This window comes from Budorcas taxicolor, chromosome 12, assembly GCF_023091745.1.
Source record: "Budorcas taxicolor isolate Tak-1 chromosome 12, Takin1.1, whole genome shotgun sequence".
In the NCBI taxonomy this organism is placed as follows: Eukaryota; Metazoa; Chordata; class Mammalia; order Artiodactyla; family Bovidae; genus Budorcas; species Budorcas taxicolor.
This window is the reverse complement of record NC_068921.1, coordinates 18059614-18131702: the sequence shown is the minus strand read 5'-3', so window position 1 is coordinate 18131702 and position 72089 is coordinate 18059614. Positions and strand designations below refer to the sequence as shown.

The window sequence follows — 72089 nt, the reverse complement described above, 5'->3', positions numbered from 1 at the left end:
ATTCCAGACTGCAGAAAAGAGAAAACAGAGATGACAAACTGACCCAGCTGAGTCCATTTTCTTGAAGGAATGTTTCCAGTTTCTTCAGAAAACTTCTACTTATATCCCACTGTCCAGAAATTAGTCATATGGCCAAACTTAACTGCAAGAAAGGCTGGGAAATGCAGTCTTTCCTGATAATTCACCACTTGCATCTCCATCCCGACCTGTTTCCTGAGGTACCAGCTCTAACTTCTGGGGCCCTCTTTGCACCTCAAAAGAACTACCTTCCAAACAAATGACTTCTCCCCTTTGCCCCTTGCCACAAATATATCCCTCGTCTTGTGTTTCCTATCTCACTAATGTCACCATTGAGCCCTCATCACTCTTAAGAGTGACCTTTGCCCTGTCTCCCTTTATCAGCTTCCTCAGCCTGTCGGCCTGTGCTGGTGAATTTGTCCCCTTTATTCTCCTGACAACAGCCTTCAGGACTCTATGTGACCTGACCCTCCCTCATCACCTCTCCTCCCTCCCTGCTCTCCCTTCGATCACTCTGCTCTTAGCCTCCCTGACCTCCTTGCTTGCTATTCCTTGACCAGGCCAGATACAGCCCTGCCCAGGGTTTTGCCCAGAACGCTTTTTTTGAGGTGTATTTCCCATCTTCTTCACATCTTTGCTTCAATGTCCCTGCCCTATCTTTCCTTTTTAAAAAATATTTATTATTTTCAATTATTTATTTGGCTGTGTTGGGTCTTAGTTGTGGCGTGCAGGATCTTCCATCTTCATTGAGATTTCAGCACATGGGATCTAGTTCCCTGACCAGGGATCCAACCCAGGGCCCCTGCCTTGGGAGCACAAAGTATTAGCCACTGGACCACCAGGGAAATCCCTGTGCTGTCTTTCCTGATTCACCTTATTTAAATGCTAAAACCTGACAACTGACTCTCCTTAACTCCTTCCATTGTCTTATTTTCTCCATAGCTGTCCAACATACTGTATTACTTACCTATTCTTTTTATTTATTGTATCCCCCTCTCTGCACCTTGCAGTCCCCCACCAGAGAATGTGTGTACCATGGCGACAAGAAATTCTTTCCCTAAGGCTCACAGTAGTGCCTGGCCCATAGTAAACACTCAACGAGTATGTGCTTAATGAATTAATTGACCACCAGATCTCTCCCTGACATCATTTAAAAAACATTATTTCAAGACATTTTATTTGAAAACAGGTCACAGCCCCCAGCTTTTGGCCCGTTCTGCTGTTGCACAAGCTACAAACGCTTCTTCAGCAACTGAGGGGCACTCTTTACTAGCATGTCTGAAGAGTCAATAAAAAATTCACATGAAACAAATGTTCAAATAGTTTCCATAGCCTGCCATTCTTGTAGTCTCACTACCCTGCTGTACCATGGGCATATGTTTCTGACCCGCAAGGAAAAGTCACAAGTCTGGCCATTTGGAACTGCCTCTCTGGCACAAGTTTTCTCTAATAAGCTCTGTGTCTTGGCCCTTCTTGGCCATGGAGGGCTTAAACTTGTCAGAAAGTCTTGTAGTGTCTTAGCTACCCCAACCTTTCTTTGTGCTTGCCACAAAAGACAGTATCCTGTCCCTTCTGGAAAAGCCAGGTCCCATCAGGTTCCTTGAGGAGTACAGTGGAGATGAAATCCTTTAAATCTCCATCATCTTTTTCTCTTAGTTTGTACTCACTCCGAAGGCTTTGTCACTCCTTCTTTCCTAAGAAATAAATGTCACTTTAGGATGATTAAGCTTTGTTTAAAACCATGTTGTGGAAAAAAAGTGGAATACCACTTTTTTTTTGGTGGGGAGTAGGGGTGTGTGCCACGCTGCATGTCATGCTTGATGTGGGATCTTAGGTCCCTAAACAGGGGTCAAACTGGTGCCCTCTGCAGTGGAAGCATGGAGTCTTAACCACTGGACCATCAGGGAAGTCCCTCTGCTTTTATTTTTTTTAAGCATTTTTCCATTATAACAACACATGCACATTTCACTAGAATTTTTTTTAATTTACTTATTTTTAATTGAAGGATAATTGCTTTACAATATTGTGTTGGTTTCTGCCATACATCATCATTAGAAATATTTTAATGTAGGGGAAAAATATCCCCCAAAGATAATCACTGTTCCTATTTTCCCATTTCTTTCTATGAATATTTTTCACATGAATAGATATTCTTTTTTTTCAGTTAACATTCTAATATAACAATATATCAATGTTAATATAGTTATATAATTCTGCATAGGGTATTAGATTAAAGTACTTCATCTAATTTAAAATAAAACAAATAAGTTATTAAATAAAATTAGGACACTTGTTTTTTTCTTTTTCAAATTCTCCTAAATTTGACACAGATTTCCAGTTTCTTGCATTAAACTAAAATTGAGATTAACTTCTTTGTGCCATGTGAATTTTCCTGACGTAGGGATTATTGCCTTAGATTGCAGTTCCGGAGAGAAGGTGAGGAACCAGAGAGTGGAAATGATTGTACAGCTCTAGATATCTGCAACCTAATTTCTTTTCAGACGTATTTTCCTGAAGCACATTCCTGGATGCAAGGAATTACTCTAGTTCCCTCAGTCATTGGGAAGTTTGTAGGAATGAAAGCTGTAGGAACATTCAGGGCAGGAATCCAAGCCATAAAGCCAGAGCTCCTGTAACATCACAGAGTGAACAAGAACTAGCTGAACCACACAGGCTGCAGGTGAAGGTCATTCGGGATGTAGGAGAGCTCTGGGGACCAGCCTGTCCCCTTGTCACCGGTCAGCAGTTGCCGCCCAGGAAGCTCTGCCCTCAAGATGCCATTAACAACTCGTCCATTTCATCATCTGCTCACATTACCCATTTATCTACTTCCTTTCATATTTTCAATTCATTTTCCCCACGACTGACTCAACTGATAGTCATCATGCCTATTAGGTTGAATTTTTACTTCAGGCTACATCCGTGGACACTCGAACAGATTATCCTTGGCTGCTCTGGGTTAAAGGCCCATCTCTGTCTCAATCTTCTGTGGGTTTAAGAGAAGCAAGAAAAAAAAAAAAGAGGCAAGAAAATATGAAAGGAAGTAGATAAATTGGTAATGTGAGCAGATGATGAAATAGATGAGTTGTTAATATGTTCAAGTTATGGTAATCTGCATGTAATTATTCAAAGTACTTAACCACTAATGGCAGAGGCCCTAGCTGATGTGCCATGGTGGAGTGTCCCTGCCAGACTCCATCCTGGATAGGAGTCCAGCAGGCCTGTTGGTCGGTCTGCTCAGTACCAGTTCATATGCCCATCAAAAAGGTGGCTGATCATAGCAGCACTATTCACAATAGCCAAAAGAGGAAAACAACCCAAGTGCCCATCAACAGATGACCCGTCTAGTCAAGGTGTGGCATACACAGGTAGCCAAACAGTATTTATTCATTAAAACAAATGATGTTTTGATACAAGCTACATTGCAGATTGACCTTGAAATGATTATGCTAAAGTGAAAGAAGTCAGACACCAACTACACGTTGTGTGATTCCATTGACATGAAATACCTAGAATAGGTAAATCCATAGAGACAGAAGGCAGATTGTTAGCTGTGAGGGGCTGAGGGGGGAAGAGAATGGGGAGCAATTGCTTAACGAGTATGGCCTTTCTTTTTGAAGGGATGAAAATGTTTTGGAACTAGATGGAGGTCGTGGCACAGTGTTGTGAACATACTAAATGCCCCTGACTTGCTTACTTTGAAATGGTTAAAGGAAATGGTTCTCTTTGATGGTATGTGAATTTCATTTATAAAAAAAGTACTCAGCAATGCTACTTCTGGGACTATATCCAATGCACTGAGTCTCAGTTGCAGCATTCAGGAGCTTTAGTTGCAGCACGAAAACTCTGAGTTGTGGCGTGTGGAATCTAGTTTCCCAGCCAGGGAGGGACCCCAGGCCTCTGCACTGGGAGTGAGCATGGAGTCTTAGCTACTAGATCACCTGGAAAGTCCTGGGCTGATCTTAATGAGAGAAAGTGGTGGCTTGGGCTAGAATCATGACAGTGACAGTGGTGACTATATTAACAATGGAGATAAAATGACACTGCTTCGCAGTATATTGGACTTGGGGATATAGCAGAGGGGAAGCTAACAATGCTTTCCAAGTTTAATATTTTTATCTGCTTTTTAAATTTTTTGCTAGACTATTCATATTCATTGCTCACTATGTATTGAGTAGTTTTAAGAGTTTCCTTTTGTATCAATTGGATGTTAAAGACAATAAATCCTGTTTGTTTGCCTTTACTTCTTTCCAAGTGCAGAAATTAAAAATTTTTCATATATTTAAATATTTTCAATGGTGTTATGTTTTCTTGTATCCTTATTTAAAGTTCACTCAGGTTTTCAAAATTCTTTTGATTGAAGACTATTATAAATGGTGCTGAAATGAATACATATGAATTTAAGACTCATAGCTAATAAGTAACTACACTGGCATTTTAAAGAGGTGTCAGGGAATTTCCTGACAGTCCAGGTGTTAGGACTCAACCCTTTCACTGCAGAGGGCCCAGGTTCAATTCCCCATCAGGGAATTAAGATCCTATAAACTGCATGGTGCAGCCAAAAACCAACAATCTCATTCCCACCTCTGAGTCCACTCAGGGCCGCCTCCCTACAATCACTTTCATTCATTTTCAGAACCTATTTATGCAAAAATAAACAAAACAAACGGTAATGTATGTTCCTTTTCTTCCTGCTTATTTTTAAAATAAAAAGTATTCTGTACACAGTGTTCTGCACCAAGGTATATTCACTGAAAAATAGATCTTGTGGCCATTTCCATACCAGAATGTTGTGTGTCCCCAGTTTTAGAGCTGTATAATATTCCATTATATGGATATGCCCATAATCTGTTCAGCCTACTGAGTTCAATCCTTTTTCAAAACAATTTGGGACTGAATAAACTTGCACAGACCTGTACAAGAACAACTCTGAGATAAATTCCCACACCTGAGGTTTTCTAGTGCATTGGATGATTACAAAGAATGCTTCATGTTGTATGTACCCTGAGGATTATAATTCTGTGGATCTTCGTTAAGAAAGAGAATACAAAATTATCCAATTCAAAATTGGTATGAAAATGAATATTTATATAGAAAGAAAATCACAATAGACTACTAATTTTGAAAAGCTAAAAAAAAAATACCATGAGTATTCTGAAAAGTAACATAATAGTTTTACTAATTACATGAGACATCTCCATAATGCTTTCTTTATCTTTCTTTTTTTTTAATTGGCTGCATACACTTGGGTTACCTCTTCATGTAGCTACAATGTTGTGATATTTTAAAGAGAGAAAGCAGAAAGGTAATTTAGGCTCTGCTTTAGTATGGTTAATTTACATTTTAAAAATTATTTTTTGAGAGTTGGCATGCATGAAGCATTCAAATCTTGCAAACATTTGCCATTTGTAGTGCTGCTATAGATTTGTGCCCAACAGTCCAGACATTCTGATAAAGTCTGTTTCATAGGATTCTCATTTCAAAAATGATTATAAATACACGGGCCATTTATAATCGCTACATTGTGAAGGACATCCATTTTGACCAGATACTGGTTAAAAGCTGAAGAGTCCACTTATAATTTTACACGTCTAACAATTAAAATAATTTTCCATAGATTGGCTTTAGGCTTCATATATTTTAAACCTTGTTTCTTTTCCACTCTCTACATAATTCTGGTATCAGGCACCATAAGACAGGTTTGTATTTCAGTAGAACTTTTTGCCCTGTAACTTCTAGTCAGGATAACAGGTAGTTGGCAAAGTAGGTGATAGGAATATTTCTGGAAACCGTTCTTACAGCAGGACATCAGGCAATAACTTGGCTATAATGGAAGTAACCGCATACCACAGAAGGGTATGCTACTAAATCCAGACTAAATGTATCTACACATCAGCTTTCCTTTAGCCTGACCCCAAAAGCTCCTGATGCCATTTCGGTGCCACGCTTCTCAAGGGAAAGTGGACTAGAGGGGGAGTCTCGGTGGAAAGGGAACAGTGGTCTTAAACAATCGTGATGAAAATATCTAATTTTTGGAAAGTTTTCAAAAACAACATAATATGTTGAAGAACTATTGAGACTCTTTCCAGGGCCTGGAAAGGGATCTGTGCAAGCAAGGGGTCCTAAAACTTGGCTTGGGTTGTGTGGCTTTGTAGTTTTGATAGATATTTTTATATTGCTGTCCAATTTATTCTTCTACCCTTAGTGCTTTCCTTCTCAAGGTCTTAGCTAAGGAACAAGTTATCAAATGTGTAGATTTTTGCCCACCTGATGGGTAGGGCAAAACTACTTAGAATAGTTATATCTTGCACTTCTTGAAGATGCTCAAGTTAAAGTGAGTATCTCCCATATGTGTTTATCTGTGAACTCTCAGTTCATTTTCTTTGCCTTTTTTCCTACTGGGTTGTTGATCCATTTCTTATTGATTGCTGAGAACTCATACACTGGTACATTCACTTTTTATCTTGATATGAATTTCAAACTTTTTTATCTGTTGGTAGTTAATCTTTCATTAAAAAAAAAGTGTGTATGTTTTTGTTGTTTTTAATTGCTATATTGTTAACCTTATCTAACATTATTATTTCTCCTTGATGATTTCTGGGTTTTAGTTGTGATAGAAAGATCTTCCCCACCTTAAGATTATAAAGAAATTCTACCATGTTTTCTTCAAGTATAAGAATGATTTTATTTTGTCCCGAATCTTTGATCCCCGGAAGGATTTTTTTTTAATTGATGATTTAAAAAAAGATTCTAGGTTCTATAGAAGATTGAATTCTAAGTATTAATTGTGGAAAGGGTACTGTTCCTACTGCTGCTGCTGCTACTAAGTCGCTTCCATCGTGTCCAACTCTGTGCGACCCCATAGACAACAGCCCACCAGGCTCCCCCATCCCTGGGATTCTCCGGGCAAGAATACTGGAGTGGGTTGCCATTTCCTTCTCCAAAGCATGAAAGTGAAAAGTGAAAGTGAAGTCGCTCAGTCGTGCCAGACTCTTAGCGATCCCATGGACTGTAGCCTACCAGGCTCCTCCATCCGTGGGATTTTCCAGGCAAGAGTATTGGAGTGGGGTGCCATTGCTACTGTTCCTAAGGCTTACCTAAAAAACACTGTACTAATTAAAGCTTAAATATTAATATGCTTCCTTCATTGAGCTAATATTATGTGCTGAATCATTGGATTTCTCTGTGTTGAAAAATACAATACTGGGCATGAAAGAGTTCTAAATAAAGACTACTCTCAGAAATAGAAAATAAATAAATAAATGTAATGCTCCATGGGCAGAAATAAAAATTCTTCATACTTCCCAGACATCTTAATATTTATAGCATTACAGATGGTTCTTCATGGTTGGTGCCACATGCTTCCTGCTTGAGGAGCTCATCCTTCCGTGGGGACAAGCAACTTTCCTTTGTGTTGTAGGTAGTTATTTTCCAAAAAAAGATCAAATGCTCCTCTCAGCTGGAGACACCCACTCTTCATGTTCTTTCCAAGGGTTCTTACTCCTGCATTCTAGACATGTCCAAACTAAACCCTGGTCAGAAGGAGACCTGGCTCTGATTTCCAGGGTAACTTGTCTTTTACTCTAGAATCAGATCAGAAAAGTATGTTATTCTTGATTCACAATGATAATTTTATAATTGTGTAATAATTTTACATTAATTAGTACTTTTCAACATTTATCATTAACATAAATAGTCTTTATTCTTTCCTGGTGTTCAAAGATGACTCACAGACTGAATTCAGCTTAACACTCAGCTTCATGGTTCTTTCTTTGGTACTTAACAGAGCTCTTTGGGCAGACTTAAGGAACTGGAATCTACTTATTGTTCAAGAAAAGTGCCATCTCTGAAGCATAAACAGAAATGAAGGGACTAAAGCAATGTTAGAACTGAAAAGTGCTTTAAGGTACCTTGGTTCAACCCATTACTTTAAAGATAAGAAAGCAGAGATCTGGAGAACTCTGAGCTTAATGACACATTACCTGTATTTATCCTAAGTCATCACACCCATCAATCAAAGAGTGACTTAGTCCCCTCTTCATTTTTATTTGATTAACTCATGTCATTAATATGTTAGTTTTGTTTCTTTTTAAAACTGTGTAACTATAAAATGTTGGGGGGGAAAACCCACGTTTCCCTATCTTAGGACAATCATTGTTAAAAGGCAGCATGACTTTCATTAAAGGGACAAATTTTGGAGCCAGACAATGCCAGAGAGAACCCCATCACTTAACCTATCTAAGTCTCAGCGTCTTTATCTTTAAAAGAGGGATGATAGTACTCAGCTCATACTGAAAATGAAAGTCTATCACTAGGCAAACATTCAGTTCAGCGACTGGCATGGTTTTATTCAATTCATGTGACCAATTACTCATATTACAGTTGAGATAACACTCTCTACTTTGTTTTTTAACGGATTATTTATTTATTTTTTTACAGTAGGTCTGTTTTAAATGTAGCAGCATGCTAACAATAAATCTCAAGATGCATAGAAAAAAATAGCAGTGTGTACATGTCATTCACTCTCTACATTTTTGTATCATGTTTTTTTCACTTACTGTATCATATGCAGTTTTCTAGGTCATCAAAGAATCTTTACTAATACACATCTTCTATGTCATGGCCCTCTTTGTAGAAAAAAAAAAAAGGAGTTATTTTCCATTCCATACCCAGGGTTGCATATAATTTCTCTTTAGCCGAAGAAAGGCTGAGTCAGCAGCTGCCAACTAAAGAGAAAGGAAACAGGGTTAATTAAGAGGAGCTATTGTGGAATAAACAGCTGGATTTACAAGGGTGTGCATGAGAATGCTTTGATGCATGCATTTAGAGAGAAAAGGATATAGAATAATTGGTGGTTATATTGTCAGATCAAAGGGTCTCAAGGGCATTGCAGGCCATGCAGGTAAATGGTTTGCACTTTTCCTGCATTTAGTGTGTACGCATTTTGTGAGCATAATAATAATTTGTAGTCACACAGGACCTTTCGTCTGGGGAGGAGCTCAAAGCACTTTGAAGATGTTAATAAGCAAAAGACCTGCTCATTAAGATTGCTTGAAAAGAAAACTTCTCCTTTCAGCATATGCACATGATGGCTGGGAAGATTCTGACTTACAGAGATTTGTTATCACAGGCAAGTTATTTCATGTTTTCTTTTTATAACATACCATTGGATTTGGAGTACCAGTAAAACCTCTTTCTCTGGACAGTCACACCAGATGGAATAAGTAATTCAATTGTGATGCGCTTATGTAGAGATCACACTCTTGCCCAGAAAATCTGGAGATAGAGCAAAAGCAATAAGTATGTTGGGTATTTGTAAATGGATATTTCAGGTTGTGAGACAAAGTTGTAGACTAAACTCAGTCAAGCACACTTTCAAGAAGGACAGAGCATTCCTAGTCCTGTCTGAGACTGTGTTTGTTAAAGGAAATTCAAAAGCAAAAATACTAGAGTCCTCTGTCCCAGTCAACAGGATGATTTTAAGGCTTCTATGGGGATTTGCCCAGTGGCCCAGTGGCTGAGACTCCACACTCCCAATGCAGGGTGCCCAGATTCAACCCCTGCTCAGGGAATTAGATCCCATAAGACACAACTAAGACCCAGTGCAGCCAAATAAATTTAAAAAAAAAATTTTTTTTAAAGGAGTTTTACAAGCTCCCTTATCAGTTTCCCTACATCAAACACACTACAGCAAATCTTTCCATAGATGAAGCCTGCTTATCAAACCTTCTCTCACCCCAGCTGTCAGTATTGGATAACTCTTTTCTGTATGCTCTCTAGGCAGGGAATGTGTTGTATGTTTGAATATCCCACTTGTCCAAGTTCTTAGTATTTAAGTCATTTTTCTTGCATCAGTTGGATGCTTATAGATCTTCCCTACTAGAGAGCAAACTCCAGGAAGGCAAAAAAAAAAATCTATTTTATTCACCTTAACATCCTCTAGAGGGCTTAGCATAGGCAGGGGCTGAACCATAATACAACCTATTAATAGTTATTAATGGGTTAATTAATATCTATTAATTCCCATTAACAGTTATTTCTTTTAGTTAAGAATTGCATTATAGCATTTTTGTAATAGGAGGAGAAATTGGAAACAACATAAACGTCCATCCATAGGGCACTGGCTTTTGGCACGTCTGCGCAATGGAATGACCCAGTGTCACAACTAAATGGAATGAGGACTTGGAAAAATGCAATAATTTGTGCAACGACCATCTCAAGTCAAATAATATCTATCTGTTTCAGGATCTCCATTTTTTACAAAACAAAACAACGACAACAAAAATCCCCAAGCGGATGATTGAGAGAGATATGAGGTGAAGAGATGGAGAACTCGATGAGTAGAGAGATCAGTTTTTTGTAATTCATAGAAATGGGAAGCCCTGGAAAGCATGAGCCATTATCCACAGTATTTCTGGTGAGTGGGGCTGTAGGGAGTAGGCTGGCTGTGAGACGAAAGTGCTTCACTTCTTACTTTTATTTCTGTACTGTTTGAATTTTTAGCAGCAAATAAGTATTATTTGAAGTAATTTGAAAAACAAGAGGAAAATATCAACTCGTAGTTTGGGTTTGCTGAAGCTGCCTTCTGTTGGGCAGATGACCCGATATCCCATATTTCTCAATTTCACGGCCTTTCTCCCTGAAAGAGCTTCTGGCACTGAACAAGCTAGAAGGGACAAAGTCTTCCTTTTTTCAGAGTAAGCATTTGGCCGGATTCAAACTGACTCCCTTGGGCATCTCCCTGGGGCATCTTTCCAGGACCTTGCTTTCTGAACTTGGTATATTAATGCGCTGGGACAGACTCCCGGGCTGACTCTGGACGTTGTCAAATATCTCTCTGGTAACTTTCCTAGGCTTTCTGGTCTCCAATGAGACCTGGGCCTTTTTCAGTTGTAAATTAGCCTAGATCAAAATTCAGGCAGGAGGCCCCACAGCCCCTGAAATCCCTCCGCTTTCTTTCTGACCAGGGCATCCTCACTTTCTTGAAAATCCTGCTCTACCCATGCGGAGTGGGGGCTGGGGTGGGCAATTGTTGCGGGGGTGGGGCGGGGGTGGGGGGTGCTTGTGGGCTGGATCATCTGAAATAACCGCTGGACTTATTTCTGAAGTGACTCCTCTCTTGCCTTGACCAGCAGGAGAGATGTCATTTGTTTTCTGCTCTGTGTGTAGGTTGGCCTGCTGCCGGCATGATTCTCTCAGCTGAAGAAGACTGAACCGTCTCTCAGATGGAAAGACAACGGGGAATGTGTGTGAATATTATGAATCAGTGCACTTTCCTGTGATCTGGCCTGGCCCATTTTTAGTAGGGGGTTGGTTTAGGGTTAGTTTGTGGTTCCAGAAACTTGCCTACAGTCCAAAGGAGGAAAGAATACCCTCTGGTGGTTAGAGCACATCCCTGCACTAGACACCCTGGACACCCTAAATTTCAGCCTCCCATCCCCACCCCCGGCCAAGTTGGTTCTGGGACACATGAGCATTGTCAGTCAAAGGAAACCACGCTTAGAGAAATCAGCTCCACCTAAATCTTCAGTGATATAAAGAGATACAGGCAGTAATATTTCCATTTCCCAATTACACTTTTTGTTGTTGTTGTGAGTTACTGGGTTATATGTTATACAGATTAAAATGCTTCATTTTGTTATTTTATTATGGAAAAATTTCTCATCATGATACAAACTATCGACCTGGACTGGTTTTTTATGTGTACCATTATTGATGATGTATCTATCTATCATTATGCTCATTTCAGGACCATCTGGGTTTTCCAAATGTATCTATTCTCATAAGAGATTTTGGAAAGTATTACTAGTTCTGCTGATTGCTGTGACATTCAGAAGTATTTGTGGTCATAGGTTCTAGTCTTCTTGTTTATCTGTTCTGTGTGTGCTAAGTCACTTCAGTCGTGTCCGACTCTTTGCAACCCTACGGACTGTAGCCCACCAGGCTTCTCTGTCCATGGGATTCTCCAGGCAAGAATACTGGAGTGGGTTGCCATTCCCTTATCCAGGGGATCTTCCCGACCCAGGGATTGAACCCATGTCTCTTGCATCTCCTGCAGTGGCAGGCAGATTCTTTACTGCTAGCACCAAGCCGCTTGAATTGTCACAGTTGGCCGGATTGCCCAGGAGCGTTATCAAAGCAGATGCTCTGCAGAGGCACGGAGCAAGTGGTGTGGAATGCTCAGCGTGAGACGGACTTCCCGTGGACCCTGGACTTTTGCCTTCCTGAATCTCTGCCTTTTGCCTCTCCCTTTGGGAATCGTGCCATCAAGGTCACTGTTTCCTGTTCCAAATATTCCTTTTAGTTTCTGTTTTGTGAGAACTCTGTACAAAGCTTTTTCCCTTGACCGTCTGTCCTCCCAGGCCTGAGATGGCTTCTGTAGTGAGCAGAGCTGAATAAACTCAAGGTTCCTTCTCGAGAAGCGGGCATCATTGCCTGCTTCTCCACTTGTCACCGGAGAGTGGAGTGTCCTTGGAGAGGCTGTGGCACCAGGATTTGAGATGAGAGAAGATAAAGCAGGTGCGGTCCATTAGTTAAGACTTGCAGTTGCTTCTTGTCAAAATGTGCCCTGGCCACCTGGTAAGTGACCAGCTGTCCAGGTCTGCCTGGGACTGAGACACAGGACTTTCGGTGTTGAAACCGGCAAAGTTCCGGGTGAGCAGGACGAGTGGGTCACACCAGTGTGCTTTTAGGACTCTGTGAACCTGCTTTTGTTCCTCTCTTTCCCCAGATCTGATGAGGCCTGTTCCTTATGCCTCCTTGAAAAATCCACAATGTTTGAAAACAGTCACACACTAAGGATTTACTGCCTTTCGAAAGTGCTAGCCATGAAAAACGTTTCATTTGAGTTAAAAGTTACACAAGCATGAACTTGTGTCAGGCATGCCTAAACCACTCTACTGCAATGATTTATCATCATTTATAAGCACGTTGTCAAGGCTGACTGTTTCGGACAAAGTCCAGTGGTGGGGCGGGGGGAGTTGAAGGGATAAACAGATCAACCACGGAAATTACCAAGTGCTGGGCGAGTGGTGTGGGAGGCCAAAGAGCAAAGTGATGACTGTGGGCTGAGACAGCTGGGAGAAGCTTAATACAGGAAGTGGGATGTGGAGAGGGCTGGAGAGGACTCTGCGAAGAAAAGGTAGCTTTAAGTGAGAAGAGCCTCTTCCAGGCAGAGGAAACAGCTGCCTGTAGACCCACGAGAGCAGTGTGTGGGAGCTGCCTAGGCTCCTTGCCCTGAAGCTGAGCTGTCAGATGGGTGATCAGTTGCAAGAGGGTGTGGAGGACCATCCCTGTGTTTCTGTATCGAGGCTTTTGCAATTATTACAGGCACATGGAGCACGCCTTTTCCAGACAGAGGGAGCACTTCTTTCTTCTCCTGTCCCTCTGCCAGCTTTTTTATAGGTTAGGCCCAGCCTCTCTAAAGAATTACCTGACTGTCTCAGTAAATATTTGGGGTGCAAAGTCCTGGAGCATTGTCAAAACTCTGTGTGCCTGCTCCACCCTTCCTTCCTGAGGCCAGCGCAGGGTGGGGCAGCCCGCAGAGTGTGGGCAAGGAAGCTATCCTTCACCTCCCTGTAAACAGGCTTAGACACAGAGACGCAGAGCATCAGCCCCGGCAACCCCATCCTCAGCAAACGCAATGAACGTTTTCTATGTGAAATGGGCTGGTTAATGACTGTCTGTCTCCCTGACACATAAAACAGGAACCGCTCGGTAGTGGACCTTCAAAGACCTTATCACAGATTGAACGTAACATCGTGCCTGTGGGTTTGTCATTGAGATGTTACTGTATCACAGTGAGTGTGTAAGAGGTTCAGGGTGTACCAGAAGTGGAATCTTCCACCCTTTGGGGCCTAGTAGGTGGTAACCAGTTTTTGTTGTATCCTCAATTGCTACGCCATCCTTTTAAGGTGTGGCCTGCCCCCTTACCTCCCATCTCAATGGCGTGGATTTATCTAAATGACCTTTTTCTTCCACAAATCCCATTGTTCTTTAGTGAAGGGAACCTCTTTCAATCCAGCAAAGACCCTGTGAAGATGTGTCTGTGAACCAGGTAACTGCCATCATAAATGGAGTCGTGGGAGACAGAGCAAAAGCAGAAACTGCCTTCCATGAGATTTGGGAGAAGGGATACCAGGAAGGTTCTTGTACCTCGTCCATCAGCTTTTGACCTGAAAAATTCCTTCTCATGATGCTTTAGTCTCCCAAATCCTCCTGGGAAGATTACACCTTGCCTTACTTTCACACTAAAAATCTGTATCACTATTCTCCTTTTGTGAGGAATAGACAGGGCCTTGAGTATTTAAAGAGAAGAATCCATAGATACGAAAAAACACTGCCAAGTTTAACACTAATGAGCTGCCACTAACACTAAGAAAACACTGACGAGCCTAGGCAGCTCCCACAAGGAAGTCTTAGCCTCTTTAAACCAAATCTGTATCTCAAGTTTTCTGCAATTTGTCATAGTTTTTATTTGAAATGGTTTGAATTACAGCAGCACTCAGAAAAACTCTCTTAGTTTTCTTGTTTTGGGTTTGTTGCTTCTTAATACTATATGGTCTTCCCTTCTGTCATTCAATTTCCTTCCCTTGCTCTCACACTCTTTCCGTAAACTATTTTAATCTATCCTATTTCCGATCCTGAATTCCCACCTTGGTTCCCACTGGTTGTGTTTATTTTTTAGCTCACATGATCCTTTCTTAGGTCGAGAGAGACCTGACTGCCCCAAGATATAACTCTGTCCTTAGAAGACCAAAAATCCGAGGTTAAATCATTGAGTTAATAACTGCATCTATTAAAAATATTGTGATCACCCTCCTGCTTTCATCGGTTTTATTTGAAGACATAGGTTGGTAATTAATATTTCTATGCTTAAAAAAATGGAAGAGAAATTCCACTAGATAGTGTGGATTAATCAGACACATTTTTCTTTTTTTTTAAAAGTAGCTTTATACTTTTTTTGGGTTTGCTGTTTCTTAATTGTAGCTACAACTGAGACATCTCTCCCCATCCTCTTTGTCTTGGGCATCTTCTTACCCATGTCTCTTTATAAATCATTATTATTATTATTATTTTTTAAACAACTTTCCAATGGTTCTGCCCTTGTGATGTCAATTAGATCAGTATCATTTGAATTGAATCCTAAGGTATGGTGTTTGCTATTAGGTTAAACGTTTCCTTGGAGTCGATCCAGTTCTTTTTAACCTTTTTTGATAAGTAATGGCTTTCAAAGTCCTGGCTTGAAGATTCTTGTTTTGAATTAGGAATTCTTATCTCTACATAATTTGAACAATCCCAGACTATATGGACATGGCCCAAGTCTACTAGACAGTTGCCCTTCATTATAGCGGGGCCGCTCGAAAGCCTAGAGGAGAATTCAGGCAGCCCTAGCAGAACAGGCGGCCGAACCAAGAACATCCAGAGGCTACTGTGAGACTATCCTACCACTCCTCTTAATCCAAATACAGCTGCCAAGTCACACTGTTCTCTCAAAGTTCAGTTAGTCCTGGTTTATGGCTCAACGCACTTTGCATGGATCAGTCCACTAGCCCTTGGCATTCCTCTGAGTCAGGAAGCTGACAAGTGGAACTAACCCAGTTTCCAAATGTGCACTCAGAGGCAGAGAAAGCTTAAAGAACTGCAACAGGATCATTAATTCAGGCAGCAAAGCCATACACACTTGGGAACCAAGGCGGTATCAAAATGTTCCATAGGACCCAATGTAACGTCCTCCCCAGCACTGGAGTTCCTGTAAGTAGCAAATACACAACTCTGTGACAAGATAAAACACCTCTGGATGGATTCCTCCTCATTCCAACACTCAGAAGTAAACAGGCTGACTTTAGGCAACATCATCCATGTAGGAGAGTTTTGTCTCCTGGGCCATCTTCTCTCCAAATCAGTTTCCTTTCAACTATGGCCAAGAGTTTGAGCAAGCCCCGGGAGATGGTGAAGGACGGGGAAAGCTTGGAGTGCTGCAGTCCATGGGGTCACAGAGAGTCGGACCCAACTTAGTGACTGAACAACAACAATAGCCAGGAGTATGGACTCTAGGACTCGAAACGCCAGAATTCAAATCTTGGTCTCACCCCCATGACCCTGCTGCTGCTGCTAAGTCGCTTCAGTCGTGTCCGACTCTGTGCGACAGAGTCCCATAGAAGGCAGCCCACCAGGCTCCCTCATCCCTGGGATTCTCCAGGCAAGAACACTGGAGTGGGTTGCCATTTCCTTCTCCAATGCAGGAAAGTGAAAAGTGAAAGTGAAGTTGCTGAGTCGCGTCCGACTTTTAGCGACCCCATGGACTGCAGCCTACCAGGCTCCTCCGTCCATGGGATTTTCCAGGCAAGAGTACTGGAGTGGGGTGCCATGGCCCTGAGCAAGTACCTAATCTCTCTGTGACTCAGCTTTCTCATCTGAAAAACAGGGATTCGTAAGAGTACCTTCCCCAGACAAAGCACTTTGGGAGGGAATGAGTTAATCCATGAGCACATTTAGAACAGAACCTGGCCACACGTACTCAGTAAATGTTAGTTATCTCTCTTGTCACCATGTAATATGCTTTCCTTCCTTGGGAAGACCTCTGGTGCCAGAGCCCTCTCATACTCTTACTTTTTCTTCCTATGGAAATAGCAGAGGATCCAGTATCAGCCATTAACATTTTAGTGAGAAAGAGTTTCATGTTACCTCTGCCAGCTGGCTTGCTTATCAAGCTTTGTCTCTAATCGTGGAGATAATTACTGTTTATGGCTTTCTGGATACCATAAATGTTTTGAGGGAGTGCTGAAAGGTGGGTGATGAGAACAGGAAAAATCTCAATTACCCTTGGCCAAAACCCTCTCTTTAAAAAAAAAAAAAAAAACACCTAAATCCCTTCTCCATCCTTAGCATGTTCCTTCCTGCCTTATCATGAATCGCTTTCCCGTCACTCACCCTGGTATTTTATCCAAGACCTCCAATTGCCAGGAATGCAGGGTCTGTCTCCATGGGTCCTCTGCTTTGCCAGTTACTTCTGGTCTACTTCTCTTCACCCCAGCCCCGCTCTGCTGAGATAATGCTGTTGTGTGGACCTAAAATGAGAAGACTTAACCTGTAGAAGTATACTTTGCATACATAAAAGTAACACAGGCTGCATATATGATTACTTACCAATTAAGCCTAATTGTCTACCAGCATAATAATATAGCTCTGTATTATTAAGTCCTAATACTATTAACTTCATTAGTCTTTATTTGGAAATGGCAAAACTCTCTTCACGTGTATTGGGCTTTCCTAATTAGTTGCTGTCATAACCTTATCATTTGATTATAGCCTTGTCCATTGTGGTTTTGCTTCCAGGCAAAACAAAAAATTTAGGTAATTATTTCATGTAATTCAGTTCAGTTCAGTTGCTCAGTGATGTCTGACTCTTTGCGACCCCATGAATCGCAGCACGCCAGGCCTCCCTGTCCATCACCAACTCCCGGAGTTCACTCAGACTCATGTCCATCGAGTCCAGTGATGCCATCCAGCCATCTCATCCTGGGTTGTCCCCTTCTCCTTCTGCCCCCAATCCCTCCCAGCATCAGAGTCTTTTCCAATGAGTCAAGTCTTCGCATGAGGTGGCCAAAGTACTGGAGCTTCAGCTTTAGCATCATTCCTTCCAAAGAAATCCCAGGGCTGATCTCCTCCAGAATGGACTGGTTGGATCTCCTTGCAGTCCAAGGGACTCTCAAGAGTCTTCTCCAGGACCACAGTTCAAAAGCATCAGTTCTTCGGTGCTCAGCCTTCTTCACAGTACAACTCTCACATCCATACATGACCACAGGAAAAACCATAGCCTTGACTAGATGGACCTTAGTCGGCAAAGTAATGTCTCTGCTTTTGAATATACTATCTAGGTTGGTCATAACTTTTCTTCCAAGGGGTAAGCGTCTTTTAATTGCATGGCTGCAATCAACATCTGCAGTGATTTTGGAGCCCCCCAAAATAAAGCCTGACACTGTTTCCACTGTTTCCCCATCTATTTCCCATGAAGTGATGGGACCAGGTGCCATGATCTTCGTTTTCTGAATGTTGAGCTTTAAGCCAACTTTTTCACTCTCCTCTTTCACTTTCATCAAGAGGCTTTTTCGTTCCTCTTCACCATCTGCCATAAGGGTGGTGTCATCTGCATATCTGAGGTTACTGTTATTTCTCCTGGCAATCTTGATTCCAGCTTGTGTTTCTTCCAGTCCAGCATTTCTCATGATGTACTCTGCATATAAGTTAAATAAGCAGGGTGACAATATACAGCCTTGACGTACTCCTTTTCCTATTTGGAACCAGTCTGAAATTCAACTCCCAGCTATTTGCTACATGGAAGAGACATAGGGTAAGGAATGGAAAGGAGGAAAGAACAGAGGGGAGGGTATGAAACAAAAATTTCCCCAGGCCTTCCCCTTAACTTCACCACCCAGAGTTAATATTTTTAAAACATAAGGTTTAAAAGAAGCCAGTGATTCACAGACTTAAGTTCCAGTGATCTTTAAGTGACAATCTAATTCCAAAGCCTTTTTCTTTTTTAACACAAATAGAGATTACACTTCATGTCACCGTTCTAAATGACATAAATAACTTAACAGAAACAGTGACTAATTTTTCTTTAGACCTCTGAGCAAATTTGACAAGGTTGTTAATCTCTTAGTCTGTTTTCATATCTGCTCATCACTCTTTCTATGTCCTTTGTTAAAGCCCCATTATTTGTAGTTTTTTAAATTTTATTGGAGTATAATTGCTTTACAGTGCTGTGCCAGTGTACTTTTTATGTGAAGTTCACAGGCACCCAGATTTTTTACTGAGCATTCTAGCAACATTCCATTGTTGTTGTTCAGTTGCTAAATTGTGTCTGACTCTTTGCGACCACATGGACTGCAGCACACCAGGCTCCCCTGTCCTTCACTGTCTCCCTGAGTTTGCCTAAATTCACATCCATTGAGTCGGTGATGCTACCTAACCATCTCATCCTCTGCCACCTTCTTCTCCTTTTGCCTTAAATCTTTCCCAGCATCAGGGTCTTCTTCAAAGAGTCAGCTCTTCACATCGGGTGGCCAAAGGATTGGAGCTTCAGCTTCAGCATCAGTCCTTCCAATGAATATTCAGGGTTGATCTCCTTTAGGAGGGACTGGTTGGAGCTCCGTGCTGTCCAAGGGACTCTCAAGAGTCTTCTCTAGCACCACAGTTTGGAAGCATCAATTCTTTGTCACTCAGCCTTCTTCATGGTCCAGCTCTCACATCCTATTATATATGTTTTAAAAGCTTTTGTGTCTATTCACAGTGACTCCAAATAACAGATTTTATTTCCTCTAACCTAAGGTCTCCTCCTAAACTGTTTTCCTTGGCAGTGTCAATTACGTACCCTTCCCATAGGTTCAGGATCATACTGGCTCAGATAGACACCAGATATTAGAAGGAGCTTCAATGGAGCCAACTTCAGATGTTGTCTGTGGTTATTACAGCATGAATGGGCCAGAAGTAAAGTATTGAACTCACTATAATCAGGTTAGGATGTATGGCTTTTAGTTTTGGCCGAATAAAGCAATTGTTTCCAAACTACATTCTGTAAAAACTTTGGAGGCTCAACAAGAGATTCTTAAGTATCTTAGAAGGAAAAGAGTGTATCTGAATATATGTTTTTGATTCGTCTCATGAGTTCACGCTACTGGTGATTACGTAGGAAAAATAGCTAGTGGTGATGGTGGCGGTGGTGAGTCACTAAGTTGTGTGTGACTCTTTGTGACCCTGTGGACTGTAGCCCGTCAGGCTCCTCTGTCCATGGGGATTCTCCAGGCAAGAATAACTGGACTGGATTTCCATGCCCTTTCCATGACCCAGGGATTGAACTTTGGTCTCCTGCATTGGCAGGTGGATTCTTTACCACTGAGTCACCAGGGAAGCCCAGGAAACTTGGGAATGTTTGGCCAAATGTGGTGTAATTCAAAATTTATCATTCAAGTCGTATTTTATATGAATGCTAATTTCCTGAGTTCTTATTGTGAAAGTGAAAGTCACTCAGTTGTGTCCAACTCTTTGTGACCCCATGGAATTCTCCAGGCCAGAATACTGGAGTGGGTAGCCATTCCCTTCTCCAGGGAATCTTCCCAGCCCAGGGATCGAACCCAGGTCTCCCTCACTGCAGGGGGATTCTTTACCAGCTGAGCCACCAGGGAAGCCTGAGTTCTTATTATGTGCCAGCAGTTACTTGGATTACTTTCATTAATCTTAACAATTCTGTGATCGGTGTTCCTCTATAGAAGAAGCAGAGACTTAGGAAGTAAAGAGGCTTGCTCACGGTCTCAGAGTAAAAGGCATCTAAGCCTGGATTGAAACCCTAGCATTTGGCTCACATGCTCTTAAAAATGGTGATTTGCTGCAACCTTAATGGTTAGAGCTGACAGCAGTAGAATAATCTATAAATTCAAGCTTTCCCTTTGTACAGTACATTTGACCCCGCCCCTCCGATATCCCCCACCCTGTTGAATGTGTAGATTATAAACTTGAAATTTCAGATCTTCATGTGAACCATGTAAAGCACTGGGGAGTGGAGAGTTTTCCCTTGTACAGCTGTGTTTGTATCTGCTGCTTTCCATGCGGTTAGTTGAGAGCCAATCTATTTTTTCATGTTCCACCGGCCAGTAGAAAGGCAGAGACTACATTCTCTAATGACCATTCTTGTGGCACAACCTTCTCTCAAAGGGCCTTGGGTCAGTGCTGCCCAGGGAGGGGACCCTGCAGTCCCTCCCTCCCCACAGCTTTTTAGCTCCTGGCAGTTCAGATGGAAAAGAATCTGCCTACGATGCAGGAGACCTGTGTTCCATCCCTGGGTTGGGAAGATCCCCTGGAGAAGGGAATGACAACTCACTCCAGTATTCTTGCCTGGAGAATTCCATGGACAGAGGAGCCTGGTGGGCTACAGTCCATGGGGTCCCAATTAACATTTTCACCTTTCGCTGCTCTGCAGACTAGTGAGTTGTCCCTGGAGGCGCCCTCTCCTGGCTGTTTCCAGGTCTGGCAGATTGCGGTTCTTTTATTACTCTATGTGGACAGGCTCAGTCTGAGATGCCCTGGAAGTGAAAGGTTTATGCTTCCGGTGCCCTGCAGCTGCTGACCTGACCAAATCCCTTAGTATGAAATACGGTCCCCTGGCACTCAACTGCCACCCTGAAGTCTTCAAGCCAACCCCCACGGCCTCCACTCCCAAAGCTCCTCACCCCTCACTCCACCATTGTCCATCCATTATAAGTGACCATTTGGAGGCTGTCATCTCCATGACTGTTCAGTGGGCGCTAGAACCCTGTAACCCTCTCACCACAGGCTGATGGAGACTTGCCTCTCAGGATTACAAATCCATAGTCAAGGAGAAGCGCCTTCTGTCCCTCTGGAAAGCCCTGAAGCCCTTCCTAGTTCTTGATCGCCACGGCAGCTTTCTTTCTGGAGTCCCAGCAGGACGGATTAGGAGAAACTGTGGTGAAACCAATCCATATTTGCTTTTGCTTAAATGACTCTAAAATCGGATCCCTCCTCAGCGACTCTTTTGGGCCCCAGTCAGTCTCTTTTTCCCTTTAACCTGAACACCATTTCTGCATTGTTATGTCATTTATTTCTTTAATGTCAGGAACCCAAGATTCATCTGTCTACCCCTCTATCTGTCCATCCACCCTTCTAATTCACTGAACCCCTCGCTCACTATAAGGCATTTATTGAGCCTCTCCTATGAGGGGTATTCAAGCAACTGGAGTTACAATGATTAATAATACACAGTCCTTGGACTTCCCTGGTGGTCCAGTGGTTAAGAATCCACCTGCCAGTGCAGGGGACGTGGGCTTGATCCCCGGTCCAGGAAGACCCCACATGCCACGGGGCAACTAAGCCCCTGCACACAACTACTGAAGCCCACGTGGCTAGAGCCTGTGCTCCACAATAAGAGAAGCCACCACAGTGAGAAGCTGGTGCATGGCAACTGGAGAGCAGCCCCGCTCCCCACAACTAGAGAAAGCCTGCTTGCAGCAAAGAAGACCCAGCACAGCGAAAAAGAAATAAACTTAAAAATTAAAAAAAAATAATACACAGACCTTGTCCTTGAGGAGCTAAAAGTCTATTGGAAAGGTTGAAAAATAGTCTGGCAGTTACAGTTATCATAATGTAGTAAGTGATGTTGCTGTCTTTCAGAGTACCGGGGGTGGGGGGGGGGGGCATGGGCAAGCAGCCTTGGTCTTCCCCTTCTCTCTTTGAGTATCAGGTATATTCCATCTCATTGTGACTTCTGACCAACCTCATTAGGCTTATCACAGCCTGGGCTAAAGTCCAGTTTATAAAAGGAAAATGGAAAACCCCACACCCTTTGATAATGAATCAACTCATTTTGGAAGCGAAAGTAATACTGAGAGAAAACATGTTTTCCAGCCTGAGTCAGGTTTTCTTCCTTTACTCTTTAGAATGAATTACCCAGAGCACTGGGGAATGCTAATATATGAATTATCAGGGTCCTTACCAGTTAATTCCAAATATTTATTCTGAATTGCAAACTCACTTCCCAGGCTTCAGTGAGTGCATTGCAGTGTTTACAGTTAAGATGTCTCAGAAGAACAGTTATTTTGTCATGCACCTTAACTCTAAACATGCTGATGAAGCAAGCTACCTGATAGTTCTTTCTCTATGTTCTAGACCCAGCAGGACAGTCATATTTCCAACGGGTCTTAACTCAGAACATCTGCGCTGCTTCATTACACCCTATGTAGACTTCTCAGAATGACCTGGACATAGGGTTCGCTTTCCCAAGAGCAACATTTTGCCCTTCATCCTACTGCTTCTAAAATGTACCTTTAAATTAAAAGTCATCTCCTTCCTGGATCCCCAACGCAGTCAATCCTTTCCCCCTGCAAGACATCCTGATATTTACAACAAGCACTCTGATTATGCTTGGCCCATTGTTGGCCTGACCCAGTATTGGCTCAAATGCCCATTCATGTTGTAGTGAAAAAAAAAAAATTCTTTTGGATAAAAAAGTGAATACAGTTCACACCTGGTAGATTCTAGACCCTATACTAAGCACTTTCACTTACGTTGCTTCATTTAATTCTCAAAATAACTCTATAATGTGGGTAGAATCTTGCTTGGCACACAGAAGATGCCCATAAAGCATTCACTGAGTGAAGGAAGAAATTACAGTTCCCATTTTACAGACTAGAAAACTGCAGATAAAAAAGGTCATGCCCTTTGCTTGAGATCACTGCCTCCTCGTTCTCCAGGCCCCCTGGACCGCGTGCTTCAAAGTGGAATGTGTTCTGGAAGACTCAGGCTGCATCACCATCTGATGCCCTAAGGATTTTCTAAGTCATTGTAGTCAACACTTACTAAGCCCCCTCAAGTAGTCAAAAGTCCTTTAATCCTCAACTGTGAACACATAAAGCAAGGCTTTCTCTTTGTTAGATAAAGGTCTCTGCTGAATCTCCTTGGTCTTGGATATCAACCATCCAAAGATGTAGAGAAACTCTTCAGAAAATTCACAGGGCAAAATTAATTTTAATGACTTCAATTTACATAGAAGTGAAGTGAAGTCGCTCAGTCGTGCCCTACTCTTCGTGACCCCATGGACAGTAGCCTGCACGAAGCTTCTCCGTCCATGGGATTTTCTAGGCAAGAGTACTGGAGTGGGTTGCCGTTTCCTTCTCCAGGGAATCTTCCCTACCCAGGGATCAAACCCAGGTCTCCAGCATTGTAGACAGACGTTTTACCATCTGAGCCACCAGGGAAGTCCATTTACATAAGAGCCCATGAAATAACTGTAGTCTACAGACCCCAAATCTCTGCCGCATTGCTGTTGGTCTGCCTTGCTGAGTCCTAACCTTTGTCTGGGCTTCAGGACCCATCTCCCTTCCTCCTCCCTCCCAGTGTACCCTCTGGGTCCTGATCTTTCCACCCAAAGCTTATTCCTATCTGTGGGTCACTGCCTGTGATCCATCCCAGCACCGAAAAGACTTGTGTGCCTCCTCCAGACTTATGAAAAAAAGCAAGGCCATTCTCTTGATTTCAGCCACAGTCCTGTCTCCTTTTCTGGATTCACTATAGCATTAGTTGGCCCTCGTGGCGCTTGCTGTAGGGTCCCTCATCTTGTCTTCCAGCTGGCTTGGACAATTATCACCCCCTCATTCTCCTAAACATGTCAGGTAAGTGGTGGGCATAGAGGCAGGTGGTATAAAGTCCTATTAAGTACTTCTGATAAGCACACCCATCCCCAACCAAGCACCAAATAAAAGAGGAACCCTGACACGCTCTCCCCTTTCATGGCCTGAGTTCTGAATTTCCCCTGCACAAAAGAAGAATCTTGCTGCCGGTGGCAATGTTTACAGCTTTCTTTTCACAAACTGCACTACAGCCTGTGTTCCACAAACCGAACCAGCCCAAAGACGAGCGCTGCCTGTTTCCCCAAGACCTCTCCCGTCCCCTGTGTTGCTCGCCTGAGTTAATGACACTGCCTCCACTGGATCACCACCCAACCTCCTCATTCACCTTTTCTCCATCCCCTCACCTCTCTCTTTTCTCTCTCTTTCCCTCCTCCTCCTCTTCTTTCCCTCTCTGTCTCTCTCTCCCCTAAATTCAGTCAGCCAGTCCTTTTTTATTTTATCTACTAAATACTTCTTAAATTGTCTATTCCTTTTTATTCCCTACATCTCCTATCTTGGTTCAGACTCACATTACACTAAGTCCCTTACATATGTATAAGTTCTGTTGCAAGAGCATGTTCATAAATCTAATTTTTTTTCATTCAGTCCAATAAGGTTAGTCTAGGAACCCAGCTAACCAATGGGCTGTATAGTACTGTAATGTAATAGGTTTATAATACTTTTCACACAAATAATATGTACAAAACAAACACAAAAACAATAAAGAAAATATTCTAAACCTTATAGTACAGAACCTGGAAAAGTACAGCAGTACAGTACAACTGTAAAGAACTTCTTAGCAGTACCCACTACATCACTGCTGCTTTTCCACTTGCTTCTGGACTTCCTGGGCTTGAAATAAAGCTCCTGCACCACTGTACCCTACACAGTCCTGCAGAGTAAAGCACACAGAAGCACAACCCCCTGTAGAGCGTGCATGCACGTGAGACAGTGTGAACTGACTTACATTATTGGACATGTGAACACACGTTCGCATTTTTGAAAGTTTGTAGCTTGAAGGTTCATAGGCAGGGGACTTACTGTCTTGCTTTCTTAGACTGTTGCAATATCTCTTTAACTGGTTTCCCTCCTCCTGTGTGTCCCAACTCTTGTTCCAAACCCATTCCTCACATGGTTGTGTCACCCTCTTGCTAAACATCTTTCAGTGACTGATAAAACCACGTCCAATTTTATTGCTGATTTCTAGCTTAGAATCTAATCAGAAAATAATGATCTATAAAATCTCTTTTAGGATATTCTGTTATTAAGATTCTCTTTGTGCGTAAATGCATGATCTATATTAGAAGATTCTCCAACAACATAGGAAAGGATGTGTATTTTCTGTTTCTGATTTACAGAAAGAAGAGTATATATTCACTATTTACAGTGTTCATATCCTAACCCTGTTTATGCTAAATTGATTTCATGATTATATTCTTCAATGTCTGGTTGGTCACTTTTTGTTTGATATTTGGAATTTTAAAAGCTAAGTATTTACAGCTACAATTTAACAGTGTTTTGTAAAAATTTCCATTTCTAGTTTTTTTTTAAAGTTGGAAGATACACTGTTGCATAATTTTTGCATCTTCTTGTGACTAAAACTTTTACCAATATTTATATATAAAAAAGAATAAGTCTAAGATTTTTATCTTGGAAATAAAAATGCCCTTCATGGAATGGCTTCTCTTTAAATCCCCAGCCTTCTCTTCAGCTGTGACCACTTTATATTCTGACATTAATTGTACAGCCTGCTACAAGTGCTTCAGAACTTTTCAGATACACCTAAAATTTTGCTGGTCCTAAAATTCCCTGCATAACTATGTTTCAGGTTTATATCTGATGTAACTGTTATAACCGAACATAACTGTGTCCAGCTGTGATGCCCTGAACCCCTAGCTTAATCTAAATGCACTTGGTAAACTCATAGCACCCGTGCTAACCTGCTTCTCACCACATTATGTAATCTGTGTATACGTCTGGGTTCCTCACCAGACTTTAAGTCCTTAAGAACATGGAGCAGGCCATCCTCTCTTTTTGTCCCCTTACAAGTTCTGAAACTTGGTAGGTTGTTCAGTTTTCTCACGCTGTACCTCACAAACAATTTCCATCCGCCAGTTCAATCTGAGCCTTATCTCATCCTATCCCATCCTCATCATGTCCAATATGATCATCTTGGGTTTCCGTCAAGCCTTCACTCCCTTTTGCTGTTTGACCTGACTTCTCCAGAATATTCATGAGTGCTTCTTGGCAAGAGTCAGCTTCTCTCCCCTGTTCTTTTTCCTCGTCCTTCCTTGGGCCACCACCCCCGGATTTGTGGTCTCTGGCCTCAGAAGTGGTTTCTTGTGATTCAACCCCTGGAGAAGGAGTTGGAGAGAGATCAGATATCACGACCGTTCAATGCTTTTTGTTCTCCGAGGCACTTTTTGATCGCAGTTGGACTCATCGAATTGAAAAACAGTTGATCCGTGGACAGGGACATCTACAAACACTCACAAGTTATAGTTCTCATTATAACTGCATCAGTTGGCCTTGCTTTAATTAATGACTCTTTTGAAGAATTAGTTTGTATAACAGAATGTTTGATTCAGATTCTTTTAAGTTGCAAGGAGCAAAACTCAGTCAAGCTAGCCTGCTTGTGGAGGGGGAGAAGCTCCTCCATATGGAGCAATATGAGAGACAGGGTCATGAGAATTCATGACTGGAACACGTGATAAAGCTGAAGCTTATGGGAACTGAACCTAGAAAGTTGCCAGGAAGTGGGCTGGCCCCAGGGACTACCACTCGCGCCCCTCCCTCTCTCAGGGGCCATATCATCTCTTTCTTCCCACTATCCTTTTCTCTCCCTATTCTCTGCATATCGTTCATCTTCTTCATAGCATCTACACATGCTTGGGTTTTGCTCCTTTATAAATTCAGCTTACATAACCCATCATGTTCTCTTCATTCTTTCTCCACATCAATTTCATTCTCCCCATATTTTTTTTGGCTTCATTTCCTCAGAGAGAGTGGGCTCCAAGTTATCTTTTTAAGCTGTGGATGAATGTATCTGTAATCAGTCAAATTTGCTCCATTTTCATGGCTACAATTTTGGTCAAATCACAAATATCCTCCCAAATTAGTACAATGACTTTTCCTACCACTGTCTTCCCTCATTCCCAATCCATCTTCCATACCCTTCAGAGAATTCCCATCACCTTCATGATAAAGTACAGATGCTTTAACACCCTGATGTGACTCTTCATGATTTAGCCTCATGACCTGGATCCTTAAGTACATTTTGGCCTCAGTTCTTCCCACTTCTCAATGTTGTACTCTGCCTCTCATCTTTCTGAAAATATTTCTTAAAATGCACCACATTCTCTCTTACCTCTGGCTATATGCCATTCCTTCCAACTGGAAAACTTCTACAACTGGTCTTCTCCTACTTAATCTTCAGCTCTCAGCTTAAACGTCGCTTCCTCCAGGAAGTCTTCCTTGACCAGGTTACTTGACTGCGCTGCTGTATGCTCCCCTAGCACTGGACTTTCCCTATCATTAAGTTCCATAATAAGCAAGGAACATGTGTATTTTGCTCATCACTGTATCCCCAGGACATAACAGGCACTTAATAAATACTTAATAAATGAGTGAGGGCCCCACCATAAGTCACTGGTGCTGTTAGGCACTGGGGGATGTGAACAGTTCGTGACAAGCGGATGCACCTTAATTTTAATTGACAGATCTGAAGTAGGTTGGTGAGAAGAAAAGCGGTCCTTGGTAGGGACTATCGTCCTGATAGGCAACATGGTTGAAATATTCAGCACCCTGGTGGCTCAGCAGTAAAGAATCTGCCTGCAATGCAGGAGACCCAGGCTCAATCCTTGGGTTGGGAAGATCACCTGGAGAAGGGAATGGCAACCCAGTCCAGTATTCTTGCCTGGAAAATACCATGGACAGAGGAGCCAGGCGGGCTACAGTCCATGGGGTCCCCAAAAAAGTTGGACATGACTTAGTGGCTCAACAACAATAGCAAACACACAAAATCTGATCTCTTTTTATGACCCTGAGTATTACATGACTTTACCAGGTTGTAGGGACCCCATGAAGTTCAACCCAAAGCCACCTACTGATCACCCTCTCCACTCCCATTGTAACAAAATTAGAATACCAACTCCTTGCTGGGACCTACAAGGTTTCACATGATGGGGCCTCTGTCTGACACTCACCTCATCCCACATACTCTGCCTCACTCATTGTGCTCCAGCCTGCAGGCTTCCTCAAACACTCCCAGGTATTCCCTGTCTCAGGGCCTTTGCATTTCCTGTTCATTCTGCTTGGAATGAACAGAATGATCCCTAGATCATCAATCAGTGAGAACTTCCTTTTCATCTTTTGGTTCTTAGCTAAAAATCAACCTCCTCAGTGATGCCCTCCTTGGCCACCCTGTATAACATGTCACCCACCCCGTATAACATGTCACCCACCTCTTCATAACATTTATCATAAACTAAAATTAAAATCTGAGTGGTAAAGAATCTGCCTGCTAATGCAGGAGATTCGGGCGGTTCAATACCTGGGTCGGGAAGACCCCTGCGGGAGGAAATGGCAGTCCACTTCTGTATTCTTGCCTGGGAAATCTCATGGACAGAGGAGCCTGGCGGGTTATAGTCCACGGGGTTGTAAAGAGTCGGACACGACTTAGTGACTAAACAGAAACAACAACAACAAACATCAGATATATTTGCTTATTAATTCTCTGCCTTCCCCATTAGAAGGCAAGCTCTAAGAGGGCAGAGAATTCATCTGACTCATCCTCTACTGCGTCATCAGAATCTAGAGCAGTATTCAGGATCATAGCTGCTCAATAAGTTGCTGAAAGAATGAATGAACAGGAAGACTTGCGCCCAAAGTTGGCACAAGATTTCTTCTATTTGGACCCTCTTCAGATTTTTTACTGCAATACAGTTTTCTGAGAGAAATGCAAAAAGGGGACAGTCTAGCCAAATATATGCTGACTATCCCTACCGAGGCCCCTGCGTCATCTGCTGTCCCCTGGGGGCTCCCCCAGGCTCCCTCATCCTGCCCCCATCCCCATTTCTGACTTGACCTTCTCTTCTGGTAATTCAGGGCAGTGCCAGACCTCAGCAGCCTTTCTTTCCCCTAATATTTTGGGCCACCCTGAGCCTGCCTGGGCCCCTGGGGTGCATGCCAAATACAAAATGCATGTACATCAAGTGTGACTTGGAATAAGAAAGAGGACTGATTGGAGCTTTATATCCCTGGACTTCTCCCCACTTCACTGTCCTTGGTGCAAGACTGGGGATGGGCCCTTCACTCACGCTAGGGATGCAAAGTTTTCTGACCAATATGCCAGGCTGCGAGTAATCCAAAAGGCATAGGTTGCGAGGAGATTGAAATATGCAAAAATCTGTTAGAATGGTCCCTTGCCAAGTGATATTTGTGTTTCATAATTCCACCACTTCACATCAAAATCCAGCACTAAACACACAGCAGGCTGGATGTCTGAAGACTCAGAAAAGAACCACTGACACTTTGAAACTGTAAAGCCTTTGTTGAGGAACGTCGTGGCTGTTCTGCCAGAACCCGAGGCAAAACCGGAGAAATACCTTTGGGGCACTTTGTACAGCCCACTGGCCCGGCAGGGGCTTGTGTACATCCAGTCTTGAAAATGGATTGCCTGATCATGCAGCAAATGAAGCTTTATTATGCATTTGTCTGGTTGAGAAGAGATAAAAAGCATGGATCAGACGGAGTGAACAGTGGCCAACGTTTGGAACGGGCTTTCCAGTGAAAATACAAGTTCTTAACGAAGAGCGGCTTGCAGTTTCAGATCTCCTAGGAGAGAGAATTTGGGGTCTGTAATTAGAAGTTTCACATCAGGTGTTAGGTTCACAAAATGGGCAGGGCACATTCTGGAAGCCCAGCCCTGGAGGACAGCGAGTCAGTGTGTTCACCGCTGGCCGGGCGGCCCCAGGGGAACGACTCGCGGGGAGGGTTGCGACCAGAGCTGGCCGAAGCTCAGCATGTCCAAGAACAACGAGTTATCCAAGAAGAGGCAAGGGCCAAGCCCCAGAGAGTCTGGAAACACAAAGGGGCCACTGTTCTCCCTGACCAGGGCCAAGAAACCACCTTCAACCTCAAGCTTTTTACTCAAACAATTAGCAGCAAACTCATCTGTATGGCTTTAAGGGTAAAAATCTGGCCAGTATCAGAAGCAGGTGACATGAATGCAGATGTATTTGAAAGTTATCAGAACAATGGGAAACGATGATGATGTTGTTGTATCAAGACGGTTAAACGGCCTCGAAATGTGGTGGTTCTGAGCATTCTTCATCAACGCTTCATCTCCTCACACTTGAGTGTTTATCTCTTTGCTTCATTCAGAGAGACGATGGATGAAAGCAATCTGAAGCCAATTTTGCCAATTGAACTATAGTGTTTAGCTCACACGGTGTTTTCCTCAATTAAGTTAGTAAACATTGATTGAGGATCTGCCTATCATGTGAAAAGCTGATACACAAAAATGAACAGGATTTGAAACGCGAGGAAATGAAAAACAAACCGGCAGCCTGGAGATTATAGTTAATCTTCTCTGAATTGTCTCCACAGTTCGAGACAGGAAGTGAACTAACTTACTAACAGCCAAAAAGGAGAATTTTTCTGGGAAATCTCCCTCAATATAGCCAAAACAAATATTTTGATCTGGGAGAAAACAAAAGTTAAAATGAATGTAACACTGACCTTCACATTCAGATGCTAGATTAGTCAAAAAGCTTCAGTAAAAATACTGAACATTTGCTCTGTGGTAGGTACTGGTTTTATGAAATTAAAAATATGTGTCCTTAAATGTAAGAACAAATTTAAACGTATTCTGTCAAAAATGGGTATTATACAAAAGCATGTTCCTTTTCCTCAAACCTCGTTTCGTTGCTGTTATTGTTGTTTAGGAATGTTAAATGGAGAAAAAATAAAAATGATCGTAAGTGAAGTTCTTGAATTTGGCAGAGTCTATCATGAATTACTTGAGTACCAAACAAAGAAATATGGACAGGGTGATGGTAGAGTAGGTGGATTTTTGTGGTTAATAGTTCACACCCCAACAGCACTGATTTATTAATTGATGGCTGCTGTGTCCCAGAAAATTCTTGAAGACATCAAGGCTATTGGGCTAACTGGAATATCACACATCTCTAAATACACATTCACAGATTCTGGGACGTGGACATATCTCTTTGGAGGTTCAAAGAGATTCAAATGTGTAGTGAATTTACTATTTAATCCTCCATGTAAATGGACTGAATTCTCCATTTAATTCACTACATGTTTGAATCAAGAATGGTGAGATATCTGAGCCATTCTCTTTCTGACATTGATTCCTTACTCTAGTTCTTCTTCCTTCTATCCCTGCCTACCTTCCTGCCCCATGTCCAACACTCAGCCCAGCCAATTTCTACCTTCTTAAGAGTTTCTGAGGGCATCTCTTCCAGGAAGCCTTCCCTGACCACTGCAGGCCCAGCATTCAGTGTGATCCCTGGCACATAACGAGCTCAATAAATATCTGTTGAGAGAATAAATGAAACTATCAAACCAGGCCAGTGATGATGCCCACCTTCTCTGGAGTTACCGAGAATGGTAAGTTTTCAGTGATGCCTGGGGAATTTCTAGCAGGAGATGAGACTAATATTAGAAGGTCTATAAATTCTAGAAAACCTTTTCATTGAAACCACACCATGAATATTTAAAGAGAAGCAGATGTTTAACCTAAACTCCTTTTTATTCTCAAGGCCCAAGAATGTAGGGAGTTAAAAGACAAATTGCTTAACTTTCCACCGGGCTAATGACTTTAATTAACACTGAGCAATTTTGGACAGTGGGAGTTTTTTTGCCATGTTGTGTTTTGGAAAGAGGAGGATAAGGTTCTTCTGATGAAAGCTTCCCATTGTAACCAGGACAAGGAAGATACGGGGCCTTGTTCAGCCTGTAAAACTTTTCCTGATGTAAAGCAACGCCAGTTGGATTGAGTAGAGAGAACTCAGCTTATTAAAAGCGGTTAAAATGGCTCATTCTGAGGCTTTGTAATTGATTTAAAAATTGAAGTTGCTGGACTTTCCTGGTGACGCAGTGGATAAGAATCCACCTGCTAGGGGCTTCCCTGGTGGCTTAGTGGTAAAGAATCCTCCTGCCAATGCAGAAGACATGGGTTCGAACCCTGGTTCCAGAAGATCCCACCTGTGTGGAGCAACTAAGCCTGTGCACCACAATTACTAAGCCTGCACTCCAGAGTCCAGGAGCAACAACCACTGAAGCCCGCACCCTAGGGCCCACGCTCTGCAGAAAGAGACGCCACTGCAGTGCGGAGGCAGTGAGCCACAGCTAGAGAGGAGCCCCTGCCTGCCACAACTAGAGAAAACCCCGCGCGGCAAGGAGGACCCAGCACCGCCGAAAATAAATAAATCAATCCATAACGTTTTTTTTTTTTTTAATAAATAATATTGAAGTTGCTAACACAACATTGTAACTCAACTATCAGTTCAGTTCAGTCGCTCAGTCGTGTCCAGCTCTTTGCAACCCCAAGGACTGCAGCACGCCAGGCTTCCCTGTCCATCACCAACTCCCGGAGCTTACTCAAACTCATGTCCATCGAGTTGGTGATACCATCCAGTCTCATCCTCTGATGAGAGGATGATACCATCCAGTCTCGTCCCCTTCTCCTCCCGCCTTCTTTCCCAGCATCTTTCCCAGGGTCTTTTCTAATGAGTCAGTTCTTTGCATCAGGTGGCCAAAGTATTGGAGTTTCAGCTTCAGCATCAGTCCTTCCAATGAATATTCAGGACTGATTTCCTTTAGGATGGACTGGTTGGATCTCCGTGCAGTCCAAGGAGCTCTCAAGAGTTTTCTCCAACACCACAGTTCAAAAACATCAGTTCTTCGGTGCTCAGCTTTGTTTATAGTCCAACTCTCACATCCACACATGACTACCGGAATAACCATAGCTTTGACTAGACAGACCTTTAGGGCAAAGTGATATCTCTGATTTTTAATATGCTGTCTAGGGTGGTCATAGATTTTCTTCTAAGGAGCAAGGCGTCTTTTAATTTCATAGCTGCGGTCACCATCTACAGTGATTTTGGAGCCTCAAAAAATAAAGTCTGACACTGTTTCCACTGTTTCCCTATCCATTTGCCATGAAGTGATGGGACCAGATGCCATGATCTTAGTCTTCTGAATGTTGAGTTTTAAGCCAGGTTTTTCACTCTCCTCTTTCACTTTCATCAAAAGGCTCTTCAGTTCCTCTTTGCTTTCTGCCATAAGGGTGGTGTCATCTGCTTATCTGAGGTTATTGATATTTCTCCTGTCAATCTTAATTCCAGTTTGTGCTTCATCCAGTCCAGCATTTTGCATGACGTACTCTGCATGTAAGTTAAATAAGCAGGGTGACAGTATACAGCCTTGACGTACTCCTTTCCTGATTTGAAACCAGTCTGTTGTTCCATGTCCAGTTCTAACTGTTGCTTCCTGACCTGCATACACATTTATCTGGAGGCAGGTCAGGTGGTCTGGTATTCCTATCTCTTGAACAATTTTCCACAGTTTTTTGTGATTCACACAGCCAAAGGCTTTGGTGTAGTCAATAAAGCAGAAGTAGATGTTTTTCTGGAACTTTCTTGCTTTTTTGATGATCCAGCAGATGTTGGCAATTTGATCTCTGCTTCCTCTGCCTTTTCTAAATCCAGCTTGAACATCTGGAAGTTGACAGTTCATGTACTGTTGAAGCCTGGCTTGGAGAATTTTGAGCATTACTTTGCTAGCGTGTGAGATGAGTGCAATTGTGTAGTAGTTTGAACATTCTTTGGCATTGCCTTTCTTTGTGATTCTTTGGCATTGCTCCACAAAAGACTGACCTAGACTTGTCTGTGAGTGTCCAGGTGTCTCTGGTGGGGGTGTAGGTGGATGGTAGACTGCTGCAGGGTTGGGGCACTGAGTGCAGCAGTCTGTGCGCAGGACCTTTTGAAGGAGGTCACCATTATCCTCATTACCTGCACACATGCTAGCAAAGTAGTGCTCAAAGTTCTCCAAGCCAGGCTTCAGCAATACGCAAACTGTGAACTTTCAGATGTTCAAGCTGGATTTAGAAAAGGCAGAGGAAGCAGAGATCAAATTGCCAACTTCCGCTGGGTCATCAAAAAAGCAAGAGAGTTCCAGAAAAACATCTACTTCTGCTTTATTGACTGTGCCAAAGCCTTTGACTGTGTGAATCACAACAAACTGTGGAAAATTGTTCAAGAGGTGGGAATACCAGACCACCTGACCTGCCTCTTGAGAAATCTGTATGCAGGTCAGGAAGCAACAGTTAGAACTGGACATGGAACAACAGACTGGTTCCAAATAGGAAAAGGAGTACGTCAGGCTGTATATTGTCAACCTGCTTATTTAACTTATATGCAGAGTACATCATGAGAAATGCTGGGCCGTATGAATTGCAAGCTGGATTGCTGGGAGAAATATCAATAATCTCAGAGAAGCAGATGACACCACCCTTATGGCAGAAAGTGAAGAGGAACTAAAGAACCTTGTGATGAAAGTGAAAGAGGAGAGTGAAAAGTTGGCTTAAAGCTCAACTTTCAGAAAACTAAGATCATGGCATCTGGTCCCATCACTTCATGGGAAATAGATGGGGAAACAGTGGAAACAGTGTCAGACTTAATTTTTTCGGGCTCCAAAATCACTGCAGACGGTGATTGCAGTCATGAAATTAAAAGAAGCTTACTCCTTGGAAGGAAAGTTATGACCAACCTAGATAGCATATTGAAAAGCAGAGACATTACTTTGCCAACAAAGGTCCATCTAGTCAAGGCTATGGTTTTTCCTGTGGTCATGTATGGATGTGAGAGTTGGACTATAACATTGATGCTTTTTAACTGTGGTGTTGGAGAAGACTTTTGAGAGTCCCTTGGACTGCAAGGAGGTCCAACCAGTCCATTCTAAAGGAATACTCAGGGCTGATTATTCATTGGAGTATTCATTGGAAGGACTGATGCTGAAGCTCCAATACTTTGGCCACCTGATGCGGAGAGCTGACTCATTTGAAAAGACCCTGATGCTGGGAAAAATTGAGGACAGGAGGAGAAGGGGATGACAGAGGATGAGATGGCTGGATGGCATCACTGACTCAATGGGCATGAGTTTGAGTAAACTCCGGGAGTTGGTGATGGAGGGAGGCCTGGCGTGCTGCAGTCTTGGGGTCGCAGAGTCAGACATGAGTGAGTAACTGCACTGACTGAAGTGGGTTGAGGGAGGCTGCAGGCAGTGTGGCTGGGTGGGTGGGGGTGCGGATGAGGAATCCCAGCTTGCTAATGTCTTTTTAGACACCCAAGTGGAGGACTCTCAAGTAGCCGGGAGGAGCTGCATTTGCAAGTCTGAGGGCAGAGGACAGATCTGGGCAGGAAATAAAAATTTGGGAGTTAGTTTACAAGCAGCATTTAAAGCCACTGGACTGAATGACGTGATCTGAAGTGAGCCAGATGGAGATGAGAACCTAGAAGTGGCCCTAAAATGCTCTTCTGTACATAGGCCACTTGGGCTTCCCTAGTGACTCAGATGGTAAAGAACCTGCCTGCAATGCAAGAGACCCAGGTTCGATCCCTGGGCTGGGAAGATCCCCTGGAGAAGGGCATGGCAACCTACTCCATTATCCTTGCCTGGAGAATTCCATGGACAGAGGAGCCTGGAGGGCTACAGTCCATGGGGTCGCAAAGAGTCGGACACGACTGAGCGACTGACATGCTTTTTCACTTCCATAGAGGTCAGGAGGAACCAGGAGGAAGCAGCCAGAGAGATGCAGAAGAGAGATCAGTGAGGAAATAGAGAAATGAAGAGAGTCTGGCATCTTAGAAATCAAGTGAAGAAAGGGTCATCAAGTAGAAGCGGGTGATGGACTGTGTCCAGCCGGCTGAGAGATCAAGCACAGGGAGCGCTGACCTTTACATTCAGCAGCACAGAGGTCTCTGACGACCTTTACAAGCTGAGTTTAGGTGGGGGATTAGAGCTGAAAAACGAACTGAAATTGACAGGAGGAAGGGCTAACCTTGGCAACAAAACAATCTGATCTCTTTGCTGCTCAGGGGAGCAAAGAAGCCAAGCAGTTGCTGGTGAGGGAAGTGGGCTCAAGAGAAGATTTTCTTGACAGGAAAAATAGCCCCCTTGGCCTGCAAGGAGATCCAACCAGTCCATTCTGAAGGAGATCTGCCCTGGGATTTCTTTGGAAGGAATGATGCTAAAGCTGAAACTCCAGTACTTTGGCCACCTCACGCGAAGAGTTGACTCATTGGAAAAGACTCTGATGCTGGGAGGGATTGTGGGCAGGAGGAGAAGGGGACGACAGAGGATGAGATGGCTGGATGGCATCACTGACTGGATGGACGTCTGAGTGAACTCCGGGAGTTGGTGATGGACAGGGAGGCCTGGCGTGCTCTGATTCATGGGGTTGCAAAGAGTTGGACACGACTGAGCGGCTGAACTGAATTGAATGATAAGGATGAGTAAAGGATGGAAATTACCACAAACTCAGTTGCTTAAACAATATAAAAATTTCTCACTGTTACAGAAACTGGAAGTCCAAGGGACTTCTCCAGTGGCTCAGCTAGTAAAGAATCCACCTGGCAATGCAGGAGATACAGGAGATGTTGGTTTGATACCTGGGTCAGGAAGAGTCCTTGGAGGAGGAAATGGCAACCCATTCCAGTATTCTTGCCTGGGAAATCCCATGGACAGAGGAGCCTGGTGGGCTACAGTCCATGAAGCTGCAAAGAGTTGGACACGGCTGCGTGTGTGTGCGCCCGTGCGCGTGTGCGCACACAAACACACTGGAAGTCCAGGACCAATGTGGCAGCAGGGTAGTTTTTTCTGCAGCCTCTTCTTGGCTCGCAGATGGCTATCCACTGCAGGTGCCTTCCGGGTGTGAGACAGCAGTATCCTCACACCATCTTTGCTCTGCGCTTGCACATCCCCGGTCTCAGTGTGTCCCCACGTCCTCTTCTTATAAGGACACCAGTCATATGGGATTAGAGCTCACCCTAACAGTTTCATTTTGACTTAACTACCTCATTAAAGGCCCTACCTTTAAAGGCAAAGGGACTCAGTCATACAAATACATGTATCCATTCTCCCCCAAACTCCCCTCCTATCCAGGCTGCCCCATAATATTGAGGAGAGTTCCCTGTGCTATAGAGTAGGACTTTGTTGGCTATCCATTTTAAATACAGCAGTGTAGTATTTATCCTTTTGGAAGCAATAGATTGAGAAAATACTTTACACTCAAAGTTACCATGAATTCAGTTATCATAGTTCAGTTCAGTTCTGTTCAGTCGCTCAGTCGTGTCCGACTCTGCGACCCTGTGAATCACAGCACGCCAGGCCTCCCTATCCATCACCAACTCCCGGAGTTCACTCAAACTCACGTCCATCGAGTTGGTGATGCCATCCAGCCATCTCATCCTCTGTCGTCCCCTTCTCCTCCTGCCCCCAATCCCTCCCAACATCAGAGTCTTTTCCAATGAGTCAACACTTCTCATGAGGTGGCCAAAGTATTGGAGTTTCAGCTTCAACTTCAGTCCTTCGAATGAACATCCAGGACTGATCTCCTTTAGGATGGACTGGTTGGATCTCCTTGCAGTCCAAGGGACTCTCAAGAGTCTTCTCCAACAGCAAAGTTCAAAAGCATCAGTTCTTTGGCGCTCAGCTTTCTTCACAGTCCAACTCTCACATCCATACACGACCACTGGAAAAACCATAGCCTTGACTAGATGACCTTTGTTGGCAAAGTAATGTCTCTGCTTTTCAATATGCTATCTACCCCATGAACAGTTATCATAAGAACAGTGTAAATATATAAAATATTCACATTTAGTTACAATTGACCCTTAAACAACACAGATTTGAACTGCAGGGGTCCCCTTACATGTGGAATTTTTTCAATAAATATAGAAACTGCATTTTCCTTTTACAGATCTTTAAGTTAAATGAATGTAGGGAAAAGCTTTAGGTCACAACATATGGAATAAAAAAAACTAGGATTTGAGTCCCGATTCTGTTCAATTCTGCCTTTGGTGAGAAGGAAATGGCACCCCACTCCAGTATTCTTGCCTGGAGAATCCCATGGACAGAGGAGCCTGGCGGGCTACAGTCCACGGGGTCGCAAAGAGTCGGACACGACTGAGTGACCTCACGTTCACCTTCTGTTCAATTCTGCCCTGGGTGAATCACTTATCAGTTTCTTCGTTTCAAGGCAAAGGCAGCAGGACTCCAACTGGCACCCCTACCCACCACGTTGCTCAATGGCCAACTCTATATTATAAAATAGCTCATATTTTGTTTACCACACTTGGGTCTTTACAGTTTGCAAAAGAGTGTATCAGTAGGAAGTACCATTGCTTATTAGTCTATAGAGACTATTCAGTGTACATGTGAATTCGCGCACATCTGAGAAGTTATGTAGTTGACAACACACAAGGGCATGCGTGCATGCTAAGTCACTTTAGTCGTGTCCAACTCTGTACGGCACTATGGACTGTAGCCCACCAGCTCCATGGGATTCTCCAGACAAGAATACTGGATTGGGTTGCCATGCCCTCACCCAGAGGATCTTCCCAACGCAGGGATCGAACCCACGTCTCCTGCATTTACTACACTGCAGGCGGATTCTTTACCACTGAGCCACCAGAGAAGCCCTCACATCACACAGACAGTCCACGTGTTGACCCTGGTTATCTGTAAAGGAGGATTTGTAACTGGCCATTTTTAACTAATTAGAATCCTCCCAGGATTTTTATGTGGACGCTACACTAATATGACCTACCTCATCCCCTCACCAGAATCTTGGCCCAAGACAAACAAAATCCACATAAATTGAAGGAGTTTAGCCCCTTGGAAACTTAATATAAGAAATTATCGACTAGAGCTACTGGGAGGCATGCTTAGAATGCAATTGTAATTAAGAAAGCCTAAATCTAATTAAGTCCATTGCCTGAGAATTGACTGTATGAAATGAAGAGGTGAGCCCACAGCAGAAGTAGGGGGTGGTAGGACAATAAAAGCTGTCCATAAATCTCGTCCTGTGTAGGGAAGAAGGCAACTCTGACCGATGAACACAAACATGCCAATCTCTTTAACACAGATATCCCTACACCATGGTGCTGTAAGTCCTGATGATTGCATCAATTAAATCTGTGTTTATCTTCATTTGTTCTGATCCAGGTTTACCAGTCAGCATTCTGGTGATAATTTGTGGCTTTCAGTGTGGGTGTGTCTATGCATATAATTGTGCTCAACTTAAGATAATAAAATGCCATTCTGGATTATTACTATTCAGCAGTTGCAATGAATGAATTTATTCAGCATGAATCCTGAGGAAATCCTTCAGCAGGAATCAGGTTTGGCACTTCCAGAAAGGACAGGCCAGAGGACAGGACCACAGGCACTCCTGGTTCCCTTCCAGCTGCTGTCTGGAAGTGACATCTTTGCAGCTCACTCTCTGTGACAGCAGCTTGGGTCAGATGCAGAGCTCCCACACTCAGGGCTCTCTACCCTTGGGTTTTCCTAGTAAGGAAGGTCTTCCGCTACATTGTTTTCCCTGCTGAGAAGTGAGTTAAGTCACATTTTTGGTTGATTTGGAATTGTTATGTAAATTATTGAACTTTAAAATTATTTAAACTACATCAACTGTTTAAACAGTTTTCAGGGGCGTCCCTCATGGTCCAGTGGTTAAGACTTCACACTTCCAGCCCAGGGGGTGTGTGTTCAAGCCCTGTTCAGGGAATTAAGATTGCACATGCCTCGGAGAACAGACCAAAAAACAAAAAGAAAAGCCCAAACGAACTATTTTCAACAACTACCACTTACACGGTTGCTCAGTCGGTAAAGAATCTGCCTGCAATACATGAGATGCAGGTTTGAACCCTGGGTCACAAAGATCCTCTGGAAAAGGGAATGGCTACCCACTCCAGTATCATTGCCTGAAGAACCCCATGACAGAGGAGCCTGGCAGTCTACAAACCATGGGGTTGCAAAGAGTCTGACACGACTGACCAACTAACCACACACAAACAGCACTTACATACCACGTTCATTGACTCAGTTCACTGGTCATCTTGAACAGTGAACTAAACATTTTGGTGGGAGATATATGATTATAAAGATGGACTATAAAATTGTGGAAGCAACCTAAGTGTCTCTGACAGATGAATGGATAAACAAGAAGGAAGGGAGGAATGGGAAACTATTATTTAATAGATATGGGGTTTCAGTTTTGCAAGATACAAAAAGCTCTAGAGGAGGATTACAAATAGCTTACAAATGGGATTACAAATAGCTGAGAAAAGAAGAGAAGCTAAAGGCAAAGCAGAAACAGAAAGATGTACTCATTTGAACGCAGAGTTCCAAAGAATAGCAAGGAGAGATATAAGAAAGCCTTCCTCAGTGATCAATGCAAAGAAATAGAGGAAAACAACAGAATGGAAAGACTAGAGATCTCTTCAAGAAAATTAGAGATACCAAGGGAACATTTCATGCAAAGATGGGCTCGATAAAGGACAGAAATGGTAGGGACCTAATAGAAGCAGAAGATATTAAGAAGAGGTGGCAAGAATACACAGAAGAACTGTACAAAAAAGATCTTCATGACCCAGATAATCACGATGGTGTGATCACTCCCCTAGAGCCCGACATCCTGGAATGCAAAGTCAAGTGGGCCTTAGGAAGCATCACTGTGAACAAAGCTAGTGGAGGTGATGGAATTCCAGTTGAGCTATTTCAAATCCTGAAAGATGACGCTGTGAAAGCGCTGCACTCAATATGCCAGCAAATTTGGAAAACTCAGCAGTGGCCATAGGACTGGAAAAGGTCAGCTTTCATTCCAATCCCAAAGAAAGGCAATGCCAAAGAATGCTCAAACTACCACACAGTTGCACTCATCTCACAAGCTAGCAAAGTAATGCTCAAAACTCTCCAAGCCAGGCTTCAGCAATATGCAAACTGTGAACTTTCAGATGTTCAAACTGGATTTAGAAAAGGCAGAGGAACCAGAGATCAAATTGCCAACATCCGCTGGGTCATCGAAAAAGCAAGAGGGTTCCAGAAAAACATCTATTTCTGCTTTATTGACTGTGCCAAAGCCTTTGACTGTGTGCATCACAACAAACTGTGGAAAATTGTTCAAGAGGTGGGAATACCAAACCACCTGACCTGCCTCTTGAGAAACCTATATGGCAGGTCAGGAAGCAACAGTTAGAGTTGGACATGGAAAAACAGGTTGGTTCCGAATTGGGAAAGGAGTACGTCAGGCTGTATACTGTCACCCTCCTTATCTATCTTATATGCAGAGTACATCATGAGAAACGCTGGGCTGGATGAAGCACAAGCTGGAATCAAGAGTTCTGGGAGAAATATCAATAACCTCAGATAAGCAGATGACACCACCCTTATGGGAGAAAGTGAAGAGGAACTAAAGAGCCTCTTGATGAAAGTGAAAGAGGAGAGTGAAAAAGCTGGCTTAAAACTCAACATTCAGAAAACTAAGATCACGGCATCTGGTCCCATCACTTCATGGCAAATAGACGGGGAAAAAATGGAAACTGAGAGACTATTTCTTGGGCTCCTAAGTCACTGCAGATGGTGACTGTAGCCATGAAATTAAAAGACGCTTACTCCTTGGAAGAAAAGCTATGACAAAGATAGACAGCATATTAAAAAGCAGAGACATTACTTTGCCAAGAAAGGTCCATGGGGTCGCAAGAAGTCGGACAGGACTGAGGGACAGAACTGAACTGAACTGAGAAAAGGACGGTAGCGCAATATGAAGGTACTTGATGTCACTGAACTGTGCGCTTAAACACGGTTAAATGGTACATTTTATGCTAAGCGTATTTTACCACCAAGAAAAAAAGGAAGAAAATATGATAGATTTCGGTTCCTGCCCTAAACTTACAGCCTTCCTGAGAGCCCAAACAGGAGAATGGGAATAGCGTTATGGGGGCAGACTAGAGAGAAGTTAGTAAGAAGAGCCCCCCAACCCCACACCCCCCGCCCGCCCATTTCACGAAGAAACTGACACAGAGGCGGGCCATTACAAGTCCTTCGAATGCTGAAAATCCGTTGAGCGGAAGCTTCCCATTCCTGCTTGAATAACTTAAGGCTTAGGAGACTCTAAGTTGGACAGGGCTGAGCGACTAAGCAAGTACAGGCTAGGAGACTCTGACCGCGTTGGCCCGCAGTTCTCGGTTTGGCTCTGCCTCCAGCGGGTGGAACTGAAGCTGAAATCCCAATACTTTGGCCACCTGATGCGAAGAACTGACTCATTGGAAAAGACCCTGATGCTGCGGAAGACTGAAGGCAGGAGGAGAAGGGGACGACAGAGGATAAGATGGTTGGATGGCGTCACCGACTCAATGGACAGGAGTTTGAGCAAGCGCCGGGAGCTGGCGATGGACAGGGAGGCCTGGCGTGCTGCAGTCCATGGGGTCGCAACGAGTCGGACGCGACTGAGCGACTGAACTGAACTGAATCAGGGGCTGGAAGGAGAAGACCTCACTAACCAGCAGGGGGCGCTGGCGCCCTCAGCGTATCGCCAGGCGCGCAGGGGGCGCTCTGGCCCGTCGCTCCTCCCCGCCTCGGCGATCCTTCCTTCCGCCGGGCGAGCCCGCCTCTCGTCGCCAGTGCGCAGCTGCGCGCACGCCTGCCCGTCGGCACCATGGCGGCGGCGTCGAGCGGCGAGGAGAAGAAGGAGCGTCCGGGCGGCGGCTTAGGAGCGGCCGGTGGTAACAGCACGCGAGAGCGGCTGCTCTCAGCGCTGGAAGATCTGGAGGTCTTGTCGAGGTGAGGCCGTCGGCCCGAGGCCCTCGCTGTGGCTGGGCCGGGAGGACTGAGTCGGAACCCCCGGCCTGCCTTGGGCTGGTTCCCCGGGGCTAGAAGGGGAGGGCTGCGCCCCGAGGGACAGTGCCCGAGCGCCGTGGAAGTCCGTCTGCAACCTTCAGGGACTCGGGGTCAAGAGCCCTCTTTGTTGTTATCGTTCAGTCGCTCAGTCGTGTCCGACTCTTGGCGACCCCATAGACTGCAGCAGGCCGGGCTTCCCCGTCCTTCACCATCCCCTGGAGCTTGCTCAGACTCACGTCCATCTTAATACTGACAGTCACCCTGGATCTGCAGAATATGGGATTCTTAGCGGACGTTAGAGGTCCCCGGGTGTGGGTCCCTTCGTCCACCGACACTCGAGAGACGTATAAGGAACTCCCGTGGGTGCTGCGCGCTGGGAGACGGTCCCCAGGGGTGAGACTCGGTGCCGACTACGAGGAGGAGCCTGGTGTCATGGGGGAGAGCCCACTGACCCAGAGGAACGTCTGTGTCAACAGTGATGGTGGCGCGGAGCCTCCCCAAGGCCTGTCCTCGGTGTAGTCAGATACTGTGTTAGTTCAAGATGTACAGTGGAGAAGGAACTGGCACCCCACTCCACTACTCTCGCCTGGAAAATTCCATGGATGGAGGAGCCTGGTAGGCTACAGTCCATGGGGTCGCAAAGAGTCGGGCACAACTGGGCGACTTCACTTTCTTTCTGTAGTTCCTTTTGGAGAAGGAAATGGCAACCCACTCCAGTGTTCTTGCCTAGAGAGTCCCATGGACAGAGGGGCCTGGTGGGCTACAGTCTATGGGGTTGCGAAGAGTCGGACACGACTAAGCAACTAACACACACACACTCACACACGCGTGTACAGCAGTGATTCAGTTATGTGTGTGTGTGTGTATATATATATCAGTTATCCAGTCCTAGCTCCTACTGTTTGCCACATGACAGGCCAATAGAGAGAATTGTTGGGGCAGAGGAATAGCGACCTTATTCAGAAAGCCAGCAAACCTAGAAGATGGTAGAGTTGTGCCCTAAAGAGCCACCTGTCTGAGTTAGAATTCAGCCTTCTTTTATACTAGAAGGGGAGGCAAATCAAATGTTTCCCACAGCTTCCCGAGGGGAATTGTTAATTTCTTCTTCCCTGCAGTCCTTCAGGGGTGGGCCTGGTCAGGATGTTTCCTGTGAGTTAAACAAGGTATTTTAGCTTAATGCTCATTACTTGGGAGGCAGGCTTCCCAGAGATGGGACATTTTGTATAATTTAAGCTTGCAGGCAACGTGTTTTTAATGATTTAACTTTTAGAAGAATACCAAGATTTTTTTTTACCTATTACATATCTAGTCTTCTTCAGATTCTTTTCCCATATAGGTTATTACAGAGTAGAGCTCCTTATTCTGTACAGTAGATCCTTGTTGATGATTTGTTTTATATGGAGTAGTATGTATGTGCTAATCCCAACCTCCTGATTTATCCCTCCTCCTTCCCACTTTCTCTCTTTGGTAATCCTAAATTTGTTTCTTGAGTCTGTTTTTGTTTTGTGAATGAGTTCATTTGTTTCATTTTTTTAGATTCCACATATAAGCGATATCATATGATACTCATCTTTTTCTGTCCAACTTAGTAGGATAATGTCTTGTTCCGTCCTTGTTGCTATAGATGGCATTATTTCGTTCTGTTTTACGGCTGAGTAATATTCAGTTGTCATGTCTTCTTTGTCCTTTCCTCTGTCAGTGGACAGTTAGGTGGCCTCCATTTCCTTGGCAGTTATCAGCAGTGCTGCAGTGAACACTGGGGTGCCTGTATCGTTTTGAATTACGGTTTTCTCTGGATATTGGCCCAGGACTGGGATTGCAGCATCACAGGGTAGTTTGTTTTATTAAAAAATTGGCTTATTTGTATTAATAGTTATGGTGAGTGGGGATCACTCTCTAGTTGTGGTTCACAGGCTTCAAATTGCTGTGGTTTCTTGTGCAAAGCATGGTGAGTTCCATGTTTATGGGCTCAGTAGTTGCGGCACACGGGGTTGGTTGCCCTGTGACATGTAGGATGTTTTAATCCAGTGATCTCTATTACAAATGAAGTAGAGATTCAAAGAAGATAGGTTTATGGATTTAACATCGCATTTGCTGGGTATTTACTATGATCCTGGTTCAGGATGTGTGACTAGTTAGTGGCTGAATTGAGATGAGAACTGTGGTGTCCTGTACTCTCAGTTCACTACTATTTCCAGTATACTATTTGTCATGGATTATTAAATTGGAATTTGGTTAAGATTTCAACTAAGGGCTATAATAATTTGCGTCCGAATTCTCATTCCTATTAATTTGGATCTTTCTGACACAGGGATCGAAACCCGGTCTCCTGCAATGCAGGCAGATTCTTTACCATCTGAGCCATTGGAGGGAAATCCAAATAATTTGTATCAAAAAGAACTGGCATGCTTGTTGCATATTTCAGGTGTATATTGAGGCATAGTTCTAATTTTTAATCCTGTTTTCTTCCTTCAAGGGCCTGTTTTTAGCCTTAGGGAGTTGCCTATGGCCCCAGGGTCTTGAAATGGCTGTGATTTATTATAACAATTCCAGTCCAACGCCATTGGCCGCAGTTTCCCACCCTACTTTCTCTTTGGTTACTTTGACTCCTGATGAAAATTATATTGGCATCATGCTGCCTGCAGTGTGGGACACCTGGGTTCAATCCCTGGGTTGGGAAGATCCCCTGGAGAAGGGCATGGCAACCCACTCCAGTATTCTTGCCTGGAGAATCCCATGGACAGAGGAGCCTAGTGGGCTACAGTCCCTGGGTTCGCAAAGAGCTGGACACGACTGAGCGACTGACACACACATGTAGGATCCTAGGAGCTTCGATACTGTTCTTCATAGTGGTTATATCAATTTACATTCCAGCCAACAGCCAGGGTGCTGTTTTAAGTCCTTCGGATACATACGGACATCGCCTCCTTAAAAATCACTCTATATGGTAGCGCTATGATTTCTTACATTTGGCTGATGAGGGATCCACAGTACAGACAATCCCAGCATCTTTTCCACGTCGCACAAGAAGAAAGGAGTAGAGGACTTGAATCCACGCTCTGATGTCCGTGCCTGAGTTCTTGGTCAGCCCCGTGTACTTCCTTTCTCTGCATCTCCCACCATACTCCCTGCAGCCACCCCCAGCCTGGCCCCCAGAGGCCAGCTTGCATTTAGGCCAGGAGTTCTCAACTCTCTTCATCTCATTAATGGGGTACATAAATGGGCTAAAACAGTTGGTCATCTTAGCAAGTCCTGTCAGCTCTGCCTCCAAAATATACCCTAAATCTGTCCAGGTTTCCCCATTTCCGTGACTAAATCCTCATGCCTAGGACCTAGTCAAAGCCAGTGTCATTCTGTTGCCTGAGTTCCTACAAAGACCACCTAACCTGATTTGCACTCTAGCTCGCTTACAGTCTTGTCTCCAGATGGCTCAGTAATTGTCTAAAAACATGAATCAGGTCGTGTCCTTTTCCTGTTTAAAACAATTTAGTAACTTCTCTTTGCACTTAGAGCGAAAGACTGAACCTTTAACCTGACCTACAAGGCCCTGCACTAGCAGGCGCCAGCCTTTGCGGCACCAGGGGCCAGTTTCGTGGAAGAGTTTTTCCAGGGACAGGGTGGGGAAGGAGGGGGGTATGGTTTCAGGGTAACTTGAGGGCACTACGCGTACTGTGCATTTTACTTTCTGTTTTGTAGTGACCTCGGAGTTCTCCCCGGGCTGGGGACTCCTGCCCCACACGGTGCAGCCCTCGCATCCTTGCTCTGTGCCCTCCCTGGCACCTCCTGTGCGCTTCCTCAAGCCTGGCTTTGTGCTGATGAACTGGCTGTGTCTTTGACAAGCATTCTTTCCTCCCACATCTGCTGGCTGGCTTCTCTTGCTTAGTTCATGCTTTACTCCAAAGATAACCCTGTAGAGAAACCTCCCCTGACCACACAGTGTAAGGAGCCAGACTACCTCCCTGACACTTTCTGGTATAACACTCCACTTAATTTTCTTCCTAATCCTTGTCAACTCTGGTTTTACTTATATATTTTCTTGACTTCTGTATTAGAATTTAATTCACTTTTATAACTCAAATCATCTAGAAAGTGCCTGACCCATAATAGGCACTCAAGAAATATTTGAATGTATGAAGACTTTTCACCCCCTTAACCACTTTTTTCATTAATTAGCTTTAATTAATTCATATGTAATGGTGTATGGGAGGGAGGTAGTAGTGGGGAATACTGAGTCCAGTTGGTACCATCCACTAAAATAGCCTGAGACTAGTGAGAGGAAGGTGGATGGTGGGAATATGAAGGTAAAATGGAAGATGAAGATAAATAGGTGCAACCCTGGATTGACCAGTAGTGTCAGGTGGCTAATTGTGAAGCTGTCCTTTCCTGGATAGGTTCTGAATTGTCCCATCTGTCATCGGTTTTGAAATTAATGTACAGATAGAAAATGCCTGCTGCACATTTCCTCCCAATCATTCTACTATTTTTCATATAGGAAAGTTAACATATTTAACAGAGAAGCATTTTAGAAATGTATGATTTATTATGTGTAAAACTCCCTCTTAGTTGATACCTGTTTGGTTAATTAAAAAATGTGCAGGCCACAAGTTCTCCGTCACAACTACTCTGTTCTGCCTTTGTCATGAGAAAGCAGCTTTTGGCAATATATAAATGAAGAGGCGTGGCTATCTTCCTAAAATAGCTACTTACCTAAACCACAGATGGGCTGGAATTGTAGACCCTACTTATTTAACTTATATGCAGAGTACATCAGGAGAAACGCTGGGCTAGAAGAAGCACAAGCTGGACTCAAGATTGCCGGGAGAAATATCAATAACCTCAGATATGCAGATGACACCACCCTTATGGCAGATGGTGAAGAGGAACTAAAAAGCCTCTTGATGAAAGTGAAAGAGGAGAGTGAAAAAGTTGGCTTAAAGCTCAACATTCAGAAAACTAAGAACATGACATCTGGTCCCATCACTTCATGGGAAATAGATGTAGAAACAGTGGAAACAGTGTCAGACTTTATTTTGGGGAGGCTCCAAAATCACTGTGGATGGTGATTGCAGCCATGAAATTAAAAGACACTTACTCTTTGGAAGAAAAGTTATGACCAACCTAGATAGCATATTGAAAAGCAGAGACATTACTTTGCCAACAAAGGTCTGTCTAGTCAAGGCTATGGTTTTCCCAATGGTCATGTATGGATGTGAGAGTTGGACTGTGAAGAAGGCTGAGCGCTGAAGAATTGATGCTTTTGAACTGTGGTGTTGGAGAAGACTCTTGAGAGTCCCTTGGACTGCAAGGAGATCCAACCAGTCCATTCTGAAGATCAGCCCTGGGATTTCTTTGGAGGAAATGATGCTAAAGCTGAAACTCCAGTACTTTGGCCACCTCATGCGAAGAGTTGACTCATTGGAAAAGACTCTGATGCTGGAAGGGATTGGGGGCAGGAGGAGAAGGGGACGACCGAGGATGAGATGGCTGGATGGCATCACCAACTCGATGGACGGGAGTTTGAGTGAATTCCGGGAGTTGGTGATGGACAGGGAGGCCTGGTGTGCTGCAATTTATGGGGTCGCAAAGAGTCGGACACGACTGAGCGACTGAACTGAACTGAACTGATGGAGTAGGAGTTTCTCTTGCATAAACCACCCATAATTCATCATCTGCGTTTTCTCCTTCAGTTTCTTTAAAGTGAAATGAGCCCTTGGCCACTCATCAGGCAGTCTTAGGGTAGGCTCTTGCTGAGTTTTTATGACTTGACTTCTCTTGGTTCGATAGATTTCCTTTGTAACACCTCTGTTGAGTATTTCCAAGCTTAGGTTTTTATAGAAACAGTTCTTCCTATTCATAGTCATTTGTGTTTATATATTCCATATTGATTTATATAATTATAGTAATAGTAAACTTGAATAAATGGGACTGGTAATGAACACAGCTGAGTCTTGGTGAGAATGCACTGTGCTGGTGAGAGCTGAAGTCCAGTCAGAGGGCCTGTGGGGCAGTAGCTCTGAGTCAGCTTGCTGTGAGGACCATCAGTCCAGCACATCACTTGGGTGGAAGTCAGATAAGAGAGCCTCTGTTGTGTTTACTTTGCAGACTTTGTTTTTGTTTTATAGAGAACTTATAGAAATGCTGGCAATTTCAAGAAACCAAAAGTTGCTACAGTCTGGAGAGGAAAACCAGGTAAGTGGTTTCTTTTTGAATTAAAAACAACCTCAGTTTCTTCAGTTTCCTGTTTATGTTTACTTTGTGAGAACAGGAAGATCAGACTATTAAATTATTTGCAGTTTTTAAGTGGATTTTTTTGCACCATTTAGGTGAGAGGTAATTGAGATATAGTTGACACACAATTATATTTAATACATTATTTAATATATTTAGTATTTTATTTATATTTAATTATACATTATATTTAATATGTTAATAAATATTGGATACAAATAAATAATATATTCAATACATTACACTGGATTAGCTTAATATGTATATCATGATGATTTGATATATGTGCAAAGGGCAAAGTGACTACAAGTTTAGTTACCATGCGAGATCTTAAGTTCCCTGACCAGGGATCCAGCCTGCACCTTCTGCAGTGGAAGTACAGAGTCTTAATCACTGGCTTTCCAAGGAAGTCTTTTTTATGAGAAGACTTTAAGAAAATTGCAAGGAAGGCAGAGGTGGCACCTTTTCATGTACCTGTTGGCAGTTTGTGTGTGTTTGGAAAAATGTCTGTTGCATTCTGCACATTTTTTAAGAACTTTATGTTGCTGAGGTGTACTCTTTGCAACTTTCAGATCTCCAGTGCTGTATTCTTAATTACAGTCACCATGCTGTATGTCACATGTCCAGAATTTACTTGTCCGATAGCTGGAAGTTTGTACCTTTTGACCACCTTCACCCATTTTACTCCCTTCCCTCTGGCCTCTGGCAGCCACCAACCTGAGCTCTTTTCCTGTGTGTTTGGCTTTTTTAGCATTCCTCGGGTAACTGAGACGATACCATGTCTTTCTGTCTGACTTTGCTTCCTTTAATGTGATGGTCTGTGAGGTCCATCCGTGTTACCACAGATGCCAAGGTTTCCTTTTTGCGGATGAATGATGCTCCTTTGTGTGCGTGTACATGTGTATAGGTCGACCTCACACTTTCTTTTTCCGTCCATCCATCGTGGACACTTGGATGACCTCCATGCATTGGCTGTTGTGAATCATGCTGCAGTGAACCTGCGAGTGTGGACATCTCTTTGCAAGTAGTGATTTCATTTCTTTTGGATAAATACCCAGAGATAGAGCTGCTGGATCATATGGTGGTGTGTGTTTTTTTTACTTTTTAAGTATCCTCCACACTTCGTGGAATGTTTTCCGCAGCAGCTGCACTAATTTAGATCCCTGCCAACAGTGTACTAAGGGTTCCTCTTTCTCCACATTCTTGCCAACACTTATTATCTTTTGTCTTTCTGATGATAGCACCTAGCTGGTAATACCTGCAAGGTAATACCCAGTTGTGATTTTGATTTGCATTTCCTTGATGATTAGTGATATTGGATGCCTTTTCTTGTGGTTTTGTTCATTTGTGTATCTTTGGAGAAATGTCTGTTCAGTTCCCGGTGTTAACTAACATACATACATACATGCTTAGTTGCTCAGTCGTGTCTTACTCTTGCAGCGCCATGGACAACCTGCCAGGCTCCTCTGTCCATGGGATTTTCCAGGCAAGAATACTGGAGTGGATTGCCAGGGCTATCAGCTAAAATCATCTCAAATAAATTTTGCCTTCCCTGAGAAATGAATAAGCCTGCTCATTTTGGCATATTGCTAGTTCTGAAAGATTTCTTTTGTATGAAAGAATAGCATATAATTAGAAAAAGTAGAAAATCTTGATTAATCTCTTTTCTAAAATAATCATAGATAGGTTATTTTTATTTCTAATAATGATTAGAAAATAATACTTAGAAGGTGTTAAAATTTTGAGGACTAGCCAGTTCACGTGTGGCTTCTTTGTTTCATTGGAAATGTAGTTCTTCAGTATTCTGTTGTCTGTTTTAACCAACTATTACCTCACAGGTCCTGGAGTTGTTAATTCACAGAGATGGGGAATTTCAGGAACTAATGAAATTGGCACTTAATCAGGGAAAAATCCATCATGAAATGCAAGTTTTAGAAAAAGAAGTAGAAAAGAGAGACAGTGATATTCAGCAACTACAAAAACAGCTAAAGGAAGCAGAACAGATACTGGTAAGCTGATAGAGGCTGGTTCTTAATGTAAAAAGGGCTATTATTTACTCTATTTACAAAAAATAAACCTATTTTCAGAATTTTGAAGTGGCAGAAAACTTGAATTTCCAGGTCTAAAATCTAACCAGACTTGTCACTTTCATTAGATGAAACACCATGTCATTCACTTTTTAAGTATTGTTTTCAGATACTCTGCATTTCTAGAACCATATTTTCATTATTTAAAGATTTCACAAGATTGAATTCACAGAAGTATGACATTTTATTTTTATCCTGTCCTCAATATGTTTCATTTATTAATAGTCTAAATCTTCAGTTTTAGAAATTTTGCAATCAGTAAAAATATATACCACTTTTATAAACTGATTAAAATTTACATTAATTTATGTCATCTTCCATCTTAAATGAGGTGGGATTTGGATATGTGAAGGACTCTTAGTTTTTCTTGTTCTACTATTTCAAAGAGACAATTTGTTTGTTCAATTATTTCTCTCAATGCTGACCAACATAATTGTTACGTGGTGGTATTGCAGGAAGAGCTGAATTTGATTCTCATTTGGACCAGACTTTGCAGGCTCTTCTCTAAAGACAGTGAACATGAGGGCTAGAAAAAGAATAAATCTTATGAGTTAGATAATGGCAACTAACAGTCTTACCAGTGCACCCTGGTACACTAGTGTATTAGCTTAATCTTAACAATTTTATGAGGTCAGTACCATTTTTCTGTTTTTACAGATGAAACCATGACTTTAAATGAATACCTATCTTGCCCAAGAGGGTAAAAATAGAGAGATGGAACTTAAACCTAGATCTCTCTGCCTGCCTACTTTTACCCACTGTGTTATCGCTGAGGATGCATATGCTAGGGTCAGTTTCATTCTACCCTGTTTGTCTTTGCCCAGGGTGGGTACGTGGAGGAGTTCATTGTAATAGTCATTATGCATTGATAATGTATAAATGAATGACATTCTCAATCCACAAACTTATTTTGTAAAGTAGAAAAAAAATAGTCGTGGTATTTTATCCTTGAACCAGATGTAAGGATTGTTTTGGGAGTAGTACCTGGTCTGTTTTCTACATTCTTATGATAGAAGACATAAAGCAAAAATGGTAGCGAACAATCCAATTTATGTTTTGTTTCCAACAACTAATTTGTGAATGGAGGCTAATTCATAAATGCATAAATAATGGTTTTTTTCTCATTGATTATAGCTGATGTAAATGATACCCAAGTGGTATTTCAGAATATTACAAATAAATTGTGGGGATTTCCAGGTTTTATATATTGTTTCTATGGGATAAATGGTTTTGTGAATTAGGCCAAAAACTGGACTTGGTATAGTTCTGAATAACCTGTATTTCTTTTTAAAATGTTGTTTAAATTAGGCAACAGCTGTTTACCAAGCAAAAGAAAAACTCAAGTCAATAGAAAAAGCAAGGAAAGGTTAGTAATGTGGGAACATTAAATGACTTTCTGAAAGATTCAAGTTTTGGTTTCAAGAAACTGATGAGAGTATTAATGGTAATCACGTCATGCTGTTAAAAAGTTTCCAGTGAATTTTCATTGTGAAATGTCTGCCATGTTACAGCCCTGTGCCGGGCATTGTTAGGGAGGTGTCACGTCCTTTTGCAGGTTACAAAATGAGATGAAGAAGTTATGGCTATTACTTAAATGTGTAATAAAGACCATGGGGTTTTTACATTGTTGGGAGACCAGAATATGGGCTGGAAGCAATGTGATTTGAGGTGGACCTTGAAAGACGGGATGGAGGGTGAGAGGGCATGCAGTGGGCAACTCGAGTAGGGCTAGAGCACCATGAGGTCAGAGCTGAGTAAGCCCTTGGGGTGTGCGCCCGTTTAGTGGTGCTGGGAGATGCTCAGTCTGCCTTCTTGTCCTGTCCTGCTTTTCTCTTTAAGAGGCTTCCATTTTGGATCTTTTAGTTTGGATACTAAAAGTCAGAATTGCAATGAAAACCTTGGTGGTTTGCTTTTCATGATATATAGGTACGATTTACATCTAAATTCCCTCTTTTCCTATTTTAGATTAACTACTGTTAATGTTTGATGTGTGTGCTTCCAGATTCTTCTATGTGTAATACATATGTGATAATAATAATGCGTAAAACCAGGTCATGGAATACAGATGACTACTTATGTGCACTTTTGTAACCAAATGAATAGAAGTATGGAGTGTAACTGTGACATGCGCACTGATAAACTTGCATGTTAGTAGACTGAAATGTTAAACTCTCCTCTCCACTCTCTTAGGTGCTATTTCCTCTGAAGAAATAATTAAGTATGCACATAGGATTAGTGCAAGTAATGCTGTGTGTGCCCCACTGACCTGGGTCCCAGGTAAAAGTGATTCCCTTTTTACTAGATATATGTGGTTTTGAAATTCTTAGGTAACTATACATAAAAATAGGAAAGAAGATTTAAATATAGTATGTATATATTTTAAAATACAAGGTAATATGTGATGATTCTAAAGCTGTATTATTTATATACCTGGAAAACCCTGGCTGGCCAGGAGCCAACTTTTTCAAGGGATTTCCACAAGGGCTCCAGCCTGAGAAACAGACAGGGTATAAAGATGAAGCACTGAACACCAGGCAGCAGGTGCACAGGGCTGCAGAAAGCTGGAGTAACTCAGGAACAGTAGAGAGAGAAACTGAAACATGTATTGACAGATAAAACACTTATAAGCCAGAGACCTCAGGTAGAGCTCCAGCCTTTTGGGAGGATGGGAAGTAGTTATTTTTGGTCACTCCTAACAGCGGTATTTTGCCATACCTTGAAACATTAAGGGTAGCTGCAGTTTTGGAGGGTAAATAATTTAGAGTTGGTGAGAAAATACCCCAGTATTGGTTCAAATCTGGCCAACTTTTCATCAACCCAGAACTAAAGAGTGTGCTTTCATGTTTGGAAACAAACATCATTGGCTTCTGATTCTCCACCTGAAAGTTACAGGAATTAGTCTTTTTTGCCGCCCTGTGTGGCATGTGGCCTCTTACTTCCCTGACCAGGGATCGAACCTGAGGGCCCTGCAGTGAAAGCTCAGAGTCTTAATCAGTGCACTACCAGGGAAGTCCCCAGGAATTAGTCTTTAAATGACATGATTAAAGAGGTTGATTAGGAAAAGGTTTTAATTTAGAGGAATCAGGATTATAATTTTGTCATTTGAAATGGTTGCTGAAATGACAATTTCCATATAGTGTTATTGTGAAGATCTAAAGAAGGTATAAAAATACATGTAATTAAAATTTTAACATGTTCTTAATAGCAATTGATGGCTTTAATATTCTAAAATTTAAAATGTGGCTTGAGTTTTTCAAAGTGAACCAAGGAAAATCAATATTTCAAATAAGGTATTTAAGCATATTTCCATATGTGATTGAATTAAAAGCAGGCTGTATTTTTTAGGGGACCCACGGAGACCATACCCAACTGATTTGGAGATGAGAAGTGGGTTACTGGGTCAGATGAACAATCCTTCCACTAATGGAGTAAATGGTCATCTCCCGGGGGACGCACTTGCAGCCGGCAGACTGCCCGGTATGTGTTAATCAGAATAGTACTTCCAGATAAAGGCTTTTTTTCAGAGATGATGATGAAGACAAAGGTCTGGCTGTTGGAACAGGTTTGAGGGTCTGGACCCATCTTATTTTAGTTGCTAGAGTTAACTTTACCAGTTTGTCCTGCGCTCTGCTTCTTCTCATTTAAGACCCGTCTAGATGGAGGCTATGAAATTAGAATCTATGTGATGTGAAAGTCACTCAGGCGTGTCCAACTCTTTGCGACCCCACGGACTAGAGTCCATGAATTCTCCAGGCCAGAGTGAGTTGCCATGCCCTTCTCCAGGGGATCTTCCCGACCCATGGATTGAACCTGGGTCTCCTGCATTGCAGGTGGATTCTTTACCAGCTGAGCCAGAAGGGATGCCCCATGAAATTGGAATGAAGTGATATTGTGCCATTTTCCTCAGGCCTCTCATTAACTTAAGCTCCAGACTTAGTTTTTTTTTTTTTAATGAACCATACTTTATAAATAGAGTAAGATGTATTCAGTTTAAAGGATACCACGTGAACATACTTGTTAAAACCCCCCAAATTAAGTGAATAACAAAGCTTCTAATGGACTTTTTAGTATCTAAATAGAGTATGTTTTTTATGAGAGCTCATTCTGAACTCTTCAGCCCACCTCAGGTTTCACATAGAAGTCTACTTGTTTTCATCTGGTAGAACTTTTTAAAAAAGTTTTCTAAAAGGCATAAGATAGGAAAAAAATTACTCTTTTTGGGCAGTCACTTAATATTTTACACATCTCATGATTTTCCGTGTATTTTTAAAAATACCTATTTCAAATTTATTCATTCATTTATTCAGCTCCACTGGGTCTTCGTTGTGGTTCATGGGCTGTCTTTAGTTACGGCAGGCCGACTTCCCATTGAGGTGGCTTCTCTCGTTGCAGAGCAGCCTCAGTAGTTGTGCCACACGGGCCCAGCTGCCCTGCAACATGTGTAGTCCCAGTTCCTGGACTGGGGATTGAACCCTCATTACTGGCATTGGCAGGCAGTCCTAGCCACTGGGAAGCCCACCCTGTATTTTTTACATTGCTAAAAATGTACTCTAGATAATGCTTTTTTAATGTTTAACGTTTCGTTGTCAGGCTGTCCCTGTGTTACTAAAAATGCTTTTGTGAACATTGTTAGCTAAGACAAACTGGGAGTTCACTGTGCATTAGTTTTCCTTAGTATCACCTCATTTTTCTCACTGTGATTGTACCATATCATGTCAGTACAGTCCCGGCAGAAGGCTGAAAGTACACCATCCCATCCAACTGGGATGCCACTGACATCCTGCACACCAGCCAGGCACCACAGGAGGGAATGCAGGCCCCAGTAGGGGAAGAAGCCTTTTCCTCTCATGGGTGTCCCTCATAGCTTAGTCAGTAGCGTCTGCCTGCAGTGCAGACCTGGGTTCGATTCCTGGGTTGGGAAGATCCCCTGGAGAAGAAAATTGGCAACCCACTCCAATATTCTTGCCTGGAGAATCCCACGGACAGAGGCGCCTGGTGGCCTACAGTCATGGGGTCGCAAGAGTTGGAGACACAACTTGGTGACTACGCCACCTGTGGAGCCCCTGCGGCGCCCTCTACGGGCAGAGCTGAGCACTGTCGCTGCTGGCAGAGAACCGTGTTTAGGGTCCAGGGAGAAGAGTGCAGGCTTAGAAGCAGCTTAAACTGGAATACCTAGTGTAGTACACATGAGCTATTCATAGTGTGTGTATAGAAAGTACTATACATGACCTATAACATATATAGACGAGGCATTTGATTTGAAATTGTGACCGTCTTGAATAGTGACTGTAGGAAAGTATGATTTTAAAAAATAAATCATAGATTCTAGTTACTAAAACATCACATTTTTCCTCGATAAGTTTGATCATTAATTTGGCCAAATGTATATTTTGATTTTTAACCTTTAAAAAACTTTTAGAAGTGTCTGCGTGAAGGAAAGAGTAAGGAGTGAATGAATTGCTAGTTGCACTGTCCTCCCGTGTGCGTCTCTCTCCAGATGTCCTTGCTCCACAGTACCCATGGCAGGCAAGTGACATGGCGATGAGCATGCTCCCACCCAACCACAGTCACGACTTCCTGCTGGAACCTCCAGGGCACAACAAAGAAAACGAGGACGATGTAGAGGTTATGTCAACGGACTCCTCGAGCAGCAGCAGTGACTCTGATTAGAGGCCGTAAGACAAAAAGCATACAGAATTGAATACTATAGAAATCTGTTTCTTAAATGGCAAACGTGGAAAGCTAGCCAGGTGATGTTGGCTGTAGTGGAATTGTTCTGCCATTAAAAATCATAGTGGACTTTCTTTTTAAAGCCCAAAAGTATGGTTTCAGTTCTAAACCACTAGGTTAATACTTTAAGAAAAATCACACTTTACTGTTGGGGTACAGCTTTTTCAGTTAAATGCTGTCTTACCTTGTTCTGTTCCAGTTGTGTTGGACTTGTGCATAGTACTGGAAATAAGATTTGAGGGGAATGACCCATGTGCATATCACTAATTGGCCTCCTGGGATTATTTAGAAAAGCATAAACAAGAGCAGCACGTCACTCAGTGTGCACTGTATACCAGAAACCTTCATTTGAAAGTAAAGGCTGTTACTTTCTGTCACAGGAAGAGGAGAAATCATCTCAGTTTATACTGTATAATTATTGTATTTTTTGTAAATAAACTTGTTTGTATTCTTGTATGTTTTTAAAAATTTTTAAATGTACTTCCAGTGTAGGTAAGATAGGTCTGTAAATCCAGTTGCGTTTTGTCCATACTTTAGAATCTGAAAGATGAGCAAATATGATGCAGTGCATATACACCTGAACTAGGAATCCCAAATTTGGTTTAGGTTTCTCAAAGGCACAGACTGCCCTTCTTAGAAGAAACAAATAATTTTTTTCTGGTGGTTAACCTTCTTGTTTAAATAACACGCTTACACAGCTACATTTTGATCTGTCAGTTTTAGACAGTACTGCATCGTTTACTCTTTTTCCTGGTGTAGACTCTTCTCTTAAAAAAAAAGGCACACTATATACATTTTGTAAAAAAAAAAAAAAAAAACCAATCAGCCCATATTACCAATGCTAGATTTGTGCGGAGGACAACAAACATAACTAGTTACACTTTATCTCCAAAGTGGTATTTCTCAGTGTGGCCACAAGCCAAGCGTATGAAAATCACTTGGGTGCTGTTAGAAGGCAGATTGAGGATCTGCTTCTTAACCTGCTGAAACAGCATCTGTGTGAAGCCTTCACATCCAAATCTAAGTACTGGGGCCCTAAAGCCCTTAAGCTCCTTGCCAGTCACTGCCATTCACAACCCAAGAATCTTGCACCTTTTCCCTTGAGGGGCTTTCACTTATAAACCAACACAAACAACACAACAAAAAAATAAACCAAAATGGAAAAATAGGACTCAAGGAATACCTAGATTCTGAGTGTTGGTGGACCAGTGGATTGGAAAATAAAAGGGAGTTCCATGTGTACCTCAAATCAAACTGCTGTGCACATGCTCATTTGGTGTTTATCTGTGCAGCTCTACAACCTCTCACCCAAAACCCTTAGGTCTAAAATTACCTCAGAACTTGGATTTTTAAAAAATATTCTAGAAAGTTAGCAGGACTTAAATACTATTATAGAATAAACCCCCAGCAAGAACTGAAGAGGCATCTTATAAATTATGCATATTAAACCTTCATTTTAGGCACATTTCATATACACACGTTATTTAGCAATTTCCTCAACACAGGAACTTGTCCTCATTATTCCTGTTAAACTGATGATTGGATTTCCACTGGTTTTGGCTTTGTACAGGTCTTTAACCTTCAGGGCATCTCTATTTCAGACTTTAGCTCCTCTCTCTACACTTACAGAAACAGCTCTTGTTTATGTCCCTCAGACGTTTCAAGGATCAGTGTAGGAGGACTTGCCTGGGATAGAGGACACCTTGGGGCTTGATTTAACAAACACATGAAGAGCTGTTTCAGACTTGCCAGCATCCTGGCAGAGTGAGGTATAGACATTTCATTTTAGGAGACTAGCGCTAGTAGTCAGTTATTAGTTTTTTCTATGAAAAGCAATTCTCAACCATTTGAGAATTAACTGCTTACTCAAGAGCTCTATTCTGGCCATTCGCTCTTTTAGAGAAATTATTTAGAGTGACTGCTGGATGCCACTGCACACGTCAGATGCTGAGAAAGTACAATCCCCCTCTACCTTTTTACTTTTCGCTATAAATAGCCCAGATTGGTTTTTCTCTTTCCATTGAAGTAAACCCTCATGTCTAGTTTGGTGAATTTAAAACAAATGGAAAACCTCACAAGCTCCTAATTAATTTAAAAATTAAAAATTTTTTTAAGTCTACTAAAAATTTTTAAAAGATAACGGAAGAAACTTGTAGTTTTAAGTTTCTGAAACTATAAAACACCTGTTTATATAAGTACTAGTAGCTAGCATAAAGATATATCTCAATGAATTCCCAATCAACTATACTTGGGATTAAGTTATTGAGGAGTTTCATCCACAAGGCTTGCCTGGGTTCTTATCAAGCCTCCCATATCTGCCATTCAAGGAGGAGGCTTCCTTGGTGGCTCAGACAGTAAAGAATCTGCCTGCAATGTGGGAGACCCAAGTTTGATCCCTGGATTGGGAAGGTCCCCTGAAGAAGGGCATGGCAACCCACTCCAGTATTCCTGCCTGGAGAATTCATGGACAGAGGAGTCTGGTGGGCTGCAGTCCATGGAGTGGCAAAGAGTCAGACACGACTGAGCAACTAACACTTTCACTCCACTTTCAGGGACAGAAAGGGGTTAAGTCAGTTGAAGGGAGTAAAACTAATGAGCAGGCAAAAGAAGGGTGTGAATAATCAAATAGGAGTAGGAAAAACTGTGAGATTCATTAGTTCAAGGAACATTAATTTTTCTTGAGCTCACTCTAAAACAAGTTTGTCAAAACAGAAAGTGAGATTTGTAAATGGTAAACTTGATATGTGCACATATAATTTAGAAAAAGGAAGCAATTAAAACAACTTTAAAAATGATCTTCATTCATTGGAGAAAGATTCTTTTGTAGCATGTATTACAACAGTACTTGAGTCTTCTGAAAGGGCAAAATTCAAATATAACCAGCTCTAGGAGAAGCAAGGGATTTTATAGAAATGGGTTCATGATGAAAAAAGATGAGTTTATGGTCTAATTCAGCAGTTCTCAAACTTTGGTTTTGAATCTTATTACACTCTTAAAAATTACTGAGGACCTAAAGATTCAAAAAAAAAAATCACTCAAACTGATAAAGTTAGTAAGGTGCATATGTGCGTGCTCAGGCATGACCAACTCTTTGCGACCCCATGGCTGCAGCCTGCCAGGCTCTGTCCATGGGGTTTCCCAGGCAAGAATACTGCAGTGGGTTGTCATTAAACAAAAAATATTAGAACTGATAAATGAATTTAGCAAGGTTAATGACAAGATTAATTACATAAATCTGTTGTATTTCTTTACACTAAAAACAGTATCAGAAAGAGAAAGTGAAAAATAATCCCTTTTAAAATCACATTAAAAAAAAAAAAAGAACTTAGGAATAAACCTGAGCAAGGAGGAGAAAGACTTATATGCTGACAACTATAAAACATTGATAAAGGAAACTGAAGTTTAAAAAAAATGTAAAGCTATCCCACGCTCCCAGACTGGAAGAATATTATTAATGTGGCCATATTACCCAAAGCAAATCTACATATTTAATGCAATGTCTATCAAATTGCCCAAATATTTTTCACAGAATCAGAAAAAAATGATCCTGAAATGTATATGGAGCCACAGAAAACCCAGAATTGCCAAAGCAATTCTAAGGAAAAAGAGCAAAGCTGGAGGTATAACCCTCCCAGACTTCTGACAACACTAGAGTATCAAAACAGCTAATACTAATACTAAAAGCTGATACTAATAACAAAAACACACATCTGGATCAATGGAATGGAAGAGAGAGCCCAGAAATAAACCCACACCAGTTAATCTTTGACAAAGGAGATTAAAAACGCAGAGAAGACAGTCCTTCAGCAAGTGGTGCTGGAAAAGTTTGAAAGTTGCATGAAAATCAATGAAGTTAGAACACTCCCTTTTACTAAACACAAAAATAAACTCTAAATGGCTTAAAGACTTCAATAAGACGTGACATTATAAAACTTCTAGAAAAGAACACAGGCAAAACTCTGACATAAAATTGTACCAATGTTTTCTTAGGTCAGTTTCCCAATCAAGGCCAAAGAAATAAAAGCAAAAATAAACAAATGGGACTTAGTCAAACTTGTAAGCTTTTGCACAGTAAGGGAAACCGTAAACACAAAATGACAACCTACAGAATGGGAGAGAATATCTGCAAATTATGCAACTGACATGCAGCTCAACATTAAAAAAAAAAAATCATAAAAGTGAGAAGACCTAAATATCATTTCTCCAAAGACATACAGGTGGCCAAGAGCCATAAGAAAAGATGCTCAATATCACAAATCAAAACTACGATGAGGTACTACTTCGTACCAGTCCGAACGGTCATCATCAAAAAGTCTACAAATGATAAATGCTGAGGAGGGTGGGGAAGGCAGCGGAACCCTACTACACTGTTGGTGGGAATGTACACTGTGCAACCACTGAAGAGGCCAGTAAGGAGGTTCCTTAGGAAAAACTAAAAAAGATGCCATATGATCCAGAAATCCCCCTTCTGGGCAGATACTCAGAAAAGATGAAAAGCAATTTGAAAAAATTCACACACCCCAATGTTCACAGCAGCACTATTTACAATAGCTGAGACATGAGAACGACCTAAGCATCCATGAACAGATGAATGGATAAAGAGGTGGCTCACACATACAATGGGGTGTCACTCAGCCACAAAAACAATGAACTAATGCCGCCTGCAGCAACATGGGGGCCACAGTCAGAGAAAGACAAACATCATGGTACCACTAATGCGTGGACTCTCAACAAATGGCACAAAGGAACTTATTTACAAAGCAGACAGACTCACAGATGCAGGGAAAAGGCATGATTACCAGAAGGGAAAGGAGATGGGGAGGGACAAATTAGGAGTTTGGGATTAACAAATACACACTGTATGTGTATAAAACAGATAAACAATAAGGACATACTGTATAATACATGGAACTATATCTTAAAACAATCTGTAATGGAAAAGAATCTGAAAATGTGTGCGCATTGATACATATCTAAATCACTTTGGTATATACCTGAAACTAACACTACATTGTAAACAACTATACTTCATTAAAAAAAACAACAACAAACTGAGGCCCCAAAGAGTTTTTGTAGGATGTTATCTAGTATCATACTAGGAATTAAAACTGATAAATTTTAAGAATTCTTTTATTTATTTACAAATAACAAAAACCCATAACACAAAACTTATGTTAACATAATTTTTATAAAAAATATAGATGTTTTTCTTAAAAAAAAAAAAGTGAGAAGCATGGCATTGTTTTACATTTTTGTCAATTTCTTCCACATCTAGCTTACTAGCAGAGAGCCAGATTTTCTTATCTGCTTTGCATTCACTCTACTAGAGTAACCTATAACACGCAGTTTCTGGAAAACTCCTCTGTACACTCAGCAAAGAATGAGGGTGTGACATAAGCGACTCTGACCCCGAGGACCCTTGAAAGGGCCTTGAGGACTTCTCCCGACCATCCTGAGAACCGCTGCCCTAGTCTAGTCACAATTCACATACAAGGGGATCGAATCTTGAGAGAGATCAACTGAGATCCAAAATGGTAAGGCCTGTTAACAATGGGATACAGATCTTGGATGGTTTAACTTGCTTCCCTGGGTTTACATTCCCAATCAGAAGTACACCCTAATGACCTGTCCTGTCTGCTCTAGTTGTAGGAACTGTCAAAATGTATCAACAACAACAAACAGAAAAGGAAAACCAACAAATGAGATAAATTCTGTGTTAGCACTTGAATTAGGATCTCTACTAGAACTGAAACACTAAGACAAATTCTACTGCACTCTCCTCCACACACATTAATACCAGAGAAATACAGAAAGTGGAATTACCATTTATAACATCACCAATTATCACATTTTCTGAAACAATTCATGACACAGTCTGAAAATTTTTCACAAGTAGTGAATGAAAAGGTGTTGGGTATATTAAGAGACTACAAATAAACTGTCCATCATGTGGGACTTTTCAAGTAAAATGGAGTTGTTCTGCAATGTAGATATTTTTTGTTCTTTAACAGGACCTTATTCTGCCTTTTATGTATTGGGTTGGCCCAAAAGTTCTTTTGATTTTTAAGCAAAAATAAAAAACACATTTTTCACTTTCACCAAGAACTGAACTGAACAACATATTCACCATTTTGTTCCACTACCTTCTGCCATTTTTCAGGCAACTTCATAATTCCATCTTCCCAAAACTTTTTATCTTTCTGAGCAAAGAACTGTTCCAGGTGCCTTTTGCAGTCTTCCAGGGAACTGAAATTTTTTCCATTGAGAGAATTTTGTAAAGACCGAAATAAATGGTAATCTGAAGGTGCAATGTCTGGGGAATATGGTGGAGGAATCAGAACTTCCCAGCCAAGCTGTAACAATTTTTGTCTGGTCATCAAAGAAACATGTGGTCTTGCGTTATCCTGATGAAAGATTATGCATTTTCTGTCGACTGATTCTGGACGCTTTTCATTGAGTGCTGCTTTCAGTTGGTCTAACTGGGAGCAGTACTTCTTGGAATTGATTGATTGGTTTTCTGGAAGGAGCTCATAATAAAGGACTCCCATCCAATCCCACCATATACACAACATCACCCTCTTTGGATGAAGACCGGCCTTTGGCGTGGCTGGCAGTGGTTCATTTCGCTTGTCCCATGATCTCTTCCGTTCCACATTATTGAACAGTATCCATTTCTCATTGCCTGTCACAATTTGTTTTAAAAACGGAACACTTTCATTACGCTTCAGTAGAGAATCACATGTGGAAATACGATCAAGAAGGTTTTTCTGGCTTAATTTAAGTGGAACCCAGACATCAAAGCGATTAACATAACCAAGCTGGTGCAAATGGTTTTCAACGCTCGATTTGGATATTTTGAGTATGTCGGCTATCTCTCGTGTGGTATAATGTTGATTGCTCTCAATTAATGTCTCAATTTGATTGCTATCCACTTCAACTGGTCTGCCTGACCGTGGAGCATCATACAGAGAGAAATCTCCAGCACGAAACTTGGCAAACCACTTTTGACATGTCCGCTCAGTCACAGCACCTTCTCCATACTCTGCACAAATCTTTTTTTTGGTATCTGTTGCATTTTTACCTTTCTTGAAATAATCAAGCATAATATGCCGAAATTGTTGCTTTTTTTCTTCCATCTTCAATATTAAAATGGCTACCCCCAAATTCACCAATTTTGATAACTTTCTTTTAAAAAATGCACATTGCTGTGACAGGTGTCACAATACAATCTCACAAAATTGTTTTAAATGAAGTTAGAGACAACTAAGCACAATAGTCATTGTACAATAAAAAAGCCTAAGTGAACTTTTGGGCCAATCCATTAAAAAAAAACAACTCAGTGAATCTCCTTGTTCACCTCCAGGTGACTTCCTTTATATCCTACCAGATGATCCAAATCTTCTTTAAAAGGATCGTAGCCTTGTTCTTTTAAACAACGTAGTGCCCAGAAAAGCTGGTCCAGGGGAGGAAATTCTTCCCAAGGAACCCACTCCCAACCTAGAAAAGACAGACATTAAAGCAGTTTCTTCAGTTGAAAGGAAACAAAGCATATTCATTTTGGCTAGGTAACCCGTACTAAGAAAAATTAATTTTAAAAGTGATTTGCTACTAATAAAACGAAGCGCAAGAGTGATGTTATGCATTATCTTGGCTATACAAACATAATTTTCAGTGGCTCAGCAGTAAAGAATCTGCCTGTGATGTAGGGTATGTGGCAGGAGCTGTGGGTCAGGAAGATTCCTTGGAGGGCATGGCAACCCACTCCAGTGTTCTTGCCTGGATAATCTCATGGACAGAGGAGCCTGGTGGGCTACAGTCCACGGGGTCGCAAAGAGACATGACTGAGTGTGCACAGATGCTCACGACAGGTGAATGTTTAAATATTATGATATTAACAACAACAATCAATGATCATTAAGAATTCTATGTTCTAAATTAGTTTATGATTACATGTATATATGTGTAATTACTGTTTCTTCCATTAAGCATCTCTCTGCCTATAAAATACAGATATGTAGCTGCACTCTGGGAAGGCAGAGGACAAAGAATCCATGGACCTGGAACAAGTTCTGGAAGGGCTGATCAGCACCTGTGACCACACAGTGTGGGGGCGGGTGGGGGGAGGAGAGGTGGGGGAGGAAGAGGGGAGGCACACACTTACCATGTGTTGCAAGATGCTCAGTTAACTGAGTCTCCAGAGACCTGAAGTAGCCTCTACCCTGTCTCCTAGAGAAGGAAGCATCTGGATAATCCCTCTAATCTGGATAATCTGTCGGCTGGAGGAAAGATGCGGTGACTAGAAAGCTGAAGCAGGCTGTTCAGATCCAGGGCCTGATGAACACAGGGCAGCGTCTGCATGCCCGTATTATAAATAAAACAAAACCCCCGAGCCACTGTACCTTGGCCAGTCATCAGCTTCCCTAGTTAATCTGGTACAATCCTGCCTTCCCATTCTTAAGGCGTGAATAATTTTTTGTACCCTAGGCCAGCTGAAGGCCTCTGGATCCTTCTTGTGTTTTTCTTCATGTGATATCATGAAATAAGAAATATGTATTTGGTCTTCATCCCTGTTTCCTGGCAGGATTCCTAAAACCTTTGTATTAATAATTTCCTGAGTGACAGGGATCAGAGGAGCATCTTTTTGTTTTCCATAATAAGCCCCTTTCAACCAGGGCTGAGTCAATGCTGACGGGAAGTGGGTGCTGACCAGAAAGACAGAGGCATGATCACAGGGTTGGAACTTTCAGCCCACCGCTGACCCCCACACTCCACCTTAGGGGCGGGGAGAGGGGCTGGAGGTTTGAGTTAATCAACAGGCAATGGTTTAGTCAATCACAATAATAATAATCCCATAACATAATGATGCTTCATAAAAACTCCACAAAACTGGGTTCAGAAAGCTTCAGAGCTGAACACGTCAAGCTGCTGGGAGGGTGGTGCATCCATGCCCCCGTCCCCACACCATCCCGTGTTGTTGTTTAAACCCTGTCTAACTCTTTTGCAACCCCATGGGCTGTAGCCCATCAGGCTTCTCTGTCCATGGGATTACCTAGGCAGGAATATTGGAGTGGGTTGCCATTTCCTCCTCCCCGGGATCTTCCTGAACCACAGATCGACCCCATCTCCTGCACTGGCAGGTGGATTCTTTACCTCTGAGCCAGCAGGGAAGCCCCAGAGACAAAGTATAGTACACAGTAAATAAAAGCTTATCAATTACTGTCATTAAAGCTTTCAGAGCACTCAATTCAACACAGAAGGTAACAGATTAGGTGTTTTGCAAGTTAATCATTTTCTATAAAAGAAAGTTATTATCTCTCTTGCACAGGTAAGAAAACTGAGGAAGGCACATTCAATGTTTTGCTTAAAAAAATCAGTTTGAAACAAAATTAAACACTAGCAATACAACTAACACTGTTCATTAGGACGGGCCCACTGTAGGTAATAACTCATTTCATCCTTACAACAACCCATTTGAAGTAGCTACTATTATAACAAATGAGAAAAGAGGCCCAGAGTAAGAAGAACGAACTTGGCTGGAGGTCACAAACCTCTAAGTGGAAGAACCAGGATGCAAACCAAGCAGTCTGGCTCTCGACCCATTCTCTTTCCTGTTCTTATGTCTTCAGAACTTCAGCAGATTTAAGCTCTAATTAAAGTATAATCACATTCTAACTCTCTTCATATGGTGACATAAAGTAATCTTCCTTCAGATGTATGCTCTCGTGGAAAATGCACTATTGTATGTAATTCTCTTACTTTCATTCTTTTCAGGCTCTACATTCTTTGGTTCTGAATCATGAGTCAGGTCCACCTCTCCTTTCATTAAAATAGTGACATAATGGTAATTCTCTTTCTCAATGAAAGAATTCACAACCGAGGCAAAGCGAACATTTTTCAGGTGAAGAGCTGCTTCTTCCCAAGTTTCCCTTTGAGCACATTCTTCCCAGCTTTCACTGGAAAACAGAAACACACCACCATATTCAATTCTATTCATTTTTTAGCCGTGAAATTCATGGCTAGAAATTTCCAGTGTAACCCCCAAAGAGCTGTAATTGATTCATGCTTTAAAACAATAAACCAACAACCCTCCTTGGATACTGTTTATCCTGTATCTAGTTATCTGAAGACCAAAAGGACTTCATATTGAACAACAAAAAATGAACATTTAGCCAATTCAGCACTAGTTCACTTGCCTGGAAGCAGCATGCAACCAGGAGGTGGTCTGATATATCAGTTAAGAGCACAGGCCTTGTAGTTAACTAGACCTAGGCCTGAGTTCAAAGTTCCACCTTGGATAAGTAAAAACATAATGCTACTTTCTCACAGGCTTGTTTCAAGTGTATCAAGAAGTCAAGTCTTTTCCAGTAGGTTCAGAATTTCAGTTTATGCCTCAAAATTGAGAACAAAAGGCATTCACAAAATATTAAAATACACTGATGTGATTAGTTCACCTTCAACATATGATCCATAATAACTAGATACTGACAAGAACTGATACTCTAAAAGTTACCAAAACCTGCATATAAATTAAAACATTTCACTATTCAGTTTTCATACATGAAACAAGATTAAAAATATATAGCATCTCCCTTTAGAAATGGTTCCAAATGGAATTTTATAGTCAGATAAAGTACATGAAAAGTGAAAACAAGTATGAAAAGAAATCTGTGTGGTTCACTGACTTTTAGATTAAATTTCCTTATATTTATGAAGCACTTTAGTATGTGAGATATTCAGCAAAAAATAATACTGTTTCTCTATCTTTTGTACCTTGACTATTTCTCTAATTACCTAATCTACCCTCACTCTACCCGTAAGACAGATCTTTGTGGAGGGAGGAAAGTTGTGAATTTTCAGGCTGTGGGAATGTTCCCTTTCTTCCTGATGGGGGGCCACCTCTGCCCCTAAACCAACCAAGAGGCGCTCCAAGAGAAAGAAACGCTCACGGAAACGGGGTGACCACGGACTCTCAAGGAGGCACCGGTGCGCCACCCCCACTTAAAGGGCTGAGCTGTGGAAGCATGCAGGGCTGCCCGGTGCCTCAGAGCAGAGGACCAGCAGGCAACGAGCTGGGGAAGTCTGAAGTGCGTTGCGTGGGATGCACGTGAACACAGAAGCTCGTCCCCACTCTCGGCATTGGCACGGTAGGAGCCTGGCGAAAGCAGCCCACGATGGCTGAGCAGAGAAAACGAGCAGCGGAGAAAGCAGCATGTTTTCTCGGGCCAAGCAGACGCTGTGGGACGACTGGGGGCCCGGCAGAAGACAACGCAGCGCGGGGCGCCAGCACCAGGAGCTGGCGGCCAGCACCACGAGTTTTTGGTCACCTGTGTCAGGGAACTGAGCAGTGCAGAAATCCTTGTAGGACTGGAGGACTTCCAACCAGCACCAAACACACCCGCAGAAAGACCGCACACGTGAATACTGCACCCAGAGGGCACATGCAGCAGCAGGACCCAGGGAAAGCTCTGCGCCCTCCCCTCCGACCCAGAAAGAAATCAGAAGCACCCGCCGAGAGCGCAAAGCAAGGGCCCGCACCTCCTCTCCCCACCACAAAGGAAACAAACGCCTGGAAGGAAGAGGACCGGAACGCCCAAATACTACTTTTTTCTTTTTTAATTTTTACGATGTTGTGTTGGTTTCTGCCGCACAACAATGTCATCAGCCATAATTGTACATTCCCCCTCCCTCCATCCCGTTGATGGTGGGACAGGCTGGGACCTGGGGGCCGGTTACGTCTCCTTTCCTCTGTATCCGGCAGAACAAAAAGAAACAATGAGGGACCAAAAATAACTATACCAGCGCACAGCTGCCATAAATTATGAACAAGATTCAACAACCCAACTGCCACTTGTGGGCTGCCAGGAGCAAAAGCAGGGCACCTCACATGATCTCCGCACCCAGCGCCGTCAAGGGGTGTGCTTGCCTGTGCGATTTCATTTTTAATCTAGTAATTTTATTATTTATTAAGTGATAGCTTGCTGCTGCTGCTAAGTCGCTTCAGTTGTGTCCGACTCTGCGACCCTACGGACTGTAGCCCGCCAGGCTCCCTCTGTCCATGGGATTCTCTAGGCAAGAATACTGGAGTGGGTTGCCATTTCCTCCTTAATGAGATCTTCCCGACCTGCTTCTGTTATATCGCCTGCATTGGCAGGCGGGTTCTTTACCACTAGTGGCACCTGGGAAGTCCTAATCACATGCAATATATACCCTCCCTTTGATCTAAATTGGTACAAAACAGTAAAAAGACATTTTCAAGCCAGTTGCAAAAAATGCTGGACTGGATATCACAGGCGGATTCTTTACCACTGCGCCATCTGGGAAGCCCCTTGAACGTTTCTGATGCTGTTTATCTGCAGCAGACGTCATCCTTATTCTCACTTTGAGATAGGATGGAACCCTTTCCTGGGGTGCTCGCACCTGGACAAAGTTAGAAACTAAAAATAACGCATGCACAGTTGGGGAAATTAAAGGCAAACTACAAAAAAGGCCACAAACCTACAGCCATTTGTGAGCTGCTCAGTACTATTGCCTGGAAAATCCCATGGATGGAGAAGCCTGGTAGGCTACAGCCCATGGGATCGCAAAGAGTCGGACACGACTGAGCGACTTCACTTCAGAGCGAAGCAGGGTTACCAGGCATGATTTCCGCGCACAGAACCAAGCGAGCAGGCAGACCACCTAAGCTGCCCCTTCCGCGCAACCGGCAGATCCGTGCCCACGCCCCACTCCATTTAAGAAACCAGCTCACCACCACCTCCCGCTCCAGGAGAGCGAGCAAGGGCACCTGTTTCTTGCTCTCGCTCCCTCCCTCCGGCTACAGCACGAGCCCGGACAAAGCTCTGCCTAAATTCCTCCTCTGGCATCTTATCAATTTCTATCGATTAAAGAGTCCAAGAGCCCGGGTGAACCCACCTTCTAGGTCAATCTCAGCCTTTCTTCACCCTTGTGTAGAACTAAACTTTCTCTGTCGTTCTGACACCTCAATTCACAGAAAGTCAAAGCAGAGAAGGAGACCATAGGGAGCACTTCGGGCGATTCCCCCGTTTTAACGAGGGAGGCAGAGAGGCCCAGGGTTTCCGTCAACCATTCGCTTGGTTAGTGCGCTACGAGACGTACGGAAGCAGGAAAATAACATACCGCCTGCGTTTACATCGCCAGCAAACCGTGCAAACGCCTCAAGGGACAACTACACTATTCGAGGCCTGTAAATACGCACTTCCGGCCTTTCAAGCGCAAGCAGGAAACAGACAGCTCACAACAACCAGCCGCGTCAGGGCTCGAGAGGAGCTGAGCCCTCGAGGGCAGCTCGCACGCGGACGTGGCGACTCCTGCGCCCGCCTCGCGCAGAGCAGCACCCCCTGCCGGCCTCAGGCGAGAAAGACAGGCGCGCGAGAAAGGACGCAGCGTCAGCGCGCACGCACGCACAGATGCACGCAGGAGGCGACGTCGTCCTTTGCGCGCCCGTTTCGTTTTCCCGGTCAGTCAGGCGGCTGCTTACCCGAACTCCAGGTGGCCCCCGGGAAGCTGGAAACTGCCCGCTCCGAACGACCCTTTCCTCCTTCCCAAGAGGACGCAGCGAGGATGCCTGCCGCTGGTCACCACGACGCCCACTCCGACCCCCGGGCGCCGCCCCCGCGGCTCCACGCTGGCCGTCATCGCGCGAGAGGACCAGGCCGGCCGCGACGGGAAGTGACGTCCGGCCCCCCTCCCCGCCCCCGCGGCCGCGGCCAATCAGCCTGAGCAGGTGAGGGCCTGCAAACCTGGCCTCGGCGGTTTGCGTCTCTATGTCTCTGCTTCGTTTACGGCTTTCAAATTGTGATATTTGTTTCTTCCCAGGGGACTGTGCGGCCGGAGTTTTTCGTTTAAACGAGTGCCGTTTACTGTGGATGTTTCAACGTGCATTATTTATCTACTCTCAGATTCCTCCTCGTGCTTACCAGCCACCTACTTTTTTATAAACCTCTGTGCCTTTGCACATTTTTTTTTTTTTTTTTAATGAGCTTCACTACAGTTAACTCATGCTATGTTTAATCGCTCAGTCGTGTCCGACTCTGCGACCCCTGGACTGTAGCCCTGTCCGTGGGTTTCTCCAGGGAAGAATACTGGAGTGGGTTGCCATGCCCTCCTCCAGGGGATCTTCCCAACCCAGGGGTCGAACCCAGTCTCTCACACTGCAGACGGATTCTTTTACTGTCTGAGCCATCACGGAAGCCCAGACTCATGCTACTGTATTTCTAATCAGTGTAGTATCCGAGCAAGGACAAATAATACAGAAATACCGTGATACAAGAGTATTAAATCATGGGAAGAAAATTAAGGACTAATTAATAGTTATGCTGGGACAAATTAGTTTTCTATTTACCTTTCCAGTTTGCATGGTATGCACCAATAAAAAAAAATCTCAGCTGAATCAGAGTTGTTTGGTTTCTGGTTGGGGAGGATCTTTTTCTTTAAATTGTTTTACTTCTAAAATAATGTGCACATAATTTTAACAGGTGGTACAAAAAGTGGAAGAATAACCTCATTTTCTACTCCTGCTTCCATTCACTTTTAATTCTGAGCTGTTATTTCTGACACTTGCTTACTTATTTTTAAGTAATATGCTTACACTGCATGTTATGGTAAATGAACTGATTAAACATTTTTAAAGCATCTCTCCTTCCACCCAGAAATTCAGCAGCCTTCAGTGTGTTGTGTCCATAAAGATACTCCGTGATGCTTTCCCAAATAAAATTGGCAACATATGAAAAGGAGACTATTGATATATCATGACTAAATGAGGTTATTTCCAGAAATACAAGTCTGGCTTAATATTTGAAAACTCAATGTAATTCACCATTCTAAAAAAGGGAAAAAAGGAAACAAATATAATCACCTTAATAGATGTGGGAAAAAATCTGATAAAGTTCAGTACTCATTCAAG

The 72089-nt window shown here is 42.7% G+C and overlaps 2 protein-coding genes across 2 annotated transcripts; one reads left to right on the top strand and one right to left on the bottom strand.

Annotated features, from left to right (window-relative positions):
* The first annotated feature begins 42928 nt into the window (after positions 1-42928).
* Positions 42929-57615, top strand: MED4 (mediator complex subunit 4). The gene is made up of 7 exons (XM_052649994.1): positions 42929-43064; positions 49244-49310; positions 51188-51358; positions 52745-52802; positions 53627-53713; positions 54782-54913; positions 56934-57615. Exons 1-7 carry the CDS (start codon positions 42940-42942, stop codon positions 57104-57106), a joined length of 813 nt encoding a protein of 270 aa, XP_052505954.1. The 5' UTR covers positions 42929-42939; the 3' UTR covers positions 57107-57615.
* Positions 57616-64482: 6867 nt separating this feature from the next.
* NUDT15 (nudix hydrolase 15) lies at positions 64483-70822 on the bottom strand. Its single transcript, XM_052649996.1, has 3 exons — positions 70665-70822; positions 66923-67119; positions 64483-64663 (listed from the first exon to the last, which is right to left on the bottom strand). Exons 1-3 carry the CDS (start codon positions 70820-70822, stop codon positions 64503-64505), a joined length of 516 nt encoding a protein of 171 aa, XP_052505956.1. The 3' UTR covers positions 64483-64502.
* Positions 70823-72089: the final 1267 nt, after the last annotated feature.

Coding starts and splice junctions, on each gene's coding strand:
- MED4 (XM_052649994.1), top strand. CDS start 42,940: ATGGCGGCGGCGTCGAGCGGCGAGGAGAAGAAGGAGCGTCCGGGCGGC. Junction 49,311..51,187: donor AGTCTGGAGAGGAAAACCAG/GTAAGTGGTTTC, acceptor ATTACCTCACAG/GTCCTGGAGTTGTTAATTCA. Junction 53,714..54,781: donor CCCACTGACCTGGGTCCCAG/GTAAAAGTGATT, acceptor TGTATTTTTTAG/GGGACCCACGGAGACCATAC.
- NUDT15 (XM_052649996.1), bottom strand. CDS start 70,822: ATGACGGCCAGCGTGGAGCCGCGGGGGCGGCGCCCGGGGGTCGGAGTG. Junction 67,120..70,664: donor GGGGGCCACCTGGAGTTCGG/GTAAGCAGCCGC, acceptor TCTGTTTTCCAG/TGAAAGCTGGGAAGAATGTG. Junction 64,664..66,922: donor AGAGCCTGAAAAGAATGAAA/GTAAGAGAATTA, acceptor TGTCTTTTCTAG/GTTGGGAGTGGGTTCCTTGG.